The 72,089-nt window shown below is 39.7% G+C and overlaps 1 protein-coding gene across 1 annotated transcript; it reads left to right on the top strand.

The window, feature by feature from the left end:
- The first annotated feature begins 25,194 nt into the window (after nt 1-25,194).
- Nucleotides 25,195-57,009, top strand: LOC149197787 (uncharacterized). The gene is made up of 2 exons (XM_089408796.1): nt 25,195-26,290; nt 56,819-57,009. The coding sequence occupies exons 1-2, from the start codon at nt 25,195-25,197 to the stop codon at nt 57,007-57,009; spliced, it is 1,287 nt and encodes a 428-aa protein (XP_089264922.1).
- Nucleotides 57,010-72,089: the final 15,080 nt, after the last annotated feature.

Below are 72,089 nucleotides of genomic sequence, written 5' to 3'. Positions count from 1 at the left end.
TTTATTAAATTACAATAGCATAAAATTAGATTAAAGTTTGAATTAGAATATCTTAAATAGGAACTGTTAGATCAGCAACATCAAATTCTACACACACACACTCATAGATTGGGAAACTGGTCCCATTATCCCCAGTCGGACCCGCTATACCAAACGGATAAGGAGCTGCCAACCAAGGTCTGGACCGGGCGGGTATCCCCCTTGTTGTCAACCCGATTTTCGGGGCTTCAACAGAAAGGTACATGAAGCTGAAGAGTCACTTTTTTACCTCAAGGCGGTTATGTTGCAGTTTTTCCAAGGCTTCGTCCTTGGCTTGCAACTGGCATATTGACCTTTGCTTCTCCTTTTCAGCTTCCTATAGGAGTCTCCTTAGCTCAATATTCTCTACTTGAATGATTTTGTTGATCTCCTCAAGTTTTTGGAGTCATGCCGCATTGGGTGTCCTTTTCATCTTTGGTACAATATCTATTAAGAAATTTGTTTCATCACCCGAATCAGAACCCAGATCGATGGGTCCATCCACTGCGATCCCAAGAGCTGTGATCTTCCTTTCATCATTGGAATCTGACCCTAGGTCAATTGGTATACCTCGGGTAAATCTCGCACCTGTGACCTTCTCATTTTCCTCTAATTTAGACTCGTGATCCTGTTGCAGGGTGGCATTTGTCTTTTGTCTCTCCATTCTGTCATTCCTCCTAGGCCTCACCTCAGGGTGCTTCGTCGTGTCCATCTTTCTCACAATGTGTATAAGATGGATTTTCTCCTCTTCTCTTGGTTGTTGCAGCTCTTTTTGGGTGGTCATTTTGTTCATGTGCCCCCCTGCTCTCAAGATGCATGGCCTTCACACTAGCCTCATCGATAGTAGCAGGCTCAAACAATAATAATGAATGTCATATGTAACTATGTAAGGAACCAATATACTTAGTTACAATCTCTGGTGAATCTAATGGAATGATCAAATTCAATGCTTGTTTCCTAAATTCTTCGGTGAAGTTTTGCACATTTTTACCCTTGATTTTCCTTAGGTGTTTCCATTCCATTAATGTTTTTTGTTTATATCCCAGAGGGTAAAACTGATTCTTCAATGCAGAAACAAAATTTGACCATGAGGAAAGAAGGTTACCCATTTTTTTGTTGCCTTGCAATCTGCTATCCCACCAAACGAGAGTGGTGCCACTCAGTCGAAGGGATGCCAACTAGATCTTTGCCTCATCTTCTTTGATCTATTGGATCTGACAGTAGACCTCAATTTGCCTAATCCAATTGTTGAGCTTTTCTGCATTACACTCTCTAGCATACATAGGCAAGTCAAACTTTACATCTAGTTTAAGGAAAGGTTTCTTAGATGTATGTCTGGAGTCGCGATTGGAGTGATGAGAACTATCACTTGAAGAAGGAGAGGGAGGGGGATATTCTCCACCATCTCCTTGATGTGCTGATCCACGATCATTTGCATCTTTCTTCTCATGCTGGAGGGCCTTCTCATACTCTAAAAACAATTTGTCCACTTTCTCAGCCATATTGTAGAATACCTTGTGGAAATTTTGTTCTTCTTCCCAACGAGCCTCTTCATTTGCCATGTTTCTTCTTCGTTGTGCATGTCCTACTTCGGGATCAAAGGACTTAAGCGTTCCTTCTCCTTTTCGTAGCTTGTTCTAGGTTAGAATATACTCATGCAATTCGCATCAACAAAGACCTACTCCGATACCACTTGATCCAAGATCTTTTACTTATAGATGCATCAGAATTACATATAACAAAGCTAATTGACCATGGAACTTAAAAAGCACATAAACAATGCAGAAATAACCAGAAGAACATGAAACCATGAAAAAATGATTTTATTACGGAGTATGTCCAATTTGGACTACATCTCCGGGCCCTTCTCAATAGTGGGGAGGCATTCATTCATTAAGTGGCATAAACAAAGATAAAAGTACAAGCAACATTCTTTAAATCCTTATACCTCCAAGCTGGAAGATGGATGAAGAATGGAGAGCCCAACTTCAAAAACAAATAGTACCACTGAACTCCTGGCAAAAAATTGTAGAAATTTTGAATAATATGACACTTATTCATAGAGATTATCCCAATTATACACTATTGCAGAATACATGCATAATACATAACCTCCTCTACATTGATCATCAATTTAGCAGCATTAAAAATAATGAAACATCAATCGCATGCACACATTAACACAGTATGTAACCCGGGGAAAGCTTACAGCTGAAAACCCCACACTATCTGTATATTAATGATTGAGAACATGTAACATTACATAGTACAATACTCCTCTCAAGTACTCAGTACTATCTCCACCTGTTACACACAAAACTAGCTCAGATCCGAACAAATCATAGGTTCAAATCTTCTCCACTGCTTTGCCTGCCTCCACTGCACAATCCTGCAAGAGAATGAATGAGAATGGTTGATCCAAAATCCTATTTACCTTGGCTGATCCAAAATCACGTGAGCACAAGCTACAATTGCCTTGATATTGGCCCACACTGCGCAGTCCTCATTGGCATTACTCAAATCCATGCATGTGCAAAATCTCATGCACAACTGATAGTCACAACTCACCCTTTCACTTACTTCTAACACCTGTCTCTGTTGAACTGTCCATGCACTGAGTTAACTGATGTATTCTTTAGTTTCTTTATGCATTAATAATTAGTGAATTAATTAATATTTAATTCACTCAACTCATCACTAGTGTATTCTTTAGTTAGACTAAATACAACTAGTTCAACTAAGTCAAACTGAACACAACTCCATCAACTCCACATCAACTCCACAAAACTCACATGCATGAGTTCTAACTGAAGTCCTCCATGCAATAGCTCAACTAACACATAAGAAACCACGTGATTCCTTCTGTCAGCTGCATGTGCCACATCCGTAGCTCGAACTGAAGTGCTCCAAGAGAATAAGATAATGTTTAGAGTCCAAATATTACTAAGGGCTAATAATATTTGACTGTTTCTATTTTTAGCCTGGCAGTCTAAAAATAGACTCTGATCACTCCGCTGTGAACCAAAAATAGAAGTCCATCTATTTTTACCAACATGACCAATCATCCACAAATATCATACTACAACTCATAGACCATGATCCATATGTCTAAAAATAGACATAGTCTAAAAATAGACTTTGCACCAAAAATAGCCTGCGGGCCCACTTAGTGAAGGCGACTCCTTTCCACTAAGCTCCATCATCTTGTTGCATTTTCAACAAAAATTGTGCAAAAACGCCTATCCAAACACCCAATTTGGATAATTGAGCCTTCTGCAACTTCTCAAAATGTCCCTACTGCTCAAGGTGAGGTCCTGGCCTGCTTCCAGGGTCAGGGTCTGCTACAATTTTCTTCTCTAAACTATTCAGCCATTCTTCTCTGCTTCTTCCAACACAAATGGTAATTTAAATAAGCATGGTAGAAAATCCCTCAAACACCGGGCAGTTCTGAACAACAGACCAAGTTAAGCAGGTAGGATTGTCTTACGACCAAGGATCTTGGGCCCTGATTAGTATATGGCAACCACCAATTACATACATGGAAAACTCCTTTAACTGCGCTTTTATCTCGACAGTTTTCACTGTCGGCGGTTCTTCATCGACGAATAAACTAACCCATGCTTCAAGTGCTCTATGATACAGCGGACCTGTCGGGCTATAAAACACAACATATAAAAACATTGCATCTAGCAACCCCATCATAATCATAATCAATGCTTAAACCATCAACATATCAACCCAAACCTGCACTCTACGATAACACGGACCTGTCGGGATTATAAATCACAATTGATAATACATCAGGTTCTGAACCCTGTCGCAATCACAACCGGGATTATTGTTGGGGACACTTCATAAACACTAGCCCCTTTGCGATTATGATATGCGGTACATCTTATCGCAACTAGGTTCTACCGGGGGGCGATTCGTAAACACTTGTCCACCTTCGATTCGTGATATGTGATATTGCAATCACAAATCAACAATGATGGGGGCTGATTGCTTAACCCGTGAGCTCTATTTTCTGTGATATGTGATATGCAAGATCCAATGGCAGCCTGCCACTTGGCGCTTCCCCATGTGCTGAAACTTTTTCCATGTCATCTCCCGTAGCCACCTAGACAAGTCAAACTTAAACTTTGACTTGTTATAACTTCTTCATATGAACTCAGATTTGAGTGTCGTTCGCACTGTTGGAATCAGGATGATGATCACTTTGATCCAATGCTAAGCTTATCCAAATTCTGCCACTTTGAGTTTTGAGCCTTTTACCATGCCACTGGTACTTTTTGAAGATCCACTTGGATCATTTAGTACCATAATAATTTGTTTGTCATCACAGTCTCTGCATATTCCACTGAGTTGCTCGAGCCAGTATTAAAATTGACACCTGCATTATTTACCTGCATCTAAGTGTCATTCATTCGTTGAACATGATGATAACAAAAAGAACCCTAAATTTCTGTTGTAGTTAAATTTGATTGAATTCTCAAGTGGATTAACTTGCAACGATGAAATTCTTGAAGAATTTTTCGAGGCATTGCTAAATGAAATCTAGTTGGAGTGCTTATGTTATGTAACAACTAAATTATGGGTGAACTTAATAATTATGTTATGTAACAGTTAGTCAGTCAGTTAGTTTTTGTTACATGTCAGTTAGTCAGTTTTTGTAACATTATAAGTTATAAACCATACTAGAAACATATTGTATATTTAACTAGTATATTAAACCGTATGTTTGTCTTCTGAACTGTATCCAAATACACATTGGAACTTACATTGCAATAAACCAAAAATGGATGGTAACTTCATCCACATTGCAATTTGGTTACAAACAAAATATTCATGCCACACCTATGCTTGATGGCCTCCATTTTTTGAATTGCCCAAACTTGTTGAAGTGCCTGCTTGAGCCAAGTTTCTGCCATATGCTTGAGTCCAATTTACTCTTTGTAACCATGGAGGGATTGAATAGCCGAATTTTCCACTTGTGATACTAACCCCAACAATAACTGGAGGTGGCCTATAATACATAGGATTTACCCCTGCACTGGTAGGTGTATAGGGGGTGGGTATAACCCCTGGCTGATAGTGGGGGACTTGGATGTTAATCAAGTCCTGGTATGATGGTGTATGATCTACAATGTGGTCCAAAGTGTTGGACATCATCCTATTTGCCTCTAAATGACTTGCACCATACTCTTCCCTGTCTATCACCCCATTTTTTCCAACACTCGTTGAGCCGTTCTTGCCTCCCTCTCTTGCCTTTCCAATTGTTTTTGATGTTCCCTCCCTTCCCTTGTTTTTTGTCTTTCGAGATTTTCCTTTTCCCGAGTTGCTGCTGCTGCAATCCTTGAATCTCTCTTTTCCTTGGCCAACTCCTTATTTCTCTGTTTAGATTCCTGAATTTCAAGTTTTCTATGCTCAGACTTGAACATTATGTTCATATATTATTCAGAGGCGAGTAAATGTGATCTCCTCTCTAACCGAAGATAGTTTGTTGCTGAATGCATTGATGAGGCCTTCACTCTCTCTACTGGTAGCTTTAGGAACCTACCAAGTATTTTTTGCTTCGTTGTCACATGCTCCTGATGGCTTGACACTTGCCTTTCAACCTCAGGGAAACTTGATTGAACTCCATGTTTTCCTCATTTGGTACTTCATTTTGAATACACTATTCTTCCAATGATTCATTGTCCAAAAAATAATGAACAAGTTCAGTGTTCAACTCCGCTGGTTGAGAAGGCATTTCCATGCTTTCATGATTGGTGGATGACATATTATATTTGTTTTTATTCATCATGGCCTCTGCCAACCATGATGGTGGGGTTACTTGGGTTGGCATGCTCAATTGGTCATTGTTGATTCTTGTTACATTCTCATTTGAAACCACATTTGCATTGTCATTTTCATGATCAACTGCCTCATTTGGAATATCACATGTAGAATTAGTAGGTGCTTCAGTGGATGTGGAAGCCTCTATGTTATTGATAATTGATTCATTACTGAATTGTGTCTCACGTACATGTTCATCATCATAGAAGCTCCCTGGAGAAAGGGATATCATACCTTCAATAGCAATAGCATCTTCCTGCCAATCCACATCTTCTTGGGAATCAACCTAGTCATGTAAGTCCTCTGCTTCCTGACCTTCCACAACAAATGCCTAGCTGCAACTAGTATCATTAATAAGAGCATCAACATTCAGTGGCCAAATTCCAGTCCTCCTAAATCCAGCCTTGATATTAGAAGGTGTTAGAGCCCTTTTAAATGCTTTACTTGAAAGCTAAGCTAGATCAAATATTTTTACCTCCACCCCTCGATTCTTTGCCACCCATGAAGCTTGTTGAGCCCTGAAATAGTTCTTGAAAGGCCCAAACACACTGACATCAAGGGGTTGCAATCTGTGAGTGGTATGAGCTGACAATGTTAATAGGTCAATGCCCAAATGGTTGGCCTCCTCAATTGTCTGCACAACCATGTGGCTTCCATGGCCATCTAAAATTAGTAGGTGTCTATTTTCAAGTGAGACACCACCTGGCACAGATGCAACAAAGTGAAAAATCCAATTCAAGAAGAGTTCCTTTGTCATCCATGCATGGGGATGTGTAGCCATGCATGCACCTGGTTCACAATTATGTATATATTTTTTAAGTTGTGTTTTTCTTTTAAATAAATAAAAAACTAGGATTGAAGAACCAGTTGCATTGACACAACAAAGTATAATGATCCACTCCTTGCTCCTGCAAAAAATTTTGCACATATCTGTTCCCTCTCTTGGCAATTACCCACATGCCACAATTCCTTCCAGCCTGTAAGCCTGTTTTGTCACAGTTCCAGATATGGTTTGGGGCATAAGAGTGTTTCTCATATGCATGAGAAAGGGTGTCATAGAACTTAGACACAATTGCAAGGCATAAATTTAAAGCCCTATCTCTGTTAAGACCCTCTGTTGTTTGTAAGACAAGGTTTGGATGTCTTTTTTTAAACCCACTCCACCAAGATTTTCCAGGAAACCCATATTTGAAGGGGTTTGGCCTCCCCTAACAGATTTGAGCTACTGTGGATTTGAGTTGTATCAACTCTAACCCATGTCCCATTTGGGCCATCTCCTTACACCACACAACCACCTTGGCCTCCTCCTCTTCAGTCATAATAGTAACATGCCCTCTATGCTTTGTATGAGTGAGCCCATTAATCCAATAATGTATGCTTGAGGCTGCAATTCCATGTTTTTTTGTAGATGCACGTACTAAATATCCCCTGAACTCTATGTCATCAATTGCACCTAACATGTCTTCCTTTGTCCACCCTCTTATGGCATTGATCTTCTTCGTTGATATTGCACCTTGTATTGTGGTTGAGGGTGTCTTTATGGTAGATGGTTGAACAGTGGGATCTGCTACCACATGGGCATTCTTAGCATCATTGCATGGAGCATTTTCAACATTGGCATCATTGACCATTTCCTCTTCTGATGAAGTGCATCACAATTGGACACTCTTGGTCCCTCGTCTCCTCCTGTTCCTTATATGATCTACAATTGAAACTCGTGGCATGGATGCAACAACATACATATTGTTAAAATTTATTTATGTCATTGGAGGTTGTTTTAGCTATAGAAACTTAGTCTTATTTGAATAAGAAATTTAAATATGAAAAGGGTAATCAATAATTGCAACCTGCATAATAGAAACTCAATTTTATTTATTTCCTGAAATTCAAATATAAACAGGTTAATCAATACTTGCAACCTGCATAATAGAAACTCAGTTTTATTTATTTCCTAAAATTTAAATATGAACAGGTTAATCAATACTTGCAACCTGCATCTATTTGAATAATAAATTTATGTGTTTGCGTCGACTTGAATCTCCATCCACAAATATCATGACTTAATTTGATAGAAATATCAAGCCTATGTGTTTGATAGAAATACCAGGCCTAAATTTAGCTTGAACATAATCATGTATCCTGAGCAGGGCATCAAATCCACAATATCCCGATCAACCTTAGAAAAAAAGGGAAGGGCACTGAAAAATGTCTCCTTACAGATGTTAGGAATATGTGCTGGTTAATTGAAATAAGTTTTAAATTCATTTTCTATTAAGGTCACTGAAAAAGGTGACTAAAAGTTGCAGTTTTTTACTGTATCTTAAAACACTCCAGTTCTCTACATTGTCAGCTATAGCTGCTTCCAATTTTGCAATTGTGCCACACGTTTAGCTGCTAACATGCTAACTCTCTCTTTGGATAGATTGTAATGGAAATCTCATTTGATTTGATTCAGAATGATTAGTCTTTTGATAGATTGAAACAGAAATATCCTTTGATTTGATTTAAAATGATTAGTCTTATGAGATGTAGAAGTTTTAAAGGGGATTACCCATAACAATTTCCACCATGCCTAATTTAAAATGATAACTAAAGCCTTGACATATTTCAATGGAAGAGGCTTTTGTTGCTCATACAAAACTAAATTCCTTAGCAACTGTGAAGATGTCTCCTCCATTATAACTACCTTGTGTTCATTTTCCATTTGTGTCTCAACTAACTGAAAACTAACATACTACAATTTCCTTTTAAAATAGACCAGAAACTTCCAAGCGATTTTGAAACAAATTTATTCATTTTTTCTTAGAGGCATGACATGACCAAACATCCACGTTATTGCATACAAGATGCCAAATTGTTGTGATTAAGGAATGATTAGGCCTATGTGTTTTGACTCAGATGCTCTGGTATTTTTGTCTCTATTGTCTTTGTTGGGCATGATTAATTTTTTGTCTCTATTGACTCAGATGCTATGGTTTTTGTCTGCAATTTCACACACATAAGCCGAATTTTGTTTACAATTTCTAATTTATGGTATTCTCTAGTTTATGGTTGTTATGATGCACTTAAAATTCCTGAAAAAACACCAGAAAAAAATAAAAACTCTAAACATAGTTAAAAAAAAAAACATAAAGAGAGTGAAACAAGCCTAAAAACAGTACCTATAAACCCTAAAACCCTAACAAAAGAGAAAAAATGAAAATATGAGCATGTAGAGGTGCTTCTTGGGCTGGAGAAGATGTTGTAACAATCACTGATATGAAACCATAGTTGCTTGTTGCACTGTGAAACAATAAACCTTGGCAATATGTCAATGTTATGATGCCATAGATATCCTTATCTCAGATTGTGGCTTGCAATCATCGTGGGAGAGAAAAATGCATGGAGTGGAGAGAATGAGTGAATTTGGCACCTTTGGTGGGTCACAAAGACAAACTTGCGAGTTTGACTCTGTTGATGAAAAACACCTTTCATAGATGATCTAATCCATACTCACAAAAGACATGTTTCACTGCCTTATACATTAGACTTTCGCATTATGGCAAGACTGCATTATACATTAGACTTTCGCATTATGGCAAGGCTGGACTTCAACATTATTTTGACAAAGATATCAGGCCTATGTGTTTGATAGAAATATCAGGGATATGTGCTTTAACTCAGATGCTCTGGGATTTTTGTCTTTGTTGTCTTTGTTGGGCATGATTAATTTTTTTTCTCTATTGTCTCAAATGCTATGGTTTTTTAATTTGCGATTTCACACATAGAAGCCGAATTTCACGCACAAAAGATAAATTGCATGTTGGGCATGATTAATTTGTTCTTTGTTGACTCAGATGCTATGGTTTTTTGTCTGCAATTTCACACACAGAAGCTAAATTTCATACACAGTTTTTCCATATGGTAAATTAATGGAAGATTGGAAGATTAAAAATAACATAAATAAATAAAGCAAAAGAAATGAAGTTTATATTGTAAATTAATGGAAGATTAAAAAAAAAATACTTGAATTATTCAAACCTGATTACAATGTGCACAGTCTCTGATGGAGTGAATCCAACTGTAGATGAGTAGAATGAAAGTTTATGAAGCAACTGTGAGGTGGTTTTATAGATTTTTGTTGTTGAATTTGATTGGAAGGGAGGATTGACATTAATTTCTTTTTTTCCAAATTCAAATGTGTGTTGTGGATTTATTTGCATGTCATCCAATGGCTGATAAACTCTTATGGTTGATCCTTGTGCTTTCCTTTGTGTTTAATTCCTAAATCATGTGTTTAATTCCCGAATCTTGTGTGTTGGTGTCATTTATTGCTTTGAGTAGGTTGCATTGATGAACATATATGCAGTTATGGTTGACACATACATTCTCTATTCTTGTGCAGGTAGAAATGAACTTTGGTCATAATTGCTCCAGTTTATATTTATTGGGGTTGGTCTGATGTGATATGTGTCATGTTGGATAGTATGGGATGGAAGTTTTGCTTGTTAATTTTGTCTTGTTTTCTAAATCAGATCTGGAGGTACTTGGGACAAGATGTCTTGTCAAATTGTGATACTAAAGGCTAGTGTTGGACAGTTGTAAGCCCAATCAATATATGGGCCCATTTTGGACATATTTGAATAACTTATATAACTTAATATTATCTATTTATGTTTTAATTATGAATATTTTTTTGTCATGTTTTGATGGCTGTGTGGGACCAGTACTATAACAACTACTAGTCCCTGCACAACAATAGAAGCCTCTCCCCTATATGATAGCTACAACTCAAGGAAACCTTGGCTAGCAGTGTTATTGTTGTTGGCTTTTGTGCAGTTTTTGCTAGCTTAAATGATGTGGTTGTTGTGCAGATTGTGAGTGCATGTAAGTTGGGGTGGGAGCCATAGAGGTAGTGTAGAGGAAAATCAAATTGAGGTTTCCCCTTTTCACTGCTATGTCTGCATGTAGCATGGGTAGTGGGTGGTGACGAAAGTAGAAGTTGATTATAGTGATGTTCTTGTGTTCCTAGTAGATGCTCTATCTGCATGTATTATGGGAAGTGGGTGGTGTTGAAGTTGATTATAATGTTGTTCCTGTATTTCTTGGAGGGACATGTGCAAGAAAGTCAATTATTACGAACATGAATTGCATGTTTTTACAGGGTGGTGACTCTTGTTAACTGATAGGGTGGCGAGAAGTTTCTTTTCCAGGGGAGTTATTTCAATAAAGGAGCTCACTGGTTACATTGAATCCATATGAATTTCCTGGTTGCTTGGCCCTCGACCCTTTAAGATTCAGGAGGAACTATTTGTTGCCTGGTCGGGAACGTTCGGAAGAGAGGAGATCCATGCACTATCTGCAACGACCAATGTAGTAGGTAAGTTGGTACGTCAGTTTCAATTCAATTCTTCTTTCCATTAATGGATTGTGGGAAGCAGTTAAGATGGTGATCTATAAGATGACTGGTTAGATTGATTTTCTAGATGGATATGTATGCACAGATAATTTCCTGAGATCGTTGCCTGTCGTCGCTGTGCTTTCCAATTTGAAAATTTCACCTACAAATTTTTGAAAATCCCCCATCTTATTGATTGGTCAAAACTCACCAACCCCAATGCTGCTTCTAATTCCTATTGGCGGAGTTATGCTTCATTGCTATTATTCTAAATCTCTGACACTGGGTGACGTGTTTGTCCAATCAACTGAATTCCTCCATCAGGTGGGTGAATTCCTCAATAAGTTGAGGTAAACTTATCAGGTGGTGTACCAACTGCTTTGGACATATACTAGGGGACATTCTCCATTCGTCAATTGGGGGATTACTAGGGGGTCCTCTTCCTATGCTTGGCATGCCACCACTCTAGTCATTTTATTACCGAACGCCCCCAGCGTTTCGGTGGCAACCATCCCAGATTGAGTAGGGATGCAACTTATCCAGATCGAATATCTTCTCGGCCCAGGCAAACAGTGAGAAATATACGACCACAATTGGGGTTTATGGTCAAGGCTAATGAAAAATCAACTATATATCCCCACAGACAACTAAATATAAATTGGAAGGGCTTTGATAAGGTTGACATGCGCTTTTCCTCGCCACCTGTGGATGGGACTACACTGGAGGTTGGAGGAATGTCCAAATTGGGTATGGGATCAGATATCTCGGCCCTCTTCTCACGTCCCTTTGCAAACATACATGCGAAGACTTCGACTGCTAGAAAACTACGATTCACTCCTCCCATTAAAGAATTGAACCTGGGAAGTACTGTTTACACACTTTCGGAGGACTCTGAATTGGAACTTATGGCTAGAGTGGAATCAATGGAATTGGAAACTTTAACAATTAAAAAATACTTCTTTCAAGAAAGGGAGGTTCTAGCAAATTCTGATCATAAGAAACAGATGATGTCCAAGAAAAAGGAGGGTGCAAAGTATAAAATTATCTCTGCATGCGGGAGGCCAACATCAGATCTCAACACTTGTTTCTCTGACATGCTGGAGGAGGCTCTCTACCCTCCTTTCAATCCTTGTAGTTCTAGTGCCAATCAAGACATTACCGAAAATTTGGATAGGTGGGTCCTTAGAGAGGAAAAGCTCATTGAATCTATTCCCTAATGATGATTATGTCACTCAATGCAAGGGGCTTGGGATCGACCACCAAACGAATATCCCTCTACAACATTATTTAGTCTAAGCATCCAAATCTGGTCCTTTTTCAAGAAACTATGACTGACAAAGAGAAAGTTCAAGATCTCCTTATAAATATTTGCCTTGCATGGGAAGTATATGAAGTATATGCTATTTGTGCATCGAGACATTTTGGAGGGTTGACTGCAATGTGGGATCCTCGATATTATACATTCAAAGAATATGAATTCTCTACTGGGAATTTTTTTTCAGGATACTTTCGCGGATCATACACTCAACTAAGAATTCTCAACTTATATGCTCCATACACAAACCATAAATCCTTTTGGGAAAGACTAGATTCCAACGGTGTCCTGCACATGCAATCACTTATTTTGGCGGGGGATCTGAACTTGACCATGGAGTTTGGAGAGTTGTGGGGGAAGAAATGTAAGCTAGATCAACTCTGGATATTTTAGGGATTTATTAATCACAACTCTCTTATGGACATCATCCCTGTTTTATTGGTCCCACGTGGAGAAATGGGAGAAGCGGAGTGGAGGGTATTGCTAAGTGGCTGGATAGGTTTCTGGTCCACTCTCATGTATATGACAGATTACAAAATATTAAGTCATGCACATACTTCTCAGAAATATCTGACCACAGTTATTTTCCTTGAATGGACGAGCAAGAAAGAGTCCGCTACCCTACCATTCAAGTTTAATCACTCGTGGCTCCACGATCTAGATTTCATTAAATTGTTCTGAACAACGTGTTCTCTTCCATTAGATCATTCGTGCATCCATAAAATGGAACCGGTCATTGTTAAGTTGAAAAGGCTGAAGAAGGAGGTACGTTCATGGATTCGCCACCGAAAGAAGCAACTTTCTAATGAGCTAGAAAATATAGAAAGAGAGATCAATTCTCTATTCAACCACGAGGACCCAATTTTTTTTTGTAGACCATACTAAGTTGGATCTAATGATCTCATGGAGCGCAAATACAAAATCTTGAAGACTCAAGAGGATGAGTGGAAGTTGAAGAGTAGAGTACAATGGGTCACTGAAGGTGACAAGAACACACAATTTTTTCATAGTGTGGCATAGAGGAGAAAAATAGCAAATTCAATTTGGCATATACGTGATGGAGATAATAAGCTTCTTGACACACAACACAAAATTCAGGAGGGGATAGTTCGATTCTTTGGTCGACAATATATGTAAGACATACGATATTAGAAACCAAAATCAACTATATTAAAATGAATTCAATCATTAATGTACAATGTGTACATATTAATACATACAGGAAACAATTGAATTAGTTTCTGGGTCTTCTTGGACTCCAATAACTACTCAAACTAACCCAAGCTTAATCCTGAGGGTTAGTTGTCTATCATTCCCCCTTAATCCGAATGGATGTACCAAAGTCAAAGAATGAGAGTGTTATGCAACCAACTCACAAAATAGAAAAAAAGAGATATCAACGACTTTAAAATCAGCCTCTTTGAGGGGGAAACCTCCTTTACATTAGACAAATGAACAATTCTTGGATGATTCAAATAACAAAACCTCCTTTCTATATATAAGAGTCTAAGGGGTCACAATATAATCAGAGCTGACATAACAATAATAATGTAAGGGCACAATAATAACAATAGTGGGCTTCTATGGGGCACAAAAATAACAATATGGGGACAACATGGGCCCAACAATAACAATAAGGGGATACTATGACAATAATAATAAGGGAGTGCACCAATATTATAGGGACCTAACATGCCCCTCTCCTTCAAAAAAGTGTTGTCCTCAATGCTTGAGTAGTTCTGGATGCTTCTGTATAAAATTCTCATCCTCCCATATGGAATCTTCAGTGGGTAAGTTCTTCCACTTGATGAGATACTTTGAAATTGATCGATTTCGTAGCTGTCAATTTCTTGTTTCTGTGACTAATTCAGGTTTCAATATGATTTTTCCTTCCTCATCAAGTTTTGGCAATATTATTTGAACTGGGAGCTTGTTACCTATAACCTTCTTTAAGCATGAAACATGGAAAGCTAGGTGCACTCGGGAAGATGCAAGAAGCTCCAATTTGTATGCCATAGTACCAATCTTTTGTAACACCTTGTATGGACCATAATACGTTGGTGATAATTTATTATCCTTCTTAGCTTGCTTGATGGACATTTGTTTGTATGGTTGTAGTCGTAGAAATACCTAGTCACCTACATCAAAACTTCTTTCGCTGCGATGTTGATCTACCTGTTGTTTCATTCTATTCTGCGTCTAAGTGAGGTTATCCTTCAAGAGCTGGAAAACTTCTTGTTGATGCTCGATGTGATCTTCCACTGCTTGAACCTTAGAATTTTATTTTAAATATGATGTGATGGATGGCGGATGATATCCATAAAGTGCCATAAATGGGGTCATTTTTGTTTCAGTATGGAAGGAAGTGTTATACCACCATTCAGCTAAAGGCAACCACTTGACCCATTGTGTTTGTTTATCATATACAAAGCAACGAAGATATCCTTCCAAACATTTGTTCACTATCTCAGTTTTCCCGTCAGATTGGGGATGATAAGATGAGCTATGAGATAACTAAGAACCCATACAAGAAAATAATTATGTCCATAAATTTCCAGTGAAAATGGGATCTCTACCGCTTACAATAATCTTTGGGTTTCCATGTAGCTTTTGAATTGTTTCCATAAATGCAGTAGCAATTGTACTAACTTTAAATGGATGAGATAATGCACAAAAATGTGCATACTTGGTAAGTCTATCAACTACCACCATGATGGCACTCTTTCCTTCGAACTTGGGTAAACTTGTGATAAAATCCATTGAAACCTCCTCCCAACGTTGACTTGGAATGGATAAAGGTTGTAACAGACTTGGGGTGTTAATTGTCTCAACTTTATTTTTTTGGAAAACCAAACATTCCGCCACAAACTTTTGAATATCATATTTAAGGCCATCTCAGAAAAAATCCTTCTTAACCCTATGGTAAGTCTTTAAAAATCCTAAGTGCCCTCCTAAGGGAGAGGTGTGCAATTCCAGAAGAATCTTTTGTTTGAGTTGGGAATTCATACAAAGGTATAAACGAACTTTGTACCATAACGAATCATTTTTCCAGCTAAATGTATCAGATGTACTCGGATATTGTTGTACCTTTTGAATGATTGCCCACACTTCTTCATCATTCTTCCATTCATTCCTTGATTCGTTTATCCAATTTGGTTGGATAATAGAAATTGCACAAAGAAATTCTTCCACATCCTCATCCTTTCTTGAGAGTGCATCTGCAACAACATTTTGCTTCTATTTTTTGTAGATGATTTCAAAGTCATAACCCAACATCTTTCTGACCCAGTTTTGCTGCTCTTCTAAAGATAATATTTGATATAAAATGTATTTAAATCTATCATGATCTGTTTTTACATTAAAGTCTCTTCGCATTAGGTAAGGTCTCCATTTCTTAATTGCATGTAATATTTCCAACATTTCCTTCTCATAAATAGCTTTATGTAAATACTTTCCTTTGATTGGACGACTTTTGAAAGCAATGGGTCTTTCTTCTTGCATTAAAACAACGCCAATTCCATTTCATGAGGCATCACATTTCACAATAAAGGTTTTTGTGAAGTTTGGTGTAGCTAAGACGGTACTTGACACATTGCCTCTTTAAGATGTTCAAAGGCTTTTGTTGCTTCTGGAGTCCAAGAAAATGCATCTTTCTTCTGAGTAATGTTGTTAGAGGTGTAGAACCGTAACATCGCTGACTCTTTGCTGGCTCCCCTCGATGCCTCCACTCCCCTGCAAGCGCCCACTGTCTCCAGTGGTTACGGTTCCGTTACAGCTGCAACATGGAGGATATGGATTTTGAGGCCATTGATTATTCTCCGGACCCATTTCCCGACCAACCTATCTTTAGCCGCCCTAACCCTAAACCAGCTCATTCCGCTCATCGCTCACCTATCGACCTGTCTCCATCTCGCTCTTCTCCGGTGGTAACCCTCCCTGGACAATCAACTTCCTCTCTGCACTTCAGGACTCTCTCCATTGATTCCCTGGCTCTTGATTGTCCCCCGCTCTCGCCTGGGACCCTGCATCTACTTGCTGTTGTTTCGCCCCCATCTCCTTCCTTTGAGCCAATGCCTCCAAGGGATCTTTTTCAACAGGACATTCCATCCCCTCACTCGAATCTGGACCACACTGAAGCGACTGAGCATCCGGTAGCGGGTTCAGACATTCCTCTCGGCGCTGGATCGACGGTACCATCGTCTATTCCCCCATCTGGTTGCTTCGAAACCCCTGTCATCAGGGTGAAATCTGTGGCACAGCAGTTGCAACAGGACGGTCAAAGTCCTACCGATCCACTGCAGGACCATCCCACTACCCCCCGGACTGGGAAAAGAAAGATTAAGTGCGTCAAGGCATCGGCCAAGGATTTCACCATAAAGTTCGGCGAGGGTTTGTCCATGGGGGAAGTTGCAAACTCGGCCGACAAAGTTCTGGTTGGTAGGGTTCGTGGTCGGGCATATTCCGCGGAACGTCTTGGCCTCTGGGTAAAAGAAATCTGGGGGAACATTTTCAAGGAGCTGTCGGATGTGCAGATTTTACCCCGGGGCTGGTTCGCTCTCCACTTCGCTCAGGAAGAATATACGAATATGGCTCTGGCCAGGTATTGGCACATTGAAATGGCCTCGGTTTTGCTGAAACGATGGAGTCCATTATTCGATCCGGAAAGGGAGTAGATTGGGGCCGGACCACTCTGGGTTCGCTTGCCAGGGCTCCCTCTACAATACTGGTCGGAGGATGTTTTCGTTCGTATTGGGAATACCCTTGGCACTTATTTAGACTATGATAAATCATACATACAGTCGAAGAATAGAACATTGGCCCGCATATTGGTCCATCTGGATACCCGTGAAGGTCTGGAGGAGAAAATCACTCTGCAGTGGCGGAATTTCACGAGGATACAAATACTGGACTACGAAGGAGTGCCATTCAGGTGTTGTCGGTGTCATAAAGTGGGTCACCTGTATAAAGAATGCCCATTGATTCGAAAGAGTCCTGAACCTCTGGGGGCTTCTGAAGGTGTAAAGGGTCAGCCGTGCTCATCTCCAGTACAGACGCCAATGACGGCCCCGCACAAAGCTGGCATGGATTGCACTCCTCAGACATCTAGCTATGTTCACAGGCCTCCCTCCCCACCGATGACTCGATCTCGGGCTACTGCAGAGGCTGCACACACCTCGGGTATTTCTCTTTCCTCCCTTCCTGTTAATTCTTTTATGAATGTATGCTCTGCACAACATCCATCTGCATTTCCTTCGGATAGGTCTATTCCACATCCTTCCATTCCTTGCTCCATTTCCTCCCACCAGCCTATTTTCTCCACCACTACTCCATCTTTTCCCCTTGCATCCTCCGCCCCTCCATCGCCTCCTCTGGATTGGCCGAATCTGCCTCATCCTTACAACCTTCACTCTCGCACCCACTCTGCTGATTCATCATCCTCTCACACAGGTTTGGGTCTCACACACCCTGGACCCCCCATCAAACCCCCCCGTGGGCGCAAATCCTTCCTCTCCAAAGCTATTCTACGTGTTGGGGCTGAAGTTGTAACTGGTAGACTGATCTGAAATGGGGCACTAAAGGCTTCTTGTCAAGCTTACAAGAACCTCTCCCACTCCAGAGCTTATATATTCCCAAGATCTATCTTATGATTAACCAATTACGGAATTAAAAGTGCTTGAAAGAGGTGTATACTTGTGTTTGTTTTTAACTGACCAAATGCCTTAAGTTCATTTGCTTATGTTGTTGTAAAACACACATAACAATAAATACAATGTAGCAAATAAGAAAACACATGAGACAACAATATAATATGGAGTTCACCCTGATATCTTGGGCTACGTCTCCTTGAGCTCTAATCAACTCGATTAGGCTCTTTAGGATTATGGCTGAATTCTTTTACAAGCTCCATGCTCAACTCCATTGGTTTACAACTGAACCTATGAGTTTAGAATACCATCTTATCTTGTTGGTTGTCCTCACTCTGCAGAAAAATCTAGGCTTCTTTGGACTTGACTCCTTCACTCAGTGCTCTGAGCTTCTTGAGCTTCTGGCTTCTCTGACTCCCTTAGAATTTTGTATTGCCTCTGGAACTCCTTCTTTTGTCTTCAGCACACTCTGGACACCAGCAATAGCTTGATCATTTGATCTCTTTGCTGTTCTGAAGCTTCATTACCACTCCATGGCTCTTAGAAGTCTTCAGGATTTTCTGAACTCCATCTCAATGGATTCAGTGGTCCCCTACAGTCACCTCAACTATTGGAACCTTGAGAATGAACGTTGGCTCTATTCTCTGCAACTGCCTCCAACCTCTAGTGGCCTCTGCTTCTGCTCTCGGCTTTGGCTCTTGGCTCTGGCTCTCAGCTCTGGCTCTCATGAGCTTCTGGTTTCGCTCGACCTCCAAGCGACCCTCTGTCAATTGAGCTCTCTGGTTTTGCTCGACCTCCAAGCGACTCCAAAACTCTGCTTTGGCTTCTCTGAGCTCTATGGTTTTCACTCGACCTCCAAGCGACTCCAAAAACTCTCCCTCTGTCAATTATGCTCTCTAGATTTTGTGAGGCATCCTCCCTATGACTTCCTGTTCGTTTCTCTGTGTGTAATCATTCCTCTGTCTCTTCGACTAGCCCTCTAGCTTCTGGCTTTGTGGCTCTGCACGTTACAAATGCATCATTGTTACAAAATACCTGCTTGCAGCGTGACACAATGAGCAGGGATAGTTACAAAGGAATCAGGGCCTTTCTTCAGGCAAAAACCCAAAAATGGAACAAAATTCCAATACATAGAAATATACTGGAAATACATTATCGGGCGTAAAATCCGAACTTCAAATAGAATGCAATCGTATCTTTAAACCTATCGGGTCTGCCATTCCATCACAAATCGCAATCGCATGGCGTATTGGCCAAAAAACCCAATACACAGGAAATATAAAGAAATCTCGCATTTCCGGATTTCAAATATTATGAAATCGCGCTTATAATTCCCATCGGGTCCGCCCTTTATCGGCATATCGCAATCTCAAGTTGCAATGTGCATTGGCCCTTTGTATCGGGGATCACCGATCAAATCAGGACCATTCATTCTTTTTCTGATCCGATGGCTGATATCACACATCGCATATCGCTATTGCATTGGCCCTTTGTATCGGGGATCATTGATCGCCGATCACTCCGATCAGATCCTGACCGTTGATCTAACTCCTCGATCTAACGGTTAATATCACATCATGTCATATTGCATATGTAACGGGCTGGGGGTTCTTTCCATATACCATGGACTGTGCCGACCCAATCCGCCGATCCGATCCCACTTTATCGCAATCGGCTCCGCTTGGATCCCGATATTGCATGTAGCCTACCTCCGATCTGATATATCGAAGATCGCTAATCGAGGGACTCCTTCCGCCTTTGGTCTAGGTCCTCCTTTTAACCCTTCGATGCGATTTTTCTTTAAAGAACCTTTTATGCCATTTTTCTAAGAATTTGCCTCATTTTCAAAGGACAATGGGCAATCTTCTTTCTGCAATAACTTCTTTATCTGAAGTCCATTTTAGCCCATTCAAATTGCATTAGATTCACATTGAAAAGATATATGCAATGGGACTATTTTCAAAAGCATCCTTTGACTTTCATTTTTGATTAAAAAGTCATCTAGGATCATTTTCTGATCACGCCTTCCCACTAAAAAGCTTTTGGTCTCCAAAAGACTAATATACTAATCTGAACAGCAAATGAGAGTAACAACACCCTCTTCTTTTAGCCTCCATACACTTTCCTTGCATAGTGCCTTTGAACCAAAGCCTTTGACCACTTTCCTTCCTGGATGTGCAGGTCCTCCTTGGAACAACTGTTTTCCTCCTTGACTTCATGCAGAACTCATGCTGAGAAGGTCACAGAAGGTAGTTTGAACTTCTCTGCCTTGATAATTGATCCAAGGTGGTTCAAACCAATGTGAAGTTACATCTGTTTCACAAAATTTTCATTTGTACCTGTTTGACATACTATCAACAACAACAGGATTACAGATAACAACTGGATGTCCTAAACTCCTACTTCAACAAAAGAAGCAGATTTCACATCTTGTGAACACCTCCATGTCTTTACATCTGCATACAAATGATTGAATAGATAACAAGCCAACAAAACATGCCTTTAAAACAATTGACCCTTCAAGTCAAGCATGTAGAAAGGATCTCAAGGATTATTTTCAAAAGATGAAACACTTCATCATCATCTCCATCTTGGAGACAAAATCAACTTTTTCCAAGTCAACATTAACATTACATGCATGTTTAAAACAAAGCAATCAACCCTGCAAGTTAATTACACATACATGTTCAAATACAAGGAAATCATCAGCATCCATGCGTTCATGCACACCATTCTCATGCATGCATTTCATCCTTCAACTTTCGCTTAAGCACACTATACTTTCGAAGCTGAAACGAATATAATGTTGCAGCAATAAAGTGAGTCTCCTACTCAACTTTTCCATTCACCTTCTTGGTAAAATCCTGAAACTTGCATCTCATTAACAAAGAAATGCAAATATATGCATCAATAGACATGCAATCTTAATTGGATAAGAACTCTAACCATTTCTTACCAATCCATTTCAAAGGTAGGACCTTTGTCTGCACATCAGCATCAACATGTGAATCATCTTGAAACACATCATTCATGGAATCTTTCTTTCCATTTCTGCCATTTTCTCTTTCCACCTTCTTCAAGTTTCATGGAAGCATTGTTGGATTCAGAGTCCAACACTTTTCAGCAATGTGTCCTTGCTTATGGCAGTAGGTGAACACATGTGCATCCTCTTGACAGCATGATTTGCCTTGTCCAATGGACCTTTGGCTTCTTGCTTCCTTCCATTCAAAAGTTTCATGTATGTGGCCATTCTCTTCCAACATCTAGAGACATTATGGTTATCCAAACCACAAAAGGAACATGCAATTATTTTCCCATACTTATATGGAAATTTATCATGCTTAACATAATCAAAAGGAATATGATAAGACCCAGACTTATACCTTTCTTTTTCACCTTTATTGCCTTCATGAGGAGGTGAATTGAATGAAGAAGTAGCTCCCTTTGGAACACCATCAACCTCTTCAATGGTTTCAGAGTTTCCACAACTCTTTGGTTCAAGTGTATGCTGGTATACACCTTCTTTCTGCAAAGTATGCTTCATACTATGGCATTCCCCAAGAATACAATCTTTACACTCTTGAGGTAGAAGACCTGAAATGAAACTCCTTCTTGGAACTGTTTCAATTGTCTTCATGGCAACTTTGGAACTTTCTCCATAAGACTGTCCATAGCCAAGACCCAAATACTTAGGCCTTTCCTCAACCATTATTGGCTCAACAATACCCTATGCATGTTTACCCAAGCCTTTTCCTTCATAGCCCATTTTGGACATTAACTTGGAACCTATGCCTTTGGTATGTTTTTCAAAAGAACCAATATAAGCATTCTTAGAAGAATTTGAAGACAAACAAGAATTGTTTACCTCTTCTTCAAGCTGATACTTGACTAAGGCTTCTTTGGCAACAAAGAGCTGTGTCTCCAACTCATGCATCCTTTTCAGGTTCGTATTTGCAATATGAATTTGCTTCTCCATTTCCTGCAATTTGTCAGAAAGCAACTGCTTCTCTTCCTCCACGGAATTCAACTGCTCTCTAAATATGTTGTTCTTCCTTCCATCCTCATACATTTCTCTCACCTTGTCCATCATGATGAACAAGTCTTCCATCATGTCTTCATCAAAGAATCTTGTGTAGAAAGAAGATTTTGAGGACTCACTTGTAGAAGTTGTCATTATACCAATGAACAAAAGAACTTAAAACAAGATCAACAAAGAGCTTTATTCAAGTAACCTTTTGCAACAAACCTCTTGTGCTTCAAGGATTTCCTTGAGGTCCTTTGGGATAAGAAGAATGCCTTCAACCCTTCTTCCTTCTTGTCCTCTCCTAGACTTAGCTATCAGTAGATTTCCCTTCACCTCTGCAAACTCACACAATAGTTAGTCTACAAACAAGCATACAATCAATCAGACAATCAATCCTTGACTGCCCAAACACCTTTCAGACAAGCAATCTTTTGCTCTGTCAATCAGCATTTTGATCTGATACCACTTGCTGCATGATGCAACCTACTCTGGTATAACTTAGCTCTAATACCACCTGATCTGAAATGGGGCACTAAAGGCTTCTTGTCAAGCTTACAAGAACCTCTCCCACTCCAAAGCTTATATATTCCCAAGATCTATCTTATGATTAACCAATTGTGGAATTAAAAGTGCTTGAAAGAGGTGTATACTTGTGTTTGTTTTTAACTGACCAAATGCCTTAAGTTCATTTGCTTATGCTGATGTAAAACACACATAACAGTAAATACAATGCAGCAAATAAGCAAACACATGAGACAACAATATAATATGGAGTTCACCCTGATATCTTGGGCTACGTCTCCTTGAGCTCTAATCAACTCGCTTAGGCTCTTTGGGATTATGGCTGAATTCTTTTACAAGCTCCACACTCAGCTCCATTGGTTTACAACTGAACCTATGAGTTTAGAAACCATCTTATCCCGCTGGCTATCCTCACTCTACAGACAGATCTAGGCTTCTCTGGACTTGACTCCTTCAGTCAGTGCTCTGAGCTTCTGGCTTCTCTGACTCCCTCAAAATTCTATATTGTCTCTGGAACTCCTTCTTATGTCTTCAACACACTCTGGACACTAGCAACAACTTGATCATTTGATCTCTTTGCTGTTCTGAACCTTCATTACCGCTCCATGGCTCTTAGAAGCCTTCAGGATTTTCTAAACTCCATCTCAATGGATTCAGCGGTCCCCTACAGTCACCTCGACTATTGGAACCTTGAGAATGAATGTTGGCTCTATTCTCTGTAATTGCCTCAAACCTCTGGTGACCTCTGCTTCTGCTCTCAGCTCTGGCTCTTGGCTCTGGCTCTCACGAGCTTCTGGTTTCGCTCGAACTCCAAGTGACCCTCTGTCAATTGAGCTCTCTGGTTTTCGCTCGACCTCCAAGCGACTCCAAAACTCCGCTCTGGATTCTCTTAGCTCTCTAGTTTTTGCTCGACCTCCAAGCGACTCCAAAAACTCTCCCTCTGTCAATTGTGCTCTTTGGATTTTGTGAGGCATCCTTCCGACTCTACGACTTCCTATCCGTTTCTCTGTGTGTAATCATTCCTCTGTCTCTTCGACTAGCCCTCTGGCTTCTGGCTTTGTGGCTCTGCGTGTTAAAAATGCATCGTTGTTACAAAATGCCTACTTGCAGCATGGCACAATGATCAGGGATAGTTACAAAGGAATCGAGGCCTTTCTTCAAACGAAAACCCGAAAACGGAACAAAATTCCAATACACAGAAATATACCAGAAATACACTATTGGGTGCAAAATTCAGACTTCAAATAGAATGCAACCACATCTATAAACCTATCGGGTCCACCATTCCATCGCAAATTGCAATCGCATGGCGTATTGGCCAAAAAACCCAATACATAGGAAATACAAAGAAATCCTGCATTTCCGGATTTCAAATATTATGAAATCGGGCTTATAATTCCCATTAGGTCCACCCTTTATCGGCATATCGCAATCGAAAGTTGCAATGTGCATTGGCCCTTTGTATCGGGGATCACTGATCGCTGATCACCGATCAAATCAAGACCGTCCATTCTTTTTCCGATCTGACGGCTGATATCGCATTGGCCCTTTGATTCGGGGATCACCAATTACCGATCGCCGATCATTCCGTTCAGATCCTGACCGTTGATCTAACTCCTCGATCTGACAGTCGATATCGCATCATGTCATATCGTATCAGCATATCACATATGTAACGGCCCAGGGGTTCTTTCCATATACCATGGACTATGCCAACCCAATCCATTGATTCGATCCCGCTTTATCGCAATCGGCTCTGCCTAGATCCCGATATCGCATGCAGCCTACCTCTGACCCGATATATCGGAGATCGCTAATCGGGGGAGTCTTCCGCCTTTGGTCTAAGTCCTCCTTTTAACCCTCCAATGTGATTTTTCCTTAAAGAGCCTTTTATGCCATTTTTATAAGAATTTGCCTCCTTTTCAAAGGACAATGGGAAATTTTCTTTATGTGATAACGTCTTCATCCGAAGTCCATTTTAGCCCATTCAAATTGCATTAGATTCAGATTGAAAAGATCTATGCAATGGGACTATTTTCAAAAGCATCCTTTGACTTTCATTTTTGAGTAAAAAGTCATCTAGGATCATTTTTTGATCATAGAAAATCCTCCTTGGATCGGGTTCTTAGAGCTATGAACACCCTGCCCCAGGTTCCCCCATGAAGTGGCTATCTTACAACTATAGGGGTATGGCTAGCTCCCCCAAAAAGTTAGCCCTTCGTAGACTGTTTGATACTGAACATGCAGACATTATCATGCTCCAAGAAACCCTAGGAGAAGCAGAGCATATCACTCGCATTCTGGGATCTCTGAAGCCAGGATGGAAATTCCTCTCCCTCGATGCCTTTGGTCGATCTAGAGGCCTTGCTATAGGATACAATCCGCGCACTACCAAGCTTAGGGCTTCCTGGGGAGGAACAAGCTTCATCGGCATGGACATTTTTCGACAAAACTTGGAATGGACCTTAGGGTCATCAATGTGTATGGACCCTATCAAGGGCGAGAGGCTTTCTGGAATCGGTTTCTGAGTTTATCCATTACCTCGTCGGACAATCTCATCATTGGTGGAGATCTCAATTTCTCCCTTGGGTATGGGGAGTCCTGGGGATCCCAGGCTCAGGTGGATCCATTAACAGAAGCTATGGAGGCATTACTTGATCAACATTATCTGACAGATGTTCCCATGATTAAACCTCTTCCTACTTGGAGAAATAGAAGGGTTGGGGAGGCTGCCCTTGCAAGAAGACTGGACAGATTTCTGATCAAAGTCCCTTTGCTCCAGAAACTATCTAGATATAGACAATGGGTGGGCTCAGGTGGCATATCTGATCACTCTCCTATTTTCTTGGAGATATTGGGTTCTCATAACAAACCCAGGCCACCCTTCAAATTCAATCATGTCTGGTTACAAGATCCGGGATACATCAAGTTAATCACTGATTACTGGAAAGCAAATCCTCCTTCTGGATATCGAACTCTGGCTGAGGGTTTCTATCATAACCTCTCCCATCTCAAACAACTTTCTATAAAATGGGAAAAGGACAAAGCACTAAGGGACGATCTTACCCTTGCTCAGATTGAATCATCTCTGGTTGATCTCTTGGATGATCAGAACAAGGGTTTCACATCGGCAGATGCAAAAGCTCAGCTTATTGAGCTGGAAAATCAGTGCTCCAAAATTCTGAAGGAGAGGGAGGAAACCTGGCGACTTAAGAGTCGGGAAATCTGGCTACAAGCAGGGGATGACAATACAAAGTTTTTTCAGAACTATGCCAAGGGGAGGAAGGCATCCAACACAATCTGGAATCTGCCTATGCCTGATGGAGGCATGGCTGACACTTTCAGTAAGCTCTCTCAATTGGGGTATTCTCACTTTCAGAATCTCTACAAGGCTCCTCCAGGGGTTAATCTTGCAGAAATTATCCGCATTGCTGGTCACTTCCCCAGATTTGTGGATGAAGACTCGATGGATGATCTTACCTCTCCTGTCTCACTTGTTGAACTAGAAGGGACTCTGAAATGGTTCAAAAAAGATAAAATCCCGGGTCCAGATGGTTGGTCGATTGAATTCTACCTAGCCTTCTATGAGCTCTTGGGACAGGATCTGCTCAATGTAGTGGAAGAATGTAGGATCTCTGGGCGAATGTACGAGGCCATAAATTCCACCTTTATCGCCCTGATTCCAAAGTCAGACTCCCCCTCATCTTTCCATGATTTTTGGCCTATTTCGCTATGTAACTGTCTTTATAAAATCATAGCAAAGATCATTGCCAACAGAATCTACCCCATCCTCTCCCGCCATATCTCTCCTGAGCAATTTTCTTTCCTCCAGAACTGTCAAATTCATGAGGCTATTGGTACGGCTCAGGAAGCTTTGCATTCTATCAAAATCAAAAAATTGAAGGGCATCATTCTTAAGATAGATTTGGCAAAGGCTTTTGATAGAGTCAGCTGGCTATATATCAAAATGATTCTTATTCATATGGGATTCCCTCTTTCCTTCACGACCTGGATCATGTGTTGTATCTCCTCTGCAACTTTCAGCGTCCTCATAAATGGATCAGCCACACATTTTTTCCATGCGGAACGTGGCCTTAGACAAGGATGCCCTCTTTCCCCTCTTCTCTTCCTTATTGTCATGGAAGGTCTCAGCAGGCTTATAGCTTCAGCCAAAAGGGATGGAAGGTTTCATGGACTGAAAATGAGTGACCTCTGCTTCCTCACTCACCTCCTATTTGTAGATGATGTTCTTATATTCCTTGATGGCAGCATCCGAGATTCGGCCACTTTTGCTGACATTCTATTCCTGTTCTCTCGGGCCACGGGTATGGAGGCCAATCATGGGAAGTCTACTATCTCTCCCTCCCACACATCCCCTCATGAACTCAGATTTTCCCATCAGCATTTCCCCTATAACTTGCTTCCCCTGGAGCAGGGTCTTAAATATCTGGGTTTCTGGATTAAACCCCACTGTCACAAGATTGCTGATTGGATCTAGTTGGTGATCAAGATAGAGAAGAGATTAACTAACTGGAATCACCGATTCCTTTCCAGAGCTGGGTGCCTTGTTCTAATCAAATCAGTGCTGGAAGCTACCCCTGTATATTGGATGGCACTGGCATGGATCCCCCGTGGAATACTTGCCCGCATATAGAAAATCTACTGCAGATACCTATGGAATGGACAACAAGATAAGAACATCTTTGCCTGGGTGAGTTGGAAGCAAATTGCACTCCCGAAAAAATGGGGTGGTTGGGGTCTTAAATATCTGGATGTATTTTCTCGAGCTTTAGCTGCAAAAATGGGATGGACTCTTCTAACGTCCCATAACCTCTGGACCACAGTCACATACCATAAGTATGTCTAGCCCCTTCAGCTTATGGACTGGGTCCGTCTGCCTAGCTGGTCGAGAACTGGTATATCTACTGTCTGGAAGGCGATCCTTCAAACCCTGCCTATCATCCGAGAAAACCTGGCATGGAGGATTAATGATGGTCAACAGGTGCACATTGGTTTGGACCCGTGGACGGGGGGAGGCAACAGACATCAGCTTCCAAGAGAGCTCATTCAGTACTTGAACCAGAGGGATATCAGAGTGATCGCACAGATAGTAGATGAAGATCATAGCACTATCTTTGAGCAAGGATGGAGATCTGCCCAATCCCTCAACATCCCTCTACAATGGCAGCATGTTTGGTATAATTATATAATTTCTCTATCAGAATCACATGTGCGCATAAAATATGGACCAGACGAGCTCATATGGACCTTGGCTGAGCATGGTTCCTACACCCCCAAACTCAGCTACCTTGGTTTGATTAAGAATAGACAGCCGGAGATTATCCAAGACTAGTGGAGCATTATTTGGAAGCTAAAAGCACCTCCTCGGACCCGACTGTTCATATGGTGTGCACTCAGCAACAAAGTGCCCATGGGAGACCACCTTACTCACCGTTCCTTCCACGGACCGCACTGGTGCATTATGTGTAAACAAGACTCTGAAACAATTGACCATCTATTTCTAAAATGCCCGATCTCGGCTCAACTATGGCAGACGAGCACATCCTCATTGTCCATTCCTGGGAGATGGGAAGGGAACAATATTAATCAAGCTTGGAATAACTGGGTTGAATCACATCGCGGGACCAAAACTCTCTGTCTCCCGCTCCTACTGTGCTGGACTGTTTGGCTCACCCGCAATAGCATCATCTTCAAGGACGGCATTGTCCGCTGGCCTATCATCTCTGCAAAACTTGTGTCTGCATTCAATGAAATCCTGGAGACTTCACATGCTCCTCCCCGTCGCATTCACAATCCAGGGCCTATCAATAAATCTATCCCATGGGCATTTTTCGACGGTGCAGCCCAAGGCCATGGCTACGGAGGCGGTTTCATTCTTCACTTGACCGAGAACCATTCATACAAAGTCCAGCTTGGACTTGGGGAAGGAACTAACAATTTTGCTGAGCTTATTACTCTTCAGCACCTTCTACATTTCTCATTAGCTCATGATTGCATTAATCTACAGATTTTCGGGGATTCCAAAATCACTATCAATTGGTTCAACAACTCTAATCTCTGTCATGCACACTCACTTAGGAACATATTGGATGAGGTGGTCTCTTTCAAAGCTCATTTTAACTCCATTTCGTGTCAACATATTTTCAGGGAATATAACGAAAGCGCTGACAGGCTTTCCAAGGCGGCCACGATATTACCCCGAGGTCAGTGGATGATCCTGGAGCAGGACGGTGCAGAACAGTTTCAATACTACCACAGGCCATATATTGATCGAGAATATCATAGGGCGGTCAAGCCCTAAATTTTTTGTGATATGATCGGATACAGTTATTGTATATTTTGTATTTAATTTTCCTATGTTTTAATCAGACTGTCTATATTATCTACTAGTTGGACACCCTGCATGGTGGAGTTTTTTTTTCTTAAGTATTTTGAATGGCTGCTGCCATAACTTATAACTTGCTATGATATCTTGTACTGGCCTGAGGCCAACAGTTATGCATATGCCTTGGGCATCTACTATATGTAATTTTTCAAAATTAATGAAAGATTATGATTTTTCCTTTGGAAAACAAAATGTTGTTAGAGGTGCTACTATTCTAACATAATTCTTAACAAACTTGCGATAATACCCTGTCAACCCGAGAAATCCTTGCAGATGCTTTATGGATGTGGAGATTTTCCATTCCTTAATGACTTTAAGTTTTCTAGGGTCTACCTTAACACCTTCATGAGATACAATATGACCCATATATTCCACCTCTTGTACTCCAAAGAAACATTTGGAGGTTTTTGCATATAATTGTTTCTCCTCCAATAGTTTGAGCACCCTATCAACATGTTGAACATGATCCTTCCAAGAGTTGTTGTGGATTAGAATATCATCAAAAAATACTAACACAAATTTTCTAAGGAAGGGTTTGAAAATGGAATTCATCAAACCTTGAAATGTAGAAAGTGTAATGGTAAGGCCAAAAGGCATGACCAAAAATTCATAATAACCCTCATGAGTTCTAAATGCTATTTTTGGAATGTCTTCAGTCTTCATTCCGATTTGATGATATCCTGAATGAAGATCCAACTTGGTGAAGTAAATTGCTCCATGTAAGTCATCCAATAATTCATCAATGATAGGAATGGGAAATTTATCTTTAATAGTGAGCTTGGTGACCTCCCTATAATTCGGACACATGTGCCATGATCTGTCCTTCTTATGCACCAATACTACTGGAGCATAGAAAGAACTTTGACTAGGTTGAATTATAGTGGCCTCTAGCATTTCTGCAACCATACATTCAATTTCAATCTTTTGGGCATATGTATATCTATAAGGCCTGATGTTTGGAGGAACACTTCTTGGAATCAAATGAATAGCGTGATCATGATCACGAATAAGTGGGAGACCTTTGGGAGTCTCAAATACATTGGAATGATTGTCCAAAACTTTTTGGAGATTTGGAGAAATAAATGATTTCAATGTGGTAACCTCTAGTGAACATAATTTTGCAATTATGCCCCATTGTTCTTTCTTTAGAAGCTTTGTCATTCTGTTAGAGTTGATTATTTTTCCCGGTTTCCCTGTGACACCCCTTAATACAACTTCCTTTCCTTCCCAAAAAAAATTCAAGAAAATTTTTTGAAAATTAAAATCTATCATACCCAAATATTGTAGCCATTGGACTCCTAGTACAACATTAACACCACCCATTGGAATTGAAAGCATTGAAATATTCAATACATATTCTCCCATGGATAACTTGATATTAAGGAACTTTCCAAAGAAATTTATGGTTCCTCCATTTGTAACCATTACTTGACACTCTGGTGTTGGATATAGGAAGCAATTCAATTCCTTGGCTATCTTACAATGAATAAAATTATGGGTACTACCCAAATGTATCAACACTATTACATTTTTCTTCTTGATATGTCCTTCTATCTTGAGAGTTTGAGGAGTGGTAATTCCTACCAATGTATTACAAGATATGGTCGGATTCATTTCTTCTTTATCTAGGGTTGGTTCCTAGTGTATATCCTCTTCTTTTGACGTTTCTTGTTCCTTTTCTTCCTCCTCTTCGCAATCTATGTAAAATAATTTCTTCTCAGCACACTTATGACCTTTAGTATATTTGCTATCACAACTATAACAAATCCATTTTTCTCTTTTTTCTTCCAATTGTTGAGGTTTCAACCTTGTAGGTTGTGGAAGGCTAGGGGCAGCAACACTTCCATCTTTATAGTTGTGAGTGGTAGGCTTCCTTGTTGCCATAATTTTTCTTTCAATTTTTCTTGCCAACCTGAATGCCTTCTCCAATGAATCAGGTTCCCAAAGGCGAACCTCATGTTGGATGTTATCCTTTAAAGTCCCTATGAACACATCAATCCTATGCTCCTCTAGAATATCTTTTACCCTTATATTCAATTTTTGGAAGTCCTCAATGTGCTCCACCATTGTACCCTTTTGTTTGAGATTTATCAATTGGCTAAAGAAGGTGTTTCTTTTTGTATCCTCATAATGTGTTATCATTTCCTCCATAAAAATTGACCAAGTGACAATTTTTTTATGAGAGCAAAGCCATCGATACCATACAAACTGATTGGGTTCCAAATATAAAGTTTCAATGCGTACCTTTTGTGTGTTTTGCACATTATGGAGATCGAAATATTGCTCCATTTGTAGTATCCATGTTACGGGATCCTTGCCATCAAACTTCTTCATATCGATCTTTGGAACATGGTGGTGGGTCTTCAACCCAACGTTAGATTCTATGAAATCATGATTAACCTTCTTTTTTTCTCATCATGAGTTTCCTCTATTACCTTTTCGCAATTAGGAAGAATTTCTTGTAGCAACTTTTCCAATCCTACTTTCAAACCTTCCATGTCTTTCTTCAAATCTTCAATGTTTACTTCTAAACCATCCATCTTAGCTTCTGTTACTTTTTGTGAGAGTAAAATTTGTTGCACTTGGTCTCGTAATTTTGATATATCATGTTGCATTTCTTCCTCTTTTTCATGAGTCTTGCTAGATATTTCAGGTTGCTTACTATGTATTTCCATTTTCTTTCTTCAGGGCATTAATTAATGATAATTATGCTTCACTATGCCGTTTGAATCACTTCAAACTAATTTTTCAAACCAAACTTATACAATTTTTCAAAAAGACTACACACCTTTTTTCTCTTTGTAGGAGCTTGATATTGAATCTGTTGTATCTTTGTAATTTCAGATCTCCAAGTTCTGACATTTCGTCCTGTGATATCCCTCTACGTCCTCTTTTCAACCCCACGGGTCTGATCTATATTGGATTCTCCAAGAAATATTTATGTAAAATCTCCCATGATGACCTGATTATAGACTGTTTCAGTAGAGAGAACTTGTATGAAGTACAACGTGTCACTGTTTCGACCTTCAGACTTGAAAATGATACACAAAAAACTGCAGTCTGTCTAATTTCTGTAACTATTTACTAAATTTAAATATGATGCTCAAAGAGTAAGTTATGGCGATTTTCCCAAGGTCACTTGTTTGAGATGTAATTCGAGAACCTGCTAAAACCCTAAATTCCTTGGATCATGATCTGAAAATGAGATCTAAGACAATGTTTAAGGTATTACAGACTCATGTGCATGGATATGCCTATGTTACTTTATGCAATGGATCGATAAGACTATGAAATACATAGACAATGAAGCAGTAAAAGATCATAATAGACAAACACATATAAACACAACAAGTTTAATAAGGAGTTCACCCAATACTCCTAGGCTACATCTCCTGGTCTAGCCTTCAGTGGTGACCTCTCTATTATGTCTTCAGAACAGAGTTTTACGAAATTATGAGCTCAACTTGAGTCTCAACACATAACAAATACAACAACAAGAATTTTGCTTGAACCTCTCAAGCCTCTCTGAGTACACAGACTCTCTCTACCACTCTCTATCTCTGTCTTTGCTCTGTCTCAGTATTGCCTTCGATACTGCTTGTCTTTGTCTTCTGTTTTCTATGGCTTTAAAGCCAATCTGCACTATCTGTTCATTTCCTCTTCTTGGCTTTCTGTCTCCCGGCCTCTGTCCACTCGAATCCCTCTGTTAAGCGTTAGCAATCATGGCATAACGCCTTTAGGGGAGGTGGCCACCTATTCTGCAACGGATGAGTGCATCGGGCCTTTGAAATCCCTGAAATGGTCACTTTCTGTTAACACAGAGAAATGCATTCAAAAACTGTGAAAATCCACCAAAAACACTGTTTACCGGACTTCAAAAGTCCTCAAATCCGGTTTATTCTCCTATCAGGTCCGCCTGTAAGTCGCTATCACATGTCGCAATTGCCCTGAGTCATGGTTTCCCTTTGCATTTGGAAAATATGTTAAAATATTGAAAATAAGGCAAATATGGCTTTATGCGGACTTGAAATGTTATACATTTTCATTCCCAAACCCCTTCGAGTCCGGGTTCAATCGCATCAGCACTTCCCTTTGTATTTTGTTTAATAAACGAAATACACTAAATACACAAAAATCTGTTGTTTGACGGATCTCAAATCATATCAAATAGCGTTTATATTTCCATCGGGTCCGGCTGATCGCATCGCATATATATATGTGTATAAGCCCCACTCCATTGTGTTTTCCGATTGCGATATCGCGATGCGATTAATCACAATTGCATATCGCTCATGCCTTGGGCCGTTGTAAGCGCTCCTTCGCATTTGTCGACTATAATTCTGTGATGCAACGTGGGCCATCGATCTGCACGCTTGATCGACAGTCGTCGTTGACTCCGCTGATCACCATCGCAAATTCCACAGGGTCTCCGTCGATAACCTCCGATAGCCTTTGCCGATTGCCACTTGTCGATCAGATCTGGACCATTGATCGGCCAGATCTGACGGCTACTGTGCATTCACTGTTGACTCCACCGATAGCTCCATTTTCATTGTTTTCTTGTGTTTTTCGCCTCCCGATAGTGTTTTCCGATGTTTCTAAGGGTTCTTCCCATGCAATTGTTTTGATCCTTTGAATGATTTTGAAGACTTAGATAGTATTCTAGGATCCATTTGGATCAGATCATTTCTCCAAAAATATAATGAGAAAAGATCTGAAATTCAAACCCGAGGTTTATCAAGATTTCAGCTCAAATGGGTTTTAATTTCAGTTTCTGAAACTTTGTATAAAATTAGTTATAGCGAAATTTCCATGATGACCTATTTGAAGTAGTGAAACCCTAGAATCCAAAGCTCCGATACCAAATGTTATGCAACCAACTCAAAAAATAGAAGAAAAGAGAGATCAACGACTTCAAAATCAGCCTCTTCGAAGGGGAAGCCTCCTTTACATTACACAAATGAACAATTATTGGATGATTCAAATGACAAAACCTACTTTCTATATATAGGAGTCTAAGGGGTCAAATATAATCAGAGTCAACATAACAATAATAATGTAAGGGCACAACAATAACAATAGTGGGCTTCTATGGGGCACAATAATAACAATTTTGGGACAACATGGGCACAACAATAACAATAAGGGGATACTGTGACAGTAATAATAAGTGAATACACTAGTATTATAGGGGCATAACTAAGAGCTCAAAATATAGAAATGCATCTCAGCCAAGAGTTGAATGTCTCTTAAAAATGGTTTTTAAGGATGACCACAAACCAAAAGGGGAGAACTCAAGGTCTCAACCAACATAGACTCTGGAAACTTCATTGAAGTTCTCATACTATCAGAGCAGTTCCTCAAACAATTCCAAACATGGAAGTGCTCAATCAACTCAACTCTTACTCAGGACACAAACCAAGATGGGAGAACTTAAGGTCTCAACCAACATCAACTCTGGAACCTTTGTAGCAATTCTCAAAACAACAAAAAATGTGGTTTTAAAGTGACCACAAACTCTGGAACTATCATAGAAGTTCCTCGAGCAATTCCAAACATGAAAGTGCTCAATCAACTCAACTTTGACTCAGGCTCGCTTGACATCTCGAACTCGAACCTTTGGCAGACCATCAACAATTCACCCCTTGTTAGAGACAGGGTAAGAAGTATTCTTCATCATTGCAAGGTTTTTCATCACTGTTGAACATATTCTTCGCTATGACCTGTAAATATTCTTGGCTATTTTCATCCATTCCCAAGAAGCAATCCATCCGAAACTTAGCTGCTCTCTTGCAGAGGTTGTTATGAAACCAGCTCACAAAAAGATAGAAAAGATAGATCAATGCCTTAGAAATAAGCCTCTTCAAAGGGGCAACCTCCTTTACATTACACAAATGAACAATTATTGTATGATACAAATGAAAAGACCTCCTTTCTGTATATAGAAGTCTAAGGGGTCATAATATAATCAGAGCCGACATAACAATAATAATGTAAGGGCAAAATAATAACAATAGTGGGCTTCTATGGGGCACAATAATAACAATATGGGGACTACATGGGTACAACAATATAATAAGGGGGTTGTACTAACAACAATAAGGGGTTAAACTAGTAGTACAGGGGCCTAACATGCCCCTCTCCTTCAAAAATTGTTGTCCTCAACGCTTGAGTAGTTCTTGATGCTTCTTGTATAAAATTCTTGTCCTCCCATGTGGAATCTTCAGTGGGTAAGTTCTTCCACTTGATGAGATACTCTAAAATTGATCGATTTCGTTGATGTCGAGTTCTTGTTTCTATGATTGCTCCAGGTTCCAATATGATTTTTCCTTCCTCTTCAAGTTCTGGAAATATTGTTTGAATTGGGATATTCTACAACTTTTGAATGAGTGGCCACACTTCTTTGTCCTTCTTCCATTCATCCCTTGCTTCATTTATCCAATCTGGTTGGATAATAGAAATAGCATAAAGCAATGCTTCCACATCCTCATCCTTTCTTGAGAGTGCATCTACAACAAAAATTTTCTTCCCTTTTCTGTAGATGATGTCAAAGTCATAACCCAACATATTTGTGACCCATTTTTTCTTTTCTTCTAAAGATAATATTTGTTCTAAAAAGTATTTAATACTATCATGATCCATTTTTACCTTGAAATGTCTTCCCATTAGGTAAGGTCGCCATTTCTTAAGTGCGTGTAGTATTGCCAACATTTCCTTCTCATAAATAGCTTTCATGAGGGACATTTGTTTGTATGTGTGTAACCATAAAAATACCCAATCACCTACATCAAAAGTTCTTTCATTGCAATGTTGATCTGCCTGTTGTTTCATTCGATTCTGTACCAAAGTGGCGTTATCCTTTAAAAGTTGGAGAACTTGTTGTTGATGCTCAATGTGATCTTTCACTGCTTGAATCTTTTTCTTCTTGATATGTCCTTCTATATTTAGAGTTTGAGGAGTGGTAATTTCTTCCAATGCATTAGAAGATATGGTCGAATTCATTTCTTGATGCTCTATGTGATCTTTCACTTCTTGAACATTTTTCTTCTTGATATGTCCTTCTATATTGATAGTTTGAGGAGTGGTAATTCTGGCCATTGCATTACAAGATATGGTCGGATTTATTTCTTCTTTCTTGATGTGGTCTTTCACTTCTTGAACCTTTTTCTTCTTGATATGTCCTTCTATCTTAAGAGTTTGAGGAGTAGTAATTATTTCCAATGCTTTACAAGATGTGGTCGGATTCATTTCTTCTTTCTCCGGTGTTAGTTCCTGGTGTATATACTCTTCTTTTAACATTTCTTGATCCTTTTCTTCCTCCTCTCCACAATCAATGTAAAATAATTTCTTCTCAACACTCTTCTGACCGTTAATGTATTTTTTATCACAATTGTAACAAAGCCCTTTTTCTCTTTTTTCTTCCAATTGTTGTGGTGTAACCCTTGTAGGTTGTGGAAGGCTAGGAGAAACAACACTTCCATCTTTATAGTTGTGAGGGGTATACTTCCTTGTTGCCATAATTTTTCTTTCCACTTTGTAACAAAGCCCTTTTTCTCTTTTTTCTTCCAATTTTTGTGGTGTTTCTCTAAAGAAGGTTTTGCTCTTTGTATCTTCATAATGTGCTATAATTTCCTCCGTGAAAATTGACCACGTAACAAGTGGTTTACGAGAACAAAGCCCTTTATACCATAAAAATTGATCTTGTTCTAAATATGAAGATGCAATACATACCTTTTTTAACAGTGGTACACCATGTATATCAAAATATTTCTCCATCTGTAGTATCCAATTTACCGGATCCTTACCATCAAACTTCCTCATCTCGATTTTTCTTGATTTTAGGAGCTCGATCTTGAAACGACTGTAAATCTGTAATTTCAGATCTCCAAGTTCTGAAATTTCTTCCTATTGTTGCTCTCTGATTTCTCTTTCTAACCCCACAAGTCTTATCATAATTTTATTATCCGAGAAAGAGTTATGTCAAATCTCGCACAGTGACCTGATTATAGACTAGTTCAGTAGAGTGAACTTGTACAACGTGCTCGTCTCACTGTTTCGACCTTAGTACCTGAAACTGATATACAAAAAACTACAGGCAGTCCTCTTTCTGAAACTTCTTACGAAATTTCAATCTGATGCTCAGAACAAAAGTTATGATGATTTTCCCAAGGTGACCTGTTTGGAATGTAATTCGGGGGTCTGCAAAAACCCTAACTTCCTCAGATTATATCTCTGAAAATATAGTGAGACAGGATCTGAAATTTGGAGCAGAGGTTCAGACCGATTTCGTCTCGAACGGGTTTTTTTTAGATTCTGAAACTTCATAGTGAAAGAGTTATAGCGAAAATTCCACGATGACCTGTTTTAGATGAAATTCTGGAGCTTGCAAAACCCTAACTTCCTCAGATCATATCTCCGAAAATATAGCGTGAAACAATATGAAATTTGGACGTGAGGTTCAGAACGATTTCTTCTCAAATGGGTTTTTTTTGAGATTCTGAAACTTCGTAGCAAAAACGTTATAGCGAAAATTCCATGATGACCTGTTTGGAGCAGCGAAACCCTAGAATCCAAAGCCCTGATACCAAATGTTATGAAACCAGCTCACAAAAAGATAGAAAAGATAGATGAATGACTTAGAAATAAGCCTCTTCGAGGGGGAAACCTCCTTTACATTACACAAATGAACAATTCTTGGATGATACAAATGACAAGAGCTCCTTTCTATATATAGGAGTCTAAAGGGTCATAATATAATCAGAGCCGACATAACAATAATAATGTAAGGGCACAATAATAAATAGTGGGCTTCTATGGTGCACAATAATAACAATATGGGGACTGCATGGGTACAAAAATATAATAAGGGGGTTGTACTAATAACAATAAGGGGTTAAATTAGTAGTATAAGGGCCTAATAGAGGTCTTCTTTCTGGAACATCTATTTGTATGATGATTTCGCTTTCCAAAATTCTCACACAGGTGAAGATCAAAACACTGATCTTTCACATGTCCAACTATATTACATTGTTGGCATCTATCAACTTGTTCTGGAACAACATCGTCCAGAAAACCAGCACTTCATAATTGTATAGGTTTAGCAAACTTCGGAATGTGAAAAGATACATACAGAATTTCCTTGTTGTAACCCAACCCAGTTCTATGTTCATTGTGTGTAATCTCTTCCCATGGTCTTATAGCAGGTTTCACATCAGAACTTCTAATCGCATCCAAATTTTCTCTTGAAATTACTTCATTTTTCTAATCATTCTCTAACTGATGATCAGGCTCAAACAAACTATTATTCTGAACAAGAACAGGTTCAAAATTCTTCTTTTGTAATTCATGTAATTCATCTTGCTAGCATTGGAAATCTAGCTCCAAGAATTCAATTTTTCTTTGAGCATTTCGCAAACATGATTTGATGTCAAAGAGTGTGTCCTTGCTGACTTGGACACTGTTATGAACAATATATGACATCAAATTGTGTAATAACTGTAAGGAATCATCGAGTTTGGCCATTTTCTCTAGAAATCAAGTTTTAAAAAGGGGTGTCGGCAACCAGTGAAAATGCATCTAATACAAACAAATTTACGATGATTTGACCAGGTGTCAAGTTCAATTGATCATGCACCCATCTACAACATAATTTTAACTTTGAATCTTCAATTCATACTTTGACTTTTCAACTTTAATAAATTTTGTGGTAAAAAACACAGAAAAATTCTTCTAAAATTATCTTGTCAAGGATTTTAACCTATGACCTTCAATATACCAAATAACTATATTAACTTCGCCAACCCCAATACCTCCTCTACAGCTTTAATCTAATCACATATCCCAAATATCCATATATCCCAAAGTACCAAACATTGCAAAACAAATAAACACATGGTAACATTGTCTGCATCCCAAACACAACATATCCAATTGTTTATCTCAGTATTTAGTGTTTATTATGTACCTATATGCACCCAAACAAACAATGAGTCTCACATAGTCAGGGAAACCAAGCAAGTTCCCATATTCATCTAGTAACCAACAAACCGCCATTTAGTAGGAGGGGAACACTCTCTGCACAAACTCCCATTTGCAGGATGATGGCAACTTTGGGCATGTATGATACTGCAAGCCATACCTCAAAACCAATGTGGAAAAACTAGAATCATAATCAAGAGCCAACCAACTCTCGTTAGTGTAAAAAAACAACACATCTGAAGACCTTAAAAGGAGAAATTTTAAATAAATTCTTTTAAAATTCCTTTGAAAAGAGAAATTTTTACCACTATAAAACCTTGATTTCCGACAGTTCAAATCTGCCTCAGCTTCTTCGAATCTTTGCAAATAAATATTTAGTCTGGACAAGTTGCTCTCTCCATCCACAACATCCAACAACGTCTTTGAAATGTTTCAAATGTCCAAAAGCATCTTCAAAATGCATCAAAATTCTCTGAGAATAGAGTACTATAGATAAAATTTATAATTTCTGGCATAATTTGACATCAACATCAATTTTGTTCAACAATTTTCCACCCAGAGAAGATGAACTGCTCAAAAAGAGTTCCAAAGGCATATCCAAACTTCCAAGCTTCGTAGTGATTTAAGGTGATTGTCGGATTTTGAGGTTAACAGATTGAAAGGTCGCAACATATTGTTCTGTAGACGATGGAAGAAAACTAGAAATCTAGTATGGAGATGACATGTTCCTTCGAATATTGGAGAAATAGAGGTGAATTATAAACAGTACTTGCATATAGTTCTATATCACAACTGAATTACCTTGAGAGTCTTCTCCACACCCAAACAATTTCACACCACTTGAACAACTCAACAAGTGCACTAGAGGGATTCTTTCTTGAGGGGTCTAGGATGTCCTTCAAGCAAATGTATAAGTATCGTACTTTTGTGTGGCCCTTTACACCACACATAAAACTTTGACAACTCAAGAATTTTATCGCTGATTAAAATTTTTGACAACATGCTGCTTGACGAGGGACATGAGGAAACCATGATACATTTTAGTAGATCCTTCACCTTGTTGGGACCAAGTCAAATAATTCCATCAAAAATCACATCAAATTCATTACACAATTAAACAATTGTTGTCTAGGAAAATCCTCTCTACGGACAAAGACGATCCCTCTAGCCCAATGAGTGGGACTATCAACCTATGTGACAATCTACAAGACACTTTCCTATATTACAATCGAAATGAGAGAAGAGGGAGATGACCTACCTCATTCTAATGCTATAATGCACTCCTTTGTTGAAGACCTCGAATCGCTTGCACCTCAGGCTCAACTCTACTGCTCACAATGTTTTAATACCTGCACAAGTGTTACACAATATTTTGTCACACCTCCCACACTTCCCTGTGACATACCCCGAAGTGCCCAAAACATGACCATTATGCAGTGTACTCATTCATATATGCATCTCAGATCCTCCTTAAGACATTGATTGGAAAATGCCTTGAGCTTCCCCTGAAGGAAATAGCTCTTAAACCCTAATTTGAGAATCATCGCTCTTATGAGACTAAAAACCGTGATGGTCACCTGTTGTATTATACCTGACCCATGATGGCATCGCTCTATTTACTTGTATACCTACGATGATCCAAAAAAGGAAATTTTCCCAAAGAGGATGAGAAGCTTCGTGATCTAGAAGCTTCCAGAGTGGCGAGTTGGAGGTTGTTTGGTGTAGATGAGGTCAAATTCTCCCAACTTGGCCTCTTGGTCTTATCCCTATGAGCTACCTCCTTGAGATAAGGGCCTACTCCTATATTTGGAGAGGTCCTAACTCCCTTTCCCAACCTATATATTCATCCTCTCCCATTCCCAAATGGTTGGTCTATGCCTATTTTCACCCTTATGCTAAGATTGTGCCTATATGCTACTCATTTGGCTTGGAGAAGGAGTGCTTGGAGAGCTTAGCTTGGACTTGGATATTCATTCAAGGAGAGCCTATCAACATCAAGGCTTGGTTGTATGCTTCCCCTTATTTTCTATTAATATACAACTGTTGGTTCATTTTCCATTGATGTGTATGCTCATGTATCATCTATCTTAACATTCCTTGATCAATTAAGTAGGTTGCTTTTGAATATGCTATTTGTATTTGCATGCCTTGTTGTGTCTTGATCTCTTATGTAGGTGCATAAACGTTGTGAGCAGCAGGAACGAGCCCGTGACGCAAGTGATTCAAGGTCTTCAACAAAGGAGATCGAGATAGCATCAGAGTGAGGTAGGCCATCTTCTTCGTTTCTCTTTTCAATTGTAACCTAGGAAAGTGTCTGGTAGATTGTCACTTAGGTTGCTAGTCCCACTCATTGGGCTAGAGGGATCGTCTCTGTCCACAGAGAGGATTTACCTAGACAAAAAAATGGTGACTCCGTTGGGGAATCTATCATCATTTCCATTCAATCTTTCATCTTGCTTTTGTATTGAGTTTGACCAACCGTTCATTTTCTAGCTTGTTTGCTTTTCTATAACTATTTTCACTTGTTTGTGATTGCTTGAGGACATTGATTTTTGAGTCTTGAAGATTTTTTTATTTTTTCTTCATTTTCCTCACCCATCACGGTTTTCTTTCTAATAGTCGCGATGACATGGTGGATGTTTTAATTATAGTAGTGATTATCATTGTTTTTCATTTAACAGGCACGATGATCCCAGATTTTAAGAGAAAATAGGGTTTTTCTGCTTATTTTCAGTCTTTGTGTCCACTATCAGTGATTTTCCAGAGTGTCTATGGTGTCTTTGATTGATTATCTTGATTAATTTGAAAAATTTGTCTCATTGGCTTTGAAGTGAAATATGATTGAGTTCTAGGTTTTCTAGTCAATTGGTCATCACGTGTTGCTTGTTGGTGTCGTTGAGATGCTTGTTTTGCTGATTGATTGAGTGTTGTTTTCTGTGGAGTCATTGAAAACATCGTTTTGCATTTGTTTTAGCTTGTATTTCGAAATTTACTTTTCGTGAAAATGCGTTAGATTAGTTGCATTGAAAAGTTATTTTTTGAGATTCATCATTGAAAATAGATCACATTTTTCAGTGATTGAAAGCTAAAGACTGTATTAGGTGCATCAAATCATTCAAAATGGAAATAAATGCATAATTCATATAAATGCATCTTAGTAAAGTCAAAATCATTTTGCTTTCGACAAGTTGCATTTAGGATAGTGAAAAGTGAAAATCATTTTTACTTTTGGCATTGCATCTGGAAGACGAAAGTGAAAGTTAATAGAAGGCATTTTGCATGATGCATTTTTTTTATACATTATTGATTGAAATTTATTCCCTTGATTAGTCTAGCTTTCATAGAAACGAAAAGTTTTCCTTTTCTCATATATTTTCATCTTAGGTGTTCTGGTGACCTCGTTAAGGCCTTGAAACCGAAACGTAATTTCCAGATAAATTTTAAAATCTATCAATTAATCTAAGCATTTGAAACATTAACTCTCATGCTTGGTGGTCTAGGTTAGAGACATGTTCCGGCATCTCTAAAACTCAGCAGTTGTCGTTCATAATACTCTTGCATTAGACAGTGCTAGCACAAACTTGTGCTCCCCGTACCATCGAGTATATAAAGGGAGACCCTCATAGGTTGAAAACCTTTATCCATCGGAAGCTGAGTCTACCGCCCTATAAATGTGATACACCAAAAACAACATTCGGGGAGATTTCCTGCACGTACGTCAAGTCCTTAGTAAATTTATTTGCTAAGTTGCATATTGCATTTCACAGTTACTTGCTAATCCTTTATGCCTAGAGTATCCTGAGTAGTCATTTCGATCTTTTCTGACTCCTTAAACTTGAAAAGATCATCAAGTACTTTCCCTTTCAAGCTCGCTAAACCAATGAAAGCGACTAGAGTCACCTTTTCATCCTTTTCTCGACTCTTAAAACATGAAAAGGAAATTTTTTTTGTTTCAAATTCTAAAATCAATTAATTAACCGCGGAACAGCATCCTTCCTGTGGAGATACTCCTTAGTAGATCTTAGGTTGACACTGATGGAAACATTTCCTAAGTTTACCAGTCAAGGAAACCCCTCTTACGGGAATCCTAGTCCTTTTCCTTCTTTTGGAAATATTGGTGCTCCTTATATGAAAACGTTGTCCCTTCCTGGATTGACCATTGGTCTGCCAGTTTGGTTGTTTTCGACCTCAGTGGTTCCGAGTGTCCAAACTTCTTTTCAACCAATTTTTAACCCACCTTAACAACATCAACTTCATGTTGATCCTAAAGTTGACCCCTCACCTTCTTCGCCTATTTCTTCACCTCATTCTTCCTCTTCGCCTGGTGAAAGTCTAGATTCTAGTAACCAGGAAGCTAAGAAGAAGAGGATGAAGAAGAAGAAGCAAAATAAGCAAGGGGTAGCCAAGATGCCATTGCTACGAATGCAACTAATGTAGAAAAATCTTCCAACGAGCCCTGGAAAGTAAAATTCCCTTGCATGTTATGTAAGGGTGACCACCTTCTTCGAAATTGTCTTGGTATTCCCAAGGTCTTAGAAGCATGGTCCATAGGTTCACATTGAACTTTGTCATCAACCTCTGGTGATCATACTGGTGATAAACATTTAACTAGTAAAGCTCAAGGGAAATAGGGAAAAGTCAAATTTCTGTGTAATTTGTGTGAAGGTAATCATCCCATTCACCTTTGTCCTCTTATGGATGACGCTTCCAAAGAGTTGGAAAACCTTACAACTTGTCAGCCTCATCTTATGGCTAGTTATTGAAAGCTTTCCCCTGATCCTTCACTAGTTGATCCAGTGATTGATCAAAATTCATCTTTATTCAACCCCACTCTCTCTGAAAGTGAGTCTCATAAGTTCGTACTTAACCAACCATTGGTTGAGAAAATGGTAGAATTGACTCCACCTTCAGTTAACCATACCTTTCCGGTAGAGAGTGAACCTCATACTACTTAGGTGCTTCTGGTTTCTTCTATTTCCAATGAACTGGAGGGAAATCCTCCCATTCCTGAGTGCAAGGGAGTAGTTCTCCTGTTCACATAAAGCAAGAGGGAAGTTCTCACGTTCCTACAACACCCCCTCCGAGTAGTTTAGTCACTTCCTTTGATTGGAGTCGACTGGCAAGATATCGTCTTCCATCTTATGTGCCTTTCCATATTACAATACATGCGTACCATATGGTCGTACCTAGCATAGTCATAGACGAGGGCGCATCTGTTAGCATCCTGTCTTCAACTACTTGGCAAGCTTTAGGTTCTCCTCAGCTTGTCCCCGTCACTCAAAATCTGTTAGCTTTTAATAGAGGAATCGGTCAACCATTATGGATCCTTCCTAAGTTTCCTATTACTCTGGGAGGAAAGACTGTCTATATAGATTGTTGGTTGTCTAAGGCCCTTTAGATTTTAATCTACTCCTTGGTCGTGACTATGTTTATGTCATGGGATCTCTCGTCCCTTACCTCTTTCGAGTGATGTGTTTCCCACATGAAGGAATCATTGTGATCATTGATCAACTTACATTCATTGGTCCTGAATCAATTCCCACTCAACCATCATCCCTAAATGGTTCTCATATGCAAGTGGTATCACCCACGGCACAGGTTAATTACGTGGCCACCTGTTCCATGCCCACATCTACTGATGATCAAATAGGTGATGTAGTACACCATGTATTGGGGGCATTGGAGCTCAATTTTTCATTTGGATCCTGGACATGTATCCCTTCCAGAGTGTTGTTCTCTCATCTGATGAGAACCTCTTAGAAGCCATGGCCTCTTTTAGTCTGTGAACAAGGATCATGGAGAAAAGTTCTTTGTCTTGTGTCGAGCTCCTTAAAAAATGAAACAAAAGACCATGAGGATAGTTCTTTCACTATCTCAACCTCATTAAAAAATGAAATAGGTCCCTAGAGCAGAGTTCCTTGTCTTGTGTCAAACTTGTTAACAAATGAACAAGGAAAATGGAGCAGAGTTCTTTGTCTTGTGTCAAGCTCCTTAAAAAATGAAACAAGGGATCTGGAGCAAAGTTTCTTGTCTTGTGTCAAGCTCGTTAAAAATGAAACAAGGACCATGGAGTAGAGTTCCTTGTCTTGTGTCAAGCTCATTAAAAAATGAAACAAGTACCATGAGGATAGTTCCTTTAATATGTCAACCTCATTAAAAAAATGAAATAGGTCTTCATGAGCATGGTTCTTTTCTTGTGTCAAGCTCATTAAAAAATGAAACAAATCCCCTTCCAATTTGAGTCTTTGATTAGATCTTGTAAAATCCCAGTCGAATGTTTCACTTGATCTCGTAAGTGAACCTTCATTCCATCCACTTAGGTGAATGAAGTGAAGCTTGGGGGGCATGTACCTCAAATTGATTCATTATGTTGGGGGCATGCAAAATCATCTCAAGCATAGTTTATCTTTTTTTCTAGCTTGTGTAAAAATGAAACCAAATCCAAGCATTGTTTCCCATGTTTCAAGCTTGTGTAAAAATGAAACCATTCCCACTTTGCATCTCTTGATTGCCATTTTTATCAGCCGATTTTTTCCAGGTGAGCCTTGTTTTGTTCATTCCATCATCACCATCTCTTTGGCCGATCATATTCTTTCATTTGATTGTTTTACCTTTTCCTAAGGAACATCTGTGATGGGTGGTCTTATTAGCCAACCTCTTGACCATTACATGTTTTGAGCAGTTCCATCATGACCGCAACTAGTTTCTATCCTTTTATACCACTCGTTCCTCCAAGTGGAGTCCCTTTTCAGCTCTTTTTAGAATCCAAAAATATGAAAAGATTGTCGAGTACTTGTATTTTCGAACTCGTTAAATTAAATGAACTGACGTCATCTAAGTATATGTTTACCCCTTTTTCGAGCTGAGATTGGCTATTTACGAAAAGTTACACCTTGGTCAACATGGTCAAGAGGTTCTCTCAAATATTGTTTTCTACCTTTTCGGATTCGAGAGACAAATTACGAAAAAGGGACCTGATGGAATTTTCTTTTTCGTCTCTTTTTCAAACTCTATAAATATGAAAAAGATACCAAGTTATTCTTTTGTCAGACTCGTTAAACTTTTTTACGACGAAAGACTCGTCACCATGATGAGACCGAGTTTCTCTTTCCTAGGACTCGTAAAACTTACTATGATGGATTCATCTGAAGGGTGAACTTATACGACAAGCATATGGTATCCTCTTCAAGCTTGTGTAAAAATAAAGAGGTACTCACTATAAATAGTGGGGGAAAAAGTGAAAGTGAAACATCTCTTGTATAGGAAGCATATCGCTCTTGAAAATGACACTCATTTGTTTCTCATATTGAGTTTGGGACATCCTCACTTAGTCACTTGTCCTTCCGGGTTTGGGTGATCCATTTTTCCTCTCATTTGATTATTCCACTTCGTCATTATGACCCTTGGTCCTATGTTGAGTCAAATGCTACCACACTCTGGAGTCGTGTCACCAGTTTGTTCAAGAGAAGTCCTATCTACAGTTTATTAACTATACATTGTCTGACCCTTTGCTACAGTCTTGGATCCTACTCATTTCATTCCACTTTATTCCTTGTTTCGTGTCGATGATGAGGGAATCATTATGACCCTCCTTCGACGGTCACTTCCTGTCAACTTCAGCTCATTATCCAGGAAAATGACTTAGAGACTCCTTTTCAGTACCTTAGAACTTGCATGCCTTAATGGAAATTTCTTCGCATCTGATGATAGGTTTTCATCATTGGCCTTCGATCGGATGATTCCCTAAGTGTTTGAATTCAACTTTATTTTCACACTCACAGATTGTACTATCATACCTTGAGATCCATTGTCATTATTGGTGGTTTCTCTCATGCCTCTTAACGATCCACATCATTGGCTGATTCAGGTAGTTTTCTATCATGTTCGACTTCAACACATTCATTCACATGTTAGAATTCGTACTTTGATCAAGTTGGGATGAAGTGCAAGACCTTGAGTCTTGTCTGATATGACTCAGGCTGCGTGGAGTTGTGTTATTCATGATTGTACACATGTTTCTGCTATATGGATGGTTGTGACCATACCATGGGACTTTACATTTATGATGATCCTTCTATATTGGATGGCTATGTCCATACCTTGGATCTTAGATTTACATATGATCCTTCTCATTTGGATGGTTGCGCCCATGCCATGGATCCTTTCATATAGTCCTTATCATCTGGATGGTTACATCCATACCATGGATTCATGTTTTGATACCAGATATGTATATGTATATGCATCCTTGATTTGCAGGTCTATTGACAGTGTTTGTCTGCATCCTTGCAAAAGCTCGTAAAGCATCTCAGCCATCACTCCATGTTCTACCTTCATGCTTTAGGGGACATCTGTTACACAGTATTTTGTCACACCTCCCACACTTCCCTGTGACATACCCCGAAGTGCCAAAAACATGACCATTATGTAGTGTACTCATTCATATATGCAACTCAGATCCTCCTTAAGACATTGATTGGAAAATTTCTTGAGCTTCCTTTTAAGGAAATAGCTCTTAAACCCTAATTTGGGAATCATCGCTCTTATGAGACTAAAAGTCACGACGGTCGCCTGTTGTATTATACCCTACTTGCGATGGAATCACTTTGTTTACTTGTATACTCGTGACGATCCCAAAAAGGAAATTTTCCCAAAGAGGATGAGAAGATTCGTGATCAAGAAGCTTCCAGAGCGGCGAGCTGGAGGCTTTTTGGCGTAGATGAGGTTGAGTTCTCCCAACTTGGCCTTTTGGTCTTATCCCTATGAGCTACCTCCTTGAGATATGGGCCTATTCCTATCTTTGGAGAGATCCTAACTCCCTTTCCCAACCTATATATTCATCCTCTCCCATTCCCAAATGGTTTTTCTATGCCTATTTGCACCCTTATGCTAAGATTGTGCCTATATGCTACTCATTTGGCTTGGAGGAGGAGTGCTTGGAGAGCTTAGCTTGGACTTGGATATTCATTCAAGGAGATCCTATCAACATCAAGGCTTGGTTGTATGCTTCTCCTTATTTTCTATTAATATACAACTGCTGGTCCATTTTCCATTGATGTGTATGCTCATGTATCATCTATCTTAACATTCCTTGATCGGTTAAGTAGGCTGCTTTTGAATATGATATTTGTATTTGCATGCCTTGTTGTGTCTTAATCTCTTGTGCAGGTGCATAAACGTTGTGAGCAGCAGGAATGAGCCCGTGACGCAAGTGATTCAATGTTTTCAACAAAGGAAATCGAGATAGCATCAGAGCAAGGTAGGCCATCTTCTTTGTTTCTCTTTTCAATTGTAACCTAGGAAAGTGTCTAGTAGATTGTCACTTAGGTAGCTAGTCCCACTCATTGGGATAGAGGGATTGTCTTTGTCTACATAGAGGATTTACCTAGACAACAACAAGATATCGAAGACACAACAAATCATATAAGTAAAATAATCATAATCAAAAGTAATCCACTTAACATATCAAGGAGCATTAAGATAAATGATGCATTAACACAAACATTTATGGAAAGTGAACCAGGAGTTGTATATATTAATGAAATAAAGGAGGAAGAATAAAACCAAGCCTTGATGTCAATAATCTCTCCTTGAGTGAATGTCCAAGTCCAAGCTCAATCTCTCCAAGCACTCCTTCTCCAAGCCAAATGAGTAGAATGTAGGTACTATCTCAACATAAGGGTGAAAATAATCAGACACCAACCATTTGGGAATGGGAGAGGATGAATATATAGGTAGGGAGAGGGAGTTAGGATCTCTCCAAATATAGGGGAAGGCCCTCATCTCAAGGAGGTAGCTCATAGGGATAAGATGAAAGGCAAATATTGGGAGAATTTGACCACATCCACACTGAAAAACCTCGAACTCGCCATTCTCGAAGCCTCTAGATCACGAATCTTCTTGTCCTCTTTGGGAAAACTTGCCTTTTAGGGATAAACACAAGTATCCAGGTAAAATCACACTAGTAGCACTAGGCCAATATAGTGCAACTCACCATCAGCACTAGTTGCCAGAGTCATAGTCGCGCTGGTCTTGAAATTAGGGTTTTAGAGTTTACTTCTTCAAGGAAGGCTCAGGGCATGTTTCCATTAGTGTTTCAGGGAGGATCTAAACTGTATATCAGGATGGGTACACTGCATGATTGTCAAGTTCTGAGCACTTCGAGGTATGTCATAGGGAAGTGCGGGAGGTGTGACAAAATATTGTGTAACAGATGCCCCCTAAAGCATGAAGGTAGAACAGGGAGTGATGGTTGAGATGATTTATGAGCTAGTGCAAGGACTAGAACAAACACCGTCAGGAGACCTGCAAATCAAGGATGCATATACATATACATATCTGATACCTCTATCATATATATCAAAACATGAATCCATGGTATGGATGCAGCCATCCGGATAGAAAGGACCACGCGAAAAGATTCACGATATGGGCGCAACCATCCGAATGAAAAGGATCGTCTGGAAATCTAAGATCCACGGTGTGGACGCATCCACTTGATATATAAGGATCATCATCATCATGGATATAAGGTCCCACGGTATGGTCACAACCATTTGTATAGAGGAAACATATATATAACTCCACGCAGCCTGAGTTATATCAAACAAAACTCAGGGTCTTGCGCTCCATCCAAGCCTGATCAAAATGTGAATTCTAACATGCAAATGAATGTGTCGAAGTCGAACATGCTAGAAAACCACCTGATTACTGGCCAATGATGTGAATCGTTAACAAGGACGAGAGAAACCACAAATAATGACAATGGCTCTCAAGTACGACAGTACAATCCATGAATGTGAAAATGATGTTGAAGTCGAACATTCGTGGACTCATCCGATCGAAAGCCAATGATGAAAACTTGTCGTCGAATGCAAAGAACTTTCCATTAAGGTATGCAAGCTCTAAGGTACTGAAAGGGAGTTCCTAAGTCATTTTCCTGGATAATGAGCTGAAGTTGACAAGAAATAACCCGTCGAAGGAGGGCCATAATGATTCCCTCACCATCGACACGAAACAAGGAATAAAGTGGAATAAATAGGTATGATCCAAGACTGTAGAAAAGGGTTAGATAATGTATAGGTAATAAACTGCATATATGACTTCTCTTGAACATATCAGCGACACGATTGCGGAATGTGGCAACATTTGACTCAACATAAGACCAAGGGTCATGATGACGAATTAGAATAGTTAGATGAGAGGAAAAATGGATCACCCAAACCCGAAAGGACAAGTGACTGAGTGAGGATATCCCAACCCTGACACGAGAAATAGATGAGTGTCATGTTCAAGAGCGATATGCTGCATATACAATAGATTTTTCACTTTCATTTTTCCCCACTATTTCTAGCGAGTACCCTAATTATTTTTAATCACAAACTTGAAGGGGATAGAATATTATTTTCGTATAAGTTCATCCTTCAGATGAATCCATCCTAGTAAGTTTTACAATCCCTAGGAAGAAGAAAATCGACCTCGTCATGGTGACAAGTCTTTCGTCGTTTAATTTTTACGAGTATGACAGAAGAGTAACTCGGTGTCTTTTTCATATTTAGAGAGTTTAAAAAAGAAACAAAAAAAGAAAACTCCATCATGTCCCTTTTCGTAATTTGTCTCTCAAACTCGAAAAGGTAGAAAATAATATTCAAGAGAACCTCCTAGCCATGTTCGACTAAGGTGTTCCTTTTTCGTACAATAGTCTATCTCAGTCCAGAAAAGGGTTAAACTTATACTGAGTAGACGTTATTTCATTTACTTTTATGAGTTCGAAACGACAAGTACTTGGCAATCTTTTCATTTTTCGAGAGTCGGAAAAGAGCTTAAAGATGACTCCTCCAAGAGGAATGAGTGGTATAAAAGAATAGTTATTGGTTCTGATGATGATGGAACTGCTCAAAACATGTAAAGGTAAAGAGACTGGCTAATTAGACCACTCATTGTAGATGTTCCTTAGGCAAGGGTAAAACAACCAAGTGAAAGCGTACGATCAGCCAAAGAGATGGTGACAATGCAATGAAAGAACCAAGGCTCATCTTGCAAAAACAAGCTGATAAAATGGCAATCACGAGAGGTAAAAAGGGAAATGGTTTCATTCTTGCACAAGCTTGAAACATTGGAAACTATGCTTAGGTTTGGTTTCATTTTTACACAAGATTGAAACAAAGATAAACTATGCGTGAGCTAAGTTTTCATACCCTCAATATAAAGATTCAATTCAAGGTACATGCCCCCAATCTTAGTTTCATTCACCTAAGTAGACTATTGGTTAGTAACAGATGGATGGAATGAAGGTTCACTTACGAGATCAAGTGAAAAATTTGACTGAGATTTTACGAGATCTAATCAAAGACTCAAAATGGAAGGGTATTTTTTTCATTTTTTAATGGGATTGACACAGGTTTGGTTTCACTTTTACACAAGATTGAAACAAAGATAAACTATGCATAAGCTAAGTTTGCATACCCTCAGTATAAAGATTCAATTCAAAGTACATGCCCCCAATCTTAATTTCATTCACCTCAGTAGAATATTGGTTACTAACAGGTGGATGGAATGAAGGTTCACTTACAAGATCAAGTGAAAGACTTGACTGAGATTTTACGAGATCTAATCAAAGACTCGAAATGGAAGGGGTTTTTTTTTCATTTTTTAACGGGCTTGACATAGGAAAATAACCATGCTCATGAGGATATATTTCGTTTTTTTAATGAGGTTGACATAGTAAAAGAATTATCCTCATGACCCTTGTTTCATTTTTTAACGAGCTTGACGCAAGACAAGGAACTCTGCTCCATACCCTTGATCACAGACCAAAAGAGGTCATGGATTCCAAGAGATTCTCATTAGACCGGAGAAAAACACTCTTGAAGGGACACTAGTCCAGGGATCCAAATGAAAAATTGGGCTCCAATTCCCCCAATACATGATGTACTACATCACCTACTAGATCATCATTAGATGTGGGCATGGAACATGTGGCCACGCAATTAACCTGTGGCGGGGGTGATCTTGCTTGCATATAAGAACCATATAGGGATGATGGTTGATGGGAAGTTGATTTAGGACCAATGAATGTAAGTTGATCTATGATCACAATGCTTCCTTCATGTGGGAAACACATCACTCGAAAGAGGGAAGAAACAAGAGCTCCCATGACATAAACATAGTCACTACCAAGGATTAGATTAAAATATAAAGGGAATTGGACAACCATCATGTCTATATAAACAGTCTTTCCTCCCAAAGAAATAGGTAACGTAGGAAGGATCCCTAACGGTTGACTGGTTCCTCTGTTAAAAGCTAACAGATTCTGGGTGACAAGGACAAGCTAAGGAGAACCTAAAGCTTTCCAAGTAGTTGAGGATAGAAGATGCGCCCTCATCTAGGACTGTGCTAGGTACAACCATATGGTAAGCTTGTATTGTAAGCTAGAAAGGCACATAAGATGGAAGACGATATCCTGCGAGTCGACTCCAATCAAAATAATTGACTAAACTACTCGGAGGGGGTGATGTAGGAATGTAAAAGCTGCCCTCTTTCTCTATGGGAACAAGAGAACTTCTCTCATGCACCTCGGGAACAAGAGGATTTCCCTCCAGTTCATTCAAAACTAAAGAAACCAGAAGAACCTAAGAAGTATGAGGTTCACTCTCTACCGGAAAGGTACGGTTAATTGAAGGTGGAGTCAAGTCTACCGTTTTCTTAACCAATAGTTGGTCAAGAATGGATTCACAAGACTCACTTTCAGAGAGAGCGGGGTTGACCAAAGATGAATTTTGATCAATCACTAGATCAACTAGTGGAGGATCAGGAGAAAGTTTCTAATACCCAGCTGGAAGATAAGGTTGGGAAGTTGTAAGGTTTTCCAACTCTTTGGAAGCCTCATCTAGAAGAGGACAAATGTTAATGGGATGATTACCTTCACACAACTTACAGGGAAAATTGACCTTTCCCTTTTTCCCTTGGACCTTATTATTACTAGTTGAAGGTTTATCACCAACATGATCTCTAGAGGTTGATGTGAGCTTGTGGACCACACTTCTAAGACCTTGGGAATACTAGGACAATTCCAAAGAAGGTGGTCACCCTTACATAACATGCAAGGGAATTTTACTTTTCGGGGTTGGTTGGAAGATTTTTCTACATCAATTGCATCAGTAGCAATGGCTGCTTGGTTTCCCCCTTGCTTATTTTGCTTCTTCTTCTTCGTCCTCTTCTTCTTCTTCTTCTTAGCTTCATTGTTACTAGAACCTAGACTTTCACCAGGCGAATAGGAAGAACGAGGTGAAGAAATAGGTGAAGAAGGCAAGGGTTCAAATTTAAGATCAACATGAGGTTGATGTTATTCAGGTGGAGGAGAACTCAGTTGAAAAGAAGTTTTGACACTCGGAACCACCGAGGTTGAAAACAACCAAACTGGCAGACCAATGGTCAATCCAGGAAGGGATAATGTTTCCATATAGGGAGCACCAGTATTTCCAAAAGAAGGAAAAGGACTAGGATTCCCATCAGAGGGGTCTCCTTGACTAGTAAACTTGGGAAATGTTTCCATCAGCATCAACCTAAGATCTACTAAGGAGTACTTCCACAGGAAGGATGTTGTTCCATGGTCAATTAATTGATTTTATAAATTAACAAAACAAAATAAAAGAGGGTTAAGCTAGGAAAGAGGGTTTACCAAGCATCTGTGAACCGCAATATACACCTTATCCGAAACCAATGACTTAACGTATGGCGGCCAATCTCCCCGAATGTTGCATTCGGTGTATCACGTTTACAAGGAAACTGACTCAGTTACCTGTGGCTAAAAGATAGCAACCTAGTGGGGTCTCCCAATATATACTCAACGGTACGGGGAGCACATGTCCATGTTAGCATTGTCTATTTCATAGCCATTTGGTGAGAGCGTTCCCATATACTTGCCATATTGAAGTGCCTTTGATATACCCGAAAGTACTAGAGAACCTTCAATATACTTCCGTACTAGAACGGCATTTCACCCCCGGGATACAATGCAGGCAATTAACGACAGCTGCTATTTTTATAGATGATGGAAGAAATCTCTAGCCTAGACCTCTAAATATTTGTGTTAGGTTACAAATGCTCCTTAGGTTGATTGAGGTAAATTTTAAGTTTATCTTCAATTAAGTTTCAGTTTGATGGCTCAACGATGTCACCTGAATTCCTATGATGCAACTAAATGATAAAAATGAAATATTTTCATTCGATGAAGGCTAAACTAATGAAGGAAGAGAGACAACCAAATAATGCATCAATCAAGAAAAATGCATCAAAACACAACTCTTTATCTTTCCAATGCAAAATGCAAAAAAGAGATCTAATATTTCACTTTCACAAACAAATGCAATGCCAAGATGCAATCCTATGAGAAACAAAAATCACTTTTCTTTCACTAAGATGCACTAATATTTTGTTCTTTTCCTTTCACTTTGATTCAACAATGCAAACTAATGCAATGAGCAAAGGAAAATATGCAATCTAAAACAACTAAAATGAAAATTTCATTCACTTATGGTTTCGAATGCAAATTATTTCAAAAATAGTTAAATGAGGAAATCTTTCACTTTTCTTTTCAAAACAAAGAAATCAAAACAAGAATTCACTTTCAGTCCTACCAAAGCAAACAACTGTAATATATGTTTGACAATGGAACAAAAGCGATTTTCAAAGTACTAACATGACTCAATACTAATGAAAATAACTTCACAATCACGAACCAAAAGCAACTTGAGAATGATGTCTTGACTATAGTAAGACTCCTGAATGGAAGCAATCAATCTCAGAGAGGCAGACCAAGCAATGAGCAAAGGGTGACCTAAAAACCCTAGAAACCCTAGAAAGCACTCAAACTTCAAAAACACTTCAGCAAAGCCAAGAGACAAATTGCAATCACACAAGGATGATAATCAAGACAAACACACTGTAGTCACACTAGAAAATCACTGACAGAGGTCAAAAAACACTGAAAATAAGAAGAAATCCTAATTTAATTCTATCCTCTGGGATCATCGCGCATGTTAACGGCAAAAGGGCGATGAAAGGTAGATCAACACGACTATAATTTGAAAATCAGCTCTACCAGCGCTTTTGTAAAAGTAGAAAATTCCCTAGGTGAGAAAATTAAGGAAAGAATAAAAAATATTCAAGATCAGAGCAGGCTAAACATTCTCAAGCAATAACCAGTCACTAAAAATAGCTACAGTAATTCACACAAGCCAAGAAATCGATTGTTGGTCAAAATCATCAGAGAATCTAATCGAAGGAATGGATGGAAAGGGTTATAGCTTCCCTAGTGGAGTTGCCATTTTGTTGTCTAAGCAAATCCTCTTTGCAGACAGAGATGATCTCTCTAACCCAATGAGTGGGACTAGCAACCTATGTGAAAATCTAAAAGACGCTTTCCTAAATTACAATCGAAATGGGAGAAAAGGGAGATGGCCTACCTCATTCTAATGCTGTAATGCACTCCATTGTTGAAGACCTCGAATCGCTTGGGCCTCAGGCTCATCTCTACTTCTCAGAGTGTTTGAATACCTGCACAAGAGATCGAAGACACAACAAAGCATACAAGTACAACAAGCATAATCAAAAGTAATCCACTTAACAGATCAAGGAGCATTAAGATAAATGATGCATTAACACAAACATTTATGGAAAGTGAACCAACAGTTGTATATATGAATTAAATAAAGGAGGAAGCATACAACCAAGACTTGATGTCAATAAGCTCTCCTTGATTGAATGTCCATGTCCAAGCTCAAGCTCTCCAAGCACTCCTTCTCCAAGCCAAATGAGTATCATGTAGGCACTATCTCAACATAAGGGTGCAAATAATCAGAGACCAACCATTTGGGAATGGGAGAGGATGAATATATAGGCAGGGAGAGGGAGTTAGGATCTCTCCAAATATAAGGGAAAGCCCTCATCTCAAAGAGGTAGCTCATAGGGATAAGATCAAAGGGAAATATTGGGATAATTTGACCACATCCACACTGAACAACCTCTAGCTCATTGTTCTAGAAGCCTCTAGATCACAAAGCTTCTTGTCCTCTTCGGGAAAACTTACCTTTTAGCTATCAACACAAGTCTCCAAGTAAAAAGTGCACTGGAAGCGCGAGGCGAGTATAGTGAAACTCGTCATCAACACTAGTTGCTAGTGTCACAATCGCATTGGTCCTGAAGTTAGGTTTTAGAGTTTACTTCTTTAGGGAAGGCTCAAGGCATGTTTTCATCGGTGTTTCAGGGAGGATCTGAACTGTATATCAGGATGGGTACACTGCGTTATTTTCAAGTTTCGGGCACTTCGGGGTATGACACAAGGAAGTGCAGGTGGTGTGACAAAATACTGTGTAACAACAATCCATCTGGTTTAACGCATGTATAAAAAAATGGCTGAGAGAGAACGAATGGCCAAACAAATTGAAATGCGGATTGTGGTAAATGTTTATGGTGTATTAGACAGAAAGGAAATTTGGTATAAACCGCAACCAATCCATGGTTCTTGGCTGAGACAACCACGTATTTACAACATATATGATCTTAAAGAGCTATCACATATATATTTTAGCATTCATCAATTTTGAATTCGGTGGCCAAAACTGACATATGTTTTTTTTTTAAATGGAAATTCAGGACTGATAAATAACTTAATTCTTGGATACAAAATGTGTTTCAGAATCTAATGTGGGCAATACCATAGAGGCTACATGGCTGGTTACCATTCGAACTTATCAAGAATTTATCAAGTGCAATGTGTACCATCCAAATACTAAAAAAAAATGCCAGAAACCTACAAAAACCCGTAGTAAAAAAATTGTACCACTCTCAACTACTACAGCCGAAATTCCCACTGCAGACAGGATTTAGTTCTTCTCATCCTCGCATTGTACTCGTTCTCGTTCTCATCAATTGTCCAGCGTTGATATATAGAAAGGAAAAACCCTTGATTGACGATCATACCAATAGACAAAATTATTGTCAATCGTGGCTCATTCTATTACACGGAGCATATTAACCATGCTCTCATTCAATAGAGCATTTCCCCCGCTTCGATACCACTGTAAGACATACGATATTGGAAACCAAAATAAACTATATTAAAATGATTTCAATCAATGGTGTACAATGTGTACATATTAATACATACAAGAAACAATTGAATTAGTTTTTGGGTCTTCTTGGACTCCAATAACTACTCAAACTAACCAAAGCTTAATATCGAGGATTAGTTGTCTAACAATATAGAGAAACAAAGGTATCTAATCCAAAGGTACAAATGTAATTTTCCAATCTATTCCCACAAATGGTCAGCGAGGAGGACTCTTACGATGTTGGACCAACCAATTTCATTGCCAAAATTGTAGGAGGTAATAAAATCTCTATCGAGGGATAAAAGCCCTAGTCCTAACGGGTGGCGAGAAAAAAAATTCACCCATTTTATTGAAGATATGGGACTTGAACTCCTAGATATGGTGGAAGAATCTTGTTTAAAAGGCTTCATATCAGGTGCCATCAATTCAACTTTCATCTCTTTAATTCCTAAAATGTCTAATCCTTCTACTTTCTCAAATTTTAGACCAATCTCTTTATGTAACATGATTTATAAGATCATCTCTAAACTGATTGAAAATATAATCAAAAGGATCCTTTCTCCTAATATCACACAGGAATAATTTGGGTTTCTACCCAATAGAAAAATACAAGAAGTTGTTGCCATTGCTCAAGAATTCTCACACTGAATGAAAATGAGTAGATCGAAGACATGCTTCCTGAAAATTGATCTGATCAAAGCTTGTGATCGGGTTAAACGGGAGTTTCTCAAAATGATACTCCACAAGGTGGGATTTGCATGCAAACATATAGACTGGTTAATGGAATGATCTCCTCAGTTAATATGGCAATATTGATCAATGGTAGGTTGACAACTTTCTTTAGGATTTCTTGGGGTCTGTGAAAATGTTCCACTCTTTACCCTCTGCTATTCATACTGGTAATTGATGGGAGGAGCAAAGGAATTTGGGAAGCTCATGTGGCTGGTAGGATCCACGGTTGTAGAGTCACAAATAAAATATGTGCTACCCACCTTTTATTTGCGGGTGATATCCTTTGTGCTGGTGTAGCAAAATTAGAAGAATGACAGGAATTTCACCAGATCATTTCTAAATTTGGTTTAACATCTAATTTGATCATGAATACATCAAAATCAGAGATGATCTCTTACTGCATAGAGTAACTAGTCATACAAAATATTTCCATCATCTTTGGTGTTAAAGTAAATTCGTTGTCTCGTGGGTTCGGATATCCGAGCATTCAGTTGAAACTGAATTTCTATGAAAATCAAGATTGGGACTAGTTGATTTAAAACTTTGAGAATAAATTGGTTTTATGGGGAAATAGATGGATTTCTGTGGGTGGAAGGCTCATTATGATTAAGGAAGTTCTCCAAAGAATCTCTATCTAATGGATGCATATCTTCCTCCTTAAAGCTGTCACTCGAAAGATTAACGAAATTATTGCTCGTTTCTTTTGGAGTGGGGTTGGAAAAATCAGAAAACCATATTTGGTTAGCCTGTAACATATCACTAAAAGCGTAGAAGAAGGTGGATGGGGTTTAAGATATACTATGAGCCTTAATCTCACGCTACTCACAAAAAACATGTGGAGGGCCTTCAATGGTATTGGTTTATGGAACTCAATTGTCAAAGAGAAATACTTGAAAAACCAAAACTTGGTGTACTAGTTAAGTTGTGGCACCCAAAAATTAAAAACACCTCTTTCATTTGGCGCAGCATGATGAGAGCCAAACCATGGCTATGTGGGAATCTTAAATGGGAGGTGGGCAGGGAAGATCGTATCATCATCAATTTGGATGCTATAAAAGGTATAAGTGGAGACCATTTGCTATCATTCCTAATACTCCAATTTTTCCAAGCCCCTGGTTTTCACACTCTAGCTTAAATTGGGGTCAAATATGCATCTACATTACATTCCTCATGTTGGCCTTCTTCACAGGTCCTTGGCTTCTCAATTTCTCTCGAGCCTAAATGGGAACACTACAGGTAAAATCTTGGCCATGTTGGTATTGTCCTTAATGATAAGGATGGTCATCTTGAAAGGGATGGTAGGGTGGTTGATGTTAAAGTCTTGGTCAAAGAAATCTATACTTACATCACTAAGGATATCCAACCTATACATCATGTTTGAGGGTTGGATGAAATGTGGAGCTGGGTCATCCCTTTAAAATTGAAATGTTTCTTTTGGCTTACCTTTCACAACCAGATTCTAACATGGGAGAATCTCATGTGGAAGGGCTTCCAAGGATCGCGGATTTTATCCATGTATGGATCCGCTAACGAAGAGGTGGCTCACCTATTTCTCAACTATCCCTTTGTTGTCACCATTTGGGAAGAAGTGCTAAAGTCTCTACATATCTCTGCTAGATCTATTTCTCCTATATCGATGCTTGTTTTACACATTGGATTGAAGAAAACAAGCCTTACAAGACACTTTCGCTATATATATTTTGGGGCATTTCGCAGTGCATAAACACCATAATATTTTAAAATGTAGTATCTGATGTGCGCTCCACATGTATGAAGATTGTGGGTTTCATTAGGGAAATTTGGCCTTGGTTCCCTTCTCCTTGTAGGAGAATTGTTGCTTAGAGAGAATTCAATATGTCTCTCCTGGTGGGTTTTTTCTATGGAGCCTCCCCGAAGGTTATTATGGTTGCGGGTTTATCATTTCGATGCAGGTAGGTCTGCAATATAATTTCTATTGGAGTGCGAGAGTTGGTACTAAAAACAAAGTTGAGCTGGCTACTCTATGGGGAGCTCTACGATGCCCTTCTTGGCTGGAAATTGAAGAGATAGAGGTTGCACGGGACTCTAAATCTATTATAGATTGTGTGCAAGGAAAATCAACCTTTGGCCTTATCACATTATTTAATTGGATGACTCAGATTAGAGACCTGATTCATCAGTTCAAGTGCATCAATTTTTCACATGTCTACCGAGAACAAAACTAGTTTGTTGACTCTCTCTCCAAAATTGGCTACTATGTTATGTCGGGGAAGATCTTCTTCTCCATCCTTGTCAATGAATTTATTAGCACCTTTGGTGCCTTCTCCTTCTAGTGGTGGGATCCTCTTTCTGTCTCCTTTAGCCTAATTTTTTGTGCAGGTATTTTTCGATAGCTTTCAAGTTGTACTCCGATGATTTTGTCTCCTCCTTCATGGATCCCCTATTCCCATAGGCTAATCTCTGGCTCCTCTCCTTTATAGAAGTGTGAATGAAAAAATTTGCAGTTTTTTGTAATTCTGAGCATATGTATTTTTTTTGTCATGCATTTAGCATTAAAAGGATTTTGTAACTGGTTCATGAGGCATTATGCAACAAATTAAGCACAAAATCTAAAAAACATGTAACTAATTTTGTTCTTAATAGAAGTTAGTAAAAAAAACATCCCACAATCCAAAAATACAAGATAAGGGAGTGAGAGTTGCTTAGATCATCTCAAAATAACTTGATGAGAGGTTCAAAGAAGTTTGGAGTGGAATTAACTTCGATGACTAGGGCATACCTATTGGAAATAATGAGAGGGGGGGTGAATTATTATTTTGTTACTTTTAACAAATTTGTGAAAATTCCTTGATTATAATTACTGGATTTTATTCTCCTGATTGTTAGCAATTTAACTTTTTACGAAAATTAACGAATAATTCACAATTGGAATCTTCACCATTAAAGTACATTTCAAAAAATAAAATCAAGGAACTGAGAAATAGATGCACACAAAATAAAATCGACACAATAATTTTTGGACTAATGTCCCCAGAAAAACCTCAAATGGAAAACCGGTGCAACAAATGAGGGTTTAATTATTATTATTATTGAACAAATTTAAGAGTACAATAATCTAGATGCCAAGCTAGCAATCCTCTGGAAAATATACTAGAAAAATATATGGGAGATATTTTTCTCCCTCTGCAAATCTAATGGGCCTCCACTGGCCTACTCACACCACCCTCTGGAAATGCGCATTTCTTGGCCTAGAACAATTCACACGACCTGCTCGCTAGCCCTAGTTGAGTTGTCATGCCTACTTCTGTCTCTGGAAATATTCACTTTGCCTTTTAGATGATTTTTCTGGCCTTTGACAACTGAAACGACCTCTCTCTCGACACTCGCACTGGGGTTTTTTGCTACTCGAACTGGCTGCATGACCACTCTATAGAATAATTTTGGCCTTCCTTTTCCTGCCTCTCTAGCACTGGAAAACCACTAAGAAACTCTCTAGAATCCTCCTCCTAAATCATTTTTTTCTCCCTCTCCTGATGCTCTCTCTCTCTCTCTAGCTCGAATTTTCTCCCTTGTTGAATCACTACAACTGGATAGCTTGATCTGGTAGGGTAACTCACTCTCCCTCTTTTGTACTTCTCCATCCCATCAACTTGCTCTTATAATCTCTCGTTGGAGCTTCAACGGCCATGATTAGATCCTTATCAATGACTAAGATCATCTTAGACTTGATCCAAGTCATTTTTTGGAAGTCTCTAGAGCATAAGTCGATCTTCTTAATTAATTCACTTTAATTAACCACTTTTCCTAAGTTAGACTTGGAAATATTTAAATGATGGCTAATTAATTTAATTAAGGCATTTCACAAGTTTATCTCGTGAAACCTTTTTTTGGTTTTGGATATCTCATGTCCCTTAGTCTCTTAGACACAAATTGAGACTAGAACACTTGTCCGATGCTACGAAATCAATCAAAAACTAACACTCCCTCTCAACGAGGAAGGTGTTCTCTCCCCAACATGTCTCCTCTATAGTTGGACCACGCTACTGGTGTCTAACATCTGCAACATATTGTGACTGTCCACCAAGCTATTGTGCATACTCTGATTCACCTGTTAACCCTATAGTTGAACCACTATGCATTTGCATTGTTACTGACACTGCACTGTGCCTCCCTTCACTACTTCCTACACTGCCTTTGATCTCATGTTACTGTTGTTGCTGCAACTACTACAACTAAGAACTAATATCTTGTCCCTACAATTGGATCTACAATTGCCCCTTAGGTCTTTGACATCAACTAGATCTACTTTGTCTACTAAGTATTTGACTGCACCCAACTATCTTTGCGCCCCTCTAGTAACTGACTACAACTAGCTCTGCACCGTTTCTCAAGATTTTATTGTGCCTAACATCTCGATCCTCTTACTACTAAATATTGTGGGCCCCCATAGTGAAGGTGATTATCAATGAGGAAACACATGTTTGTGCCTTCTCGGACCTTGCGTGGTCCGGTAAATTTGAAGCCTCACACTCCTCCTCATCTATAGGTATAGCTTCTATCAATGCAAACTCCTCCAACCTAGAGGTCAATTCATCTATCTTTGTCGAATTTATTGTCTATTGTTGCCCCTTCTTATCCTTCTTTCTCTTAGGACACTGGGTAACATAGTGACCAAACTCACCACATCTGAAGCATTTTACCTTCGACAAGTCATTTTTCTTCTTCTTGCCTCCCTTTGATTTGTGTCCCTGGTTGGGACCTTTGTTTGCCTTTCCCTTACTAGAAAGGGCTATGTTCTTCTCTTCCTTCTCAACCTTCACTCCCTGCTACTGATGTTGGTAGTACCCTCCATAATACTGAGCCTTAGCTCCTCCTAAGTGAAGTCACTCGACATGCATTCCCAATATTGCATTTTATCTCGTCCTGTAATTCCCTAAAGGGAAGTTTCCCACTCCCTGGAAAAAGTCTTCATAACAACTTATACAAGTTCTTTGTCATCAATCTTCTCTCCTACTGTTGCTATCTCATCACGAACATTCTAAACTCTAGTGAGATAAAAGGTTACATTCTCACCCTTCTACATCTTTGTGGTCCTCAACTTCTCCTTGAGAATCATTTTATGATTCTCTGATGGATCTTGGTATAGCTTCACAACAACCTCCCACATGTCCTTTGTCATATTCTTCTCTAAAATATGCAAGACGATATGATCTCGAACCTCGTCTAGAACCATTCTCTTATCTTTGTCCATATCCTTCTTGTAGTCAAGATACTCTACAGGATCTATCGGTTCAACTACAACTATTGTCACGAACTCCTTCAGACCATGCTCATCTAATATGAATAGAATCTTGGCCTTCTAGACACCAAAGTTAGAATCTCCCTCAAGTCTATCATGATCTCTAACACCTGATGTGGCCATCTTGTTGAAACTCAAATAAACTATAGATTGGATATGGAAATATCCTTCTCTTCCTTGCTCAGCCTTCTTTCTGTGACTCACTACTCAATCTACCTTCTTGAAGTCCTTCTTTGGGAACTGGCACACAAATTGTAACTTATGCAACTATATCTGACTATTCTAGCAAACGTGCATGGCCTGCTACAGCTAGAAATCTCATATCTCCTCCTAGAAACTGGAAACTAGAAACCCTATAATAAAATTGGAAAATTTTCCTTCAGTGTGCTTTTATCTTCCTTCCCCTGCACAGATCTTCATCTGTATAAATTTTGTACCTAGATATGCTCAACAAATGAACTGATTTGCTCATCAGAACTGCTTCTCGGCAAATCCACTGCCTGCTGGAATTATGCTTTGGGCAAATCACTTTTTCCTGCCCAACAATTTTCACTTCCTGGCTGGCCTGTGCAAATCTGAATTATATGCTTCAGATCTCCCTCTTAAACTACATGATCTTAAGATATTTCACTTTTGAGCCTCTGATATGATATTTAATGCTCTGATACCATGTGAAAATTACTTGATTGCAATTACTGAGTATTATTCTCCTAATTGATAGAAGTTTAATTGTTTATGCTAATTAATGAACAATTCACAATTGCAATCTTCACCATAAAAATACACTACAGAAAATAAAATCAGGAACTGAGAAATAGATGCACACACAATAAAATCGACACAATAATTTTTGGACTAACGTTTCTGGAAAAACCCCGAAAGGAAAATTAGTGCAACAAATGAGGGTTTGTTTTTTATTATGCAACAAATTCTGAGAGTACAATAATCTATATGCCAAGCTGGAAATCCTCCGACAAATAAACTAGAAATATATTTGGGATATTCTTTCTCCCTTTGCAAATATACTAGGCCTCCACTGGCCTGCTCACACTTCCCACTGGAATTGCGCACAGCCTGACCTAGAACAATCTGCACTACCTACTCACTAGCTCTAGATGAATTGTCTTGCCTCCGTCTACCTCTAGAAAAAATCACTCTTCCTTCTAGATGGTTTTCCCAGCCTCCAACAACTGAATTACCTCTCTCTCGACACTCGCACTGGCTGCACGACCTCTCTGCAGAATAATTTTGACCTCCCTTTTCCTATCTCTTAGGAACTATAAAACCTCTGGGAAACTCTTCAGAATCCTCCTCCTGAATTATTTGTTGGTCTCTATCTTTGATGCTATCCCTTTGGCTCAAATTTTCTTCCTTGTTGAATCGGTGCAACTAGGTAGCTTGATCTGCCAAGGTAAATCGTGCTCCTTCTTGTGTAGCTGTCCATCCCATTGACTTTCTCTTGTAATCTCTCACTGGAGCTTCAATGACCATGATTAGATCCTTATCGAGGGCTAAGATAATCTTAGACTTGATCTAAGTCATTTTTTGGAAGTCTCTAGAGAATAAGTCTTTCTCCTTAATTAAATCACTTTAATTAACGACTTTTCTAAGTTAGTCTTAGGAAATATTTAAATGATGGTTAATTAATTTAATTAAGGCGTTTCATAATCTTATCTCATGAAAACTTTTTTGGGTATTGGAGATCTCATGTTCCTTTCCTCTTAGACACAAATCGAGACTATAACACTTGCCCGATTTTACCAAATCAGTTAAAAACTAACAAAATTTTCACTTAATTAATCTTGAAACTGAATTCACATCACATAATCAATCATCCACAATGTATGAACATATATATCAATATCCAAGTCAAAAATTCAAGAAGAAACACTTGAAAACAATCTTCAATGTATTGCAACCATCTGTGAGGACACCTATCCTCTGTAAGCACCAATTTATAAAAATTGCAGGCTTCAACTTGTCAAGGAGATGAGGACATTAATCCTCAACAATCACCAACTTACAACTTTCATAAGTACCAACCTACAAGAGATTTTATCTCCCTGGATTAGCTCCAACTCAACAACTTGATAGGCACCAACCTACAGTGGACTCCAATCTCCTCAATTGAGCACCAACTCAGCTATTTGTAACCTACTTCATCAATTTTTTCCTTGGACCTCTTGTTGGAAATATTGAGAGGGGGTGTGAATCAACATTTCATTACTTAAAAAAAAAATCACTTAGTTAATCTTGAAATTGAATTCACATCACATAGTCAATCATTTATAATGTATGAATATAGAGATCAAAAGTGCAAGATTTTTTTTTGAAGAAGAAACACTTGTAAGTAATCTTCAATTCATTACAACCATTTGTGAAGACACGAATCCTCAGTGATCACCAACTTACAACTTCTATAGGCACCAACTTATAGGAGATTTCATTCCCCTAACGGAGATCCAACTCAAGAACTTTGTAGGAACTGACCTTCAGGAGGCTCTAATCTGCTCAATTGAGCACAACCTCAACAATTTGTAGACACACACTTACCCTTTCAATTTGTTCCTAGGATCTGTCAACACCAATTCTTGTAATGTATTCACTTTCTTTAGTAGGGTTGTCTCCCTACGATGCCACCCTTAGGTTTTCACCTTCAAGCCTAACCACAACCACTTTTCCTTTTTATTTATCTTGCTTCTTGGTCACCTTGTTCTTTTTCCCTAGTCACCTTGAAGCCTTAATTATAGGCTCCAACCTGTCAAGAAGATGACAACACTATTTTTTGAAAGTCAATTCAATATGGCACTTTGTTGTTCACAACTTAATTGCCAATATTTAGACTTCTAGTCTACTAAAAAGTTGATCTTCCCACCTAGCATTTTGTACCCAACAATGTACTTGTACCAACCCTTAGTTGACATTTACAACCCTTATAATTTTGTTTTCACTTCTCTTTAAACTATCTTATAGGCTTGCGACCTAGGTAGACTAGGTTTGACCTTGATTACGAATAAAAACATAAAGAAAAAAAATACAAGAGAAAATACAACAATCACCTCTTGCAAACTTTCCTTAATAGCTTCGAAAATCAACAGAAATTATTTAACAACTCGTTAAAACTATTGTCACATCGTAAACAAACGCCCATCTCTTCTGAAATTCGGTCATGATTTTGGGCTTAAAAGCATATCTGAAAAATATGAATTAGGGTTTCTCCTCCATTTACATTTCACACTAAACACAACCTTCTACTATGCTAGGGTTCAGCCTCTAGAAACAAGCATTAAAACAACCTCTGAGAGAGCTTGACCAACTTCAAAATCATATTAAAACTTGCCATAAAAATTGTGCAACAAAAGGGCCTCCAACTAGGCTAGGCCTCTGGTGAGCTCCAGTATTGTAGCAATAATGCTACAACTCCTGGGGCTTCCTGTCTCTTAATTTTATCAACCTGGTAGTTCGTACAAACTTGGAAGCGACGGTGCTGTATGCACAAGTACTAGCCCTTGTCGCAGCTGTCACTTGGTCAGCTGGCACAAGTCCGCTAGGGCTTAAGCCAACTTCTATAGGCTCACAGAAGAAGCTTTATCAATGATGGATGAAAGTTAACTTCGAAGAAAGGCTACTCTACTTGACAAACTGAATCAAAAGCAACTTAAAGCATGTAAATCTATGAAACCCTAATTTAACTAGTCTATCCTCTATAATGCAAAGAATGTGGGTGCAACTCTTATGAATGCTGTCATTGCCTCTAACAAGTATGAATGCATGGTTCTAAGCTACTGGCATCATGAGAAATGTGTTTTTGTGTTTTTCCTTTAAGTGTGTGGAATGATTGTGACCTTGGCCTAACTAGGGTTTGATTGTGCAAGTGGGATGGAGATGGAAGGAAAGTGTGGGATAGGTTGGGGAGGCTTGGAGAGGTTCCTAAGGATCCTCAGCACCCATCCACAAAGGTCCCTCACGTTCAGAAGCTCGGCAACGAAGTGAATGGCTTCCTACAGGAAGGCTGCTGGGAATTCTACTGGATACTCTGTTTTCTACAGGATGGCTGTGCACGTCTACAGGATGGTTGGTCGTGGAGATTTTAGGAGTGGATGGAGTGTTGGAGTGGTGTGGGAGGCTAAGGGAGATGGAGATGGACCTAATGATGTCTTAGGAAATGGCAAGTCAGACGAAGGAAGGGTGCATGCAATGGGTTGATGTTTTGGAAGGGTGAAATCAACGAGTGAAGGAAATGGAGCGGTACGTGGAATGAGAGAGTTGGAGGGCAAGTGAGTGAGGTAGAGGATGAATAGAACTTGCAGGTGGATGGAGAAAACGACGAAGGAAGTGGCTTGAGAAAGAGCAGCGTAAATGAAACAAATGACCTGTGCATCAAAACAAGAGATTCATTAACCTATTATGCCATGAAACCTACAAATCCGAAATGGAAAACAAGAAATGAAACTAATGCGTGAGAGTGCAGTATGGATCAATGTCGAGAATATATGAATGGATTTTCAATAAAAACGTTCATGTGGCAACTTGCGTGGAGATGAAACGACTGCTGTTCTTTTTGGTGGCTGATCATGGTCTACACCCCAATCCCAACGGTGAGATGGCAGTGAGCCTTTTGCAACCTGTTTTTGATGGAGCCCCAAGAGATTTATTCTACCAACCTATCAAACTCGAATACTGAAAGCAAAGCATCATACCAGTCCTATCTATGCTAATGAAAACAACTAAACCAACAAGCTGGAAACCCGAATTGCATAGGAAACTAAACAAACTCAAGTGCTGGAACTAATGGTAAATGCATTACAACACGGAGGAGGACTATGGCTCTCAGGTTGGGCCCTCACCTGAGAGCTATAGCTCCTTGAGAAAACTCAGAACTAACTCAAAAGTGGCCTTCTTTATTCATAATCTGATAACATGCCAAATTGGCTTACAAAAGAGAACGAAACTTGAGCTGTGCTCCAAAATTACAATAGTAATACGAGAGTTTCAACAACCTAACCAAGGCTAAGGCTTCTATACTTATACAAAACGATGCTCCAACAGATATCCATGATTCTAGGAGCTCGGCTGTTCAATCTATAGTTTAACTGCTGATCCTGTAGGATGGTCATAAATGTTGTTTCTAGTAGAGCAGTTTTGAACTGCTGTTCCTGTAGAACAGCTGGCCGTGTGTTAAGCTCGGAGGGAGGCTGAAGTGGACTCGGAGTTCTTGGTGAGGATCACGAGGAATGTCCCCCAAAACCGTGGACAACCTCTCCTTATGTCAGCAATGCCAACTCGTTGTCTCCTTGCCACCTTTTCGTTGTCTTTTGCTCCCTTTTAATGCCAAAACCTGGAATCACAATGCATTAGCTACGTGGATAAAGTGCCTATCCTTTCTCCTACAAACAACATGAATAAACTAAGAAGTGTATGCATAAACAATAAAAATGAATGGTTTGAGCAAGCAAAATAGGCCAAAAATGAGCCCAAATTGTACCAAAATTGGGGCTCATCATCACCCCCCAGCTGAACCATTTGCTCATCCTTGAGCAACCTTGCCCCTGCTCCTTGTCCTTGGCCGAGGACTCGGGACCGGAACAGGCTGTTTCTTTTCTGCTTTTGATGGTCCTGCCTTTTCTGCCCCTGATGGTGATGAGGGTGATGCTTCCTTCCCTTTTTCTATTTCCTTGAGTCGGGCTTCAGAAGGCGACTGGCCTATCTTTCGTGTCCAGGAAGTTATTTTTGGGCTCCCTTTTTCGGGGGTAGCTGATTGTTTAGAGGGGGTTCTTGCAATGGGTGAAGTAGGTACATCCCCTGAAGTGGTATGGCCACTGGGTGAAGGCTGTGGCTTGCTTGGGGACATCCTCTTGCTTCTCGTGGCTTCAGGTGGCAGAGGGGTCTCCCTCTCCCTTTTCTCTTTCGGTTTTGGAGGAGTGCTGAGGACAGCCAGTGCCGCTGCTGCCTCCTTATCGAGGATGTCAGCCTTCTCTTTCTTGTGTTTTGCTTTCTCGGAGCTCCCTGTAGAGGGCCCCTCCTTTTTAAATTTCAGGCTTCCTGTGGAAGACCCTGCTTTGCCCGCTTTCGGGCCTCCTGTAGAAGATTCCTTCTTTGTCTTCGGGCTCTCTAGAGGAGGCTGTTTTTCAATGACCTTCGGGCCTCTTGTAGGAACCCCTCTTTCCAGCCTAGTGATTCTTGTAGGAGCCCCTGTCTCTGTCTTCGGGCTTCCTGTAGAAGCCTGTGGTTGTACTGTCGGGCTTCCTGTAGAAGCCTTTATCTCCATCTTTGGGCCTCCTGTAGAAGCCTGTTTCCCAGCAATTTCCGGGCTTCCTGTAGAAGCCTTGGTTGTTGCTCTTGGGCTTCCTGTAGAAGCCTGCTCCTTACTGATCTTCGGGCTTCTTGTAGAAACCTTTGCCTTTGTTTTCGGGTTTCCTGTAGAAGCCTGAGTTTGCGTTTTCGGGCTTCCTGTAGAAGCCTGTGATTGTGTTCCTGCAGATGCAATTCTCACCACCTTCTCTTGCCTTGTTGCGTGGCTTTTGCGTTTGGCTTTGACTGCAGAAGCTGACGAGGTGCTTGGGCTGGCAGGGGCCACCTCAACTTTGACTGCCCTGCTCATCAACCTCTGTTCTCTTGCTGATAGGATGAGGGTGTCCTCTTTGACTTTGTCATCTTCTCCCTCCTCCTTCTTCTTTCGTTCCTTTTTCTGTGCTGGAGCCGGAACTTTTTGGCTTTTTCCTTTCTTACTCCCGGCTGCCGGCTCGTCTTCTTCTCCATTAGAGGATTCCGCTTCTTCAAGCAACATTTTTATGTTCCCCGTTCTTGATAAGTTCCTAAATGATTCCCAAGCGAGGGGAACTTTATATGAGCGGAGAGCATCCTCCACGAGGAGCTTGACTAGCCCATGGTGGGCTATCTGGTCCGGAATTCCGTCCTTGAGCTTGGTGGAACACTCCATTAAGGATTGTAGTAGAAAGTAAGGAATGCTCAACCTCTGTGCTGCAAGGAGGTCAATCTGGTGTCTTAGTTCGTTAAGCAGCCTGAAGTGATACACATATACAATGCTATATCAGCCCTCACAGGTGATATATTTCATAATTTGTAGACTGACTTCGTTCCATGGTGGCAACAGGCTTGCCCTTTTGACTCCATTTTTGTCTTCGGTGAATGACTCTTCCGGTGGGAAGAACTCCTTTGCTTGCTGGCTCTGCTTCCGCTCTTCTTTGTCCCACGGCAGACCCATGGGCAACTCTGTAATCCGACTGATATGCTCGGGGGTGAGTTTGAGGCTGAGACCTCTGAAGGTTACCGTGGCCAACGTCTATGATTTAGGCTGCAGAGCCTGCAAAAATTCCTCGGCTACTTCCTCATCGTAGCCCTGTAGTTTATCACAGAAAGGCATCCATTGTGCTCTAGTGAAGAGCTCAACCACTGCCGGGTTTCTCCTTAATGCATTTGAATTAGTGGGCTCTCGCCTGATAAACCCGCCAGGCATGATGAGCACAGTGTTTGTACCAGAGGTGGTGGATACACAGGAAATTCGGTCTTAAAGACAGAACATGCAATGAATTTTCAGACCACAGTGTGATTATACAGCTATCCTGTAGGAGCGATAGTATAGGCACGGCAAACCAAAATTTTTTTATGACCACACTGTGACTAATTGCCTTGCCACCTTTTAAAAAACCAATTGTGGAAGGAGTTGCAGGGTTACCTCTTTTCTGCCACCTTTTTTTTTTTACGTGAAGACTTCACCTTCCTGTAGAGCCGCGTGCCTGTAGAAACTGCTTCCTGTAGGACGGCGTTCCTGTAGAAACTGTTCCTGTAGGAGTAGTGTGCAGGCTTCGGGAAGAGCTTTTAGCTGGCTGGCGGTCGAGAGGTGCTTTACCAGCGTTCAGGTAGCCGAGAGCTCGGCGTGTCAACATGCAGAGGTAAGCAGAGGATCTACTCGAGTTTTGAAGTGAGGTTGATGGAGACACACGCTTAATCGAGCCGATTAGATTTTGAATCAGCGCAGCTCGTGGCGCGGGGGTGAGCTGTCCCCGCCGGACCGTTGGGTGACGTCACCCCTCATCCGCCTGCACATTCGTTTGTTGCCGCATTCATTCCCACAGATCTGCCGCCGCCCCTTTCGGTTAAACTTCACTTCTCGGTTGACGGGACTGATCTTCACGTGCTTGCTGCGTGTGTCTCTCGTCGTGGCTGCCACCTCGTCCTCTGACTATCCCTTTACTAACCGACGTGGCCCATCACTGGCCTTTAGGCCGCTCAACCATTCACCTTTATGCCATGCAAAACAAATCGAAGTAATAATCATGCAGTTTGATGGAGAGAAGGATTAGAACACTTACCTGCGCGCGGCTGCACATGATTTCCAGATTTTTTTAGCGATGGATCCACCTGCCGCATGTGGCTGCACATTCCTGTAGGCTCGTGGTTACAGGATGCTGGCGATGGAGTGGATGGATCTGCGTTCATGCGCCCGTGTTTGATCTCAGATGGCGGTGCTGTGAACGGTCTTCACTTGAGCAGGTCGAACTGTTACAGGATCCCCGCGAGGGGTCTTGTCACCGTTCTTTCTTCTCGGGTGTATGCTGCATGTTGGCGGTTCTGGCTTCTCGATCATGATCCCAGCGCTTCTGATGTATCAACATGGATGTGGTATGGTTCTCGGTGCTTAGTTTCTCTTTGACAGGTGCTTTCTCACGAGAACTGATTACTTTGGTGTGCTGCTGCAGGGATCTGGGTTGCATGGTGACGAGGGTGGTGGAGGACGATAATGGCAATGTTCAGGGGTGCCATCATTGATATGCATGCATTCAATCCACTCCTCAGTCGCTAGATCTTCATTTGAAACACATTTC

Source organism: Pinus tabuliformis, chromosome 2_2 (genome assembly GCF_031772625.1).
Source record: "Pinus tabuliformis cultivar Carrire ecotype Pingquan chromosome 2_2, CPIR1, whole genome shotgun sequence".
NCBI lineage: Eukaryota > Viridiplantae > Streptophyta > Pinopsida > Pinales > Pinaceae > Pinus > Pinus tabuliformis.
Note: the sequence above shows the minus strand (reverse complement) of the source record. Positions and strands in the feature narration are given on the sequence as shown.

Coding starts and splice junctions, on each gene's coding strand:
- LOC149197787 (XM_089408796.1), top strand. CDS start 25,195: ATGGACCTTAGGGTCATCAATGTGTATGGACCCTATCAAGGGCGAGAG. Junction 26,291..56,818: donor TAAAATCCCGGGTCCAGATG/GTTGGTCGATTG, acceptor AATGTGTTTCAG/AATCTAATGTGGGCAATACC.